Genomic DNA, 72,089 nt, shown 5'->3' on the forward strand with positions numbered 1-72,089 from the left:
ATAAGTTTTAAAAAATGAAATCCCTTTGTAACAGACGAGTTTCCGTATGAAATCCTGATACTTTGAAAGAGATTGTCCGTTTTGTACACGAAGTGCATCCAGTTTTGCCGTAACCCTCTCAACTTTCTTGCACATGCTATGTGGATGAAATGATGATACCATGCCAACTTTCAACCTTTTCAGAGTTCATTTGAAATGCTTTTCAATTTTAGGGTCTTATAGCTCAAAATAATTAGTAAATGCATGAAAAATAACAAATGAAGTCAGAAAGGATTGAAAAATGATGATGTGGCTTTGAATGGTGCATTTTGAACACACAAAAAGTCAGGAGTTCAAATAAGTTTAAAAAATGAAATCCCTTTGTAACAGACGAGTTTCCGTATGAAATCCTGATACTTTGAAAGAGATTGTCCGTTTTGTACACGAAGTGCATCCAGTTTTTGCCGTAACCCTCTCAACTTTCTTGCACATGCTATGTGGATGAAATGATGATACCATGCCAACTTTCAACCTTTTCAGAGTTCATTTGAAATGCTTTTCAATTTTAGGGTCTTATAGCTCAAAATAATTAGTAAATGCATGAAAAATAACAAATGAAGTCAGAAAGGATTGAAAAATGATGATGTGGCTTTGAATGGTGCATTTTGAACACACAAAAAGTCAGGAGTTCAAATAAGTTTTAAAAAATGAAATCCCTTTGTAACAGACGAGTTTCCGTATGAAATCCTGATACTTTGAAAGAGATTGTCCGTTTTGTACACGAAGTGCATCCAGTTTTTGCCGTAACCCTCTCAACTTTCTTGCACATGCTATGTGGATGAAATGATGATACCATGCCAACTTTCAACCTTTTCAGAGTTCATTTGAAATGCTTTTCAATTTTAGGGTCTTATAGCTCAAAATAATTAGTAAATGCATGAAAAATAACAAATGAAGTCAGAAAGGATTGAAAAATGATGATGTGGCTTTGAATGGTGCATTTTGAACACACAAAAAGTCAGGAGTTCAAATAAGTTTTAAAAAATGAAATCCCTTTGTAACAGACGAGTTTCCGTATGAAATCCTGATACTTTGAAAGAGATTGTCCGTTTTGTACACGAAGTGCATCCAGTTTTTGCCGTAACCCTCTCAACTTTCTTGCACATGCTATGTGGATGAAATGATGATACCATGCCAACTTTCAACCTTTTCAGAGTTCATTTGAAATGCTTTTCAATTTTAGGGTCTTATAGCTCAAAATAATTAGTAAATGCATGAAAAATAACAAATGAAGTCAGAAAGGATTGAAAATGATGATGTGGCTTTGAATGGTGCATTTTGAACACACAAAAAGTCAGGAGTTCAAATAAGTTTTAAAAAATGAAATCCCTTTGTAACAGACGAGTTTCCGTATGAAATCCTGATACTTTGAAAGAGATTGTCCGTTTTGTACACGAAGTGCATCCAGTTTTTGCCGTAACCCTCTAACTTTCTTGCACATGCTATGTGGATGAAATGATGATACCATGCCAACTTTCAACCTTTTCAGAGTTCATTTGAAATGCTTTTCAATTTTAGGGTCTTATAGCTCAAAATAATTAGTAAATGCATGAAAAATAACAAATGAAGTCAGAAAGGATTGAAAAATGATGATGTGGCTTTGAATGGTGCATTTTGAACACACAAAAAGTCAGGAGTTCAAATAAGTTTTAAAAAATGAAATCCCTTTGTAACATACGAGTTTCCGTATGAAATCCTGATACTTTGAAAGAGATTGTCCGTTTTGTACATGAAGTGCATCCAGTTTTTGCCGTAACCCTCTCAACTTTCCTGCACATGCTATGTGGATGAAATGATGATACCATGCCAACTTTCAACCTTTTCAGAGTTCATTTGAAATGCTTTTCAATTTTAGGGTCTTATAGCTCAAAATAATTAGTAAATGCATGAAAAATAACAAATGAAGTCAGAAAGGATTGAAAAATGATGATGTGGCTTTGAATGGTGCATTTTGAACACACAAAAAGTCAGGAGTTCAAATAAGTTTTAAAAAATGAAATCCCTTTGTAACAGACGAGTTTCCGTATGAAATCCTGATACTTTGAAAGAGATTGTCCGTTTTGTACACGAAGTGCATCCAGTTTTTGCCGTAACCCTCTCAACTTTCTTGCACATGCTATGTGGATGAAATGATGATACCATGCCAACTTTCAACCTTTTCAGAGTTCATTTGAAATGCTTTTCAATTTTAGGGTCTTATAGCTCAAAATAATTAGTAAATGCATGAAAAATAACAAATGAAGTCAGAAAGGATTGAAAAATGATGATGTGGCTTTGAATGGTGCATTTTGAACACACAAAAAGTCAGGAGTTCAAATAAGTTTTAAAAAATGAAATCCCTTTGTAACAGACGAGTTTCCGTATGAAATCCTGATACTTTGAAAGAGATTGTCCGTTTTGTACACGAAGTGCATCCAGTTTTTGCCGTAACCCTCTCAACTTTCTTGCACATGCTATGTGGATGAAATGATGATACCATGCCAACTTTCAACCTTTTCAGAGTTCATTTGAAATGCTTTTCAATTTTAGGGTCTTATAGCTCAAAATAATTAGTAAATGCATGAAAAATAACAAATGAAGTCAGAAAGGATTGAAAAATGATGATGTGGCTTTGAATGGTGCATTTTGAACACACAAAAAGTCAGGAGTTCAAATAAGTTTTAAAAAATGAAATCCCTTTGTAACAGACGAGTTTCCGTATGAAATCCTGATACTTTGAAAGAGATTGTCCGTTTTGTACACGAAGTGCATCCAGTTTTTGCCGTAACCCTCTCAACTTTCTTGCACATGCTATGTGGATGAAATGATGATACCATGCCAACTTTCAACCTTTTCAGAGTTCATTTGAAATGCTTTTCAATTTTAGGGTCTTATAGCTCAAAATAATTAGTAAATGCATGAAAAATAACAAATGAAGTCAGAAAGGATTGAAAAATGATGATGTGGCTTTGAATGGTGCATTTTGAACACACAAAAAGTCAGGAGTTCAAATAAGTTTTAAAAAATGAAATCCCTTTGTAACAGACGAGTTTCCGTATGAAATCCTGATACTTTGAAAGAGATTGTCCGTTTTGTACACGAAGTGCATCCAGTTTTTGCCGTAACCCTCTCAACTTTCTTGCACATGCTATGTGGATGAAATGATGATACCATGCCAACTTTCAACCTTTTCAGAGTTCATTTGAAATGCTTTTCAATTTTAGGGTCTTATAGCTCAAAATAATTAGTAAATGCATGAAAAATAACAAATGAAGTCAGAAAGGATTGAAAAATGATGATGTGGCTTTGAATGGTGCATTTTGAACACACAAAAAGTCAGGAGTTCAAATAAGTTTTAAAAAATGAAATCCCTTTGTAACAGACGAGTTTCCGTATGAAATCCTGATACTTTGAAAGAGATTGTCCGTTTTGTACACGAAGTGCATCCAGTTTTTGCCGTAACCCTCTCAACTTTCTTGCACATGCTATGTGGATGAAATGATGATACCATGCCAACTTTCAACCTTTTCAGAGTTCATTTGAAATGCTTTTCAATTTTAGGGTCTTATAGCTCAAAATAATTAGTAAATGCATGAAAAATAACAAATGAAGTCAGAAAGGATTGAAAAATGATGATGTGGCTTTGAATGGTGCATTTTGAACACACAAAAAGTCAGGAGTTCAAATAAGTTTTAAAAAATGAAATCCCTTTGTAACAGACGAGTTTCCGTATGAAATCCTGATACTTTGAAAGAGATTGTCCGTTTTGTACACGAAGTGCATCCAGTTTTTGCCGTAACCCTCTCAACTTTCTTGCACATGCTATGTGGATGAAATGATGATACCATGCCAACTTTCAACCTTTTCAGAGTTCATTTGAAATGCTTTTCAATTTTAGGGTCTTATAGCTCAAAATAATTAGTAAATGCATGAAAAATAACAAATGAAGTCAGAAAGGATTGAAAATGATGATGTGGCTTTGAATGGTGCATTTTGAACACACAAAAAGTCAGGAGTTCAAATAAGTTTTAAAAAATGAAATCCCTTTGTAACAGACGAGTTTCCGTATGAAATCCTGATACTTTGAAAGAGATTGTCCGTTTTGTACACGAAGTGCATCCAGTTTTTGCCGTAACCCTCTCAACTTTCTTGCACATGCTATGTGGATGAAATGATGATACCATGCCAACTTTCAACCTTTTCAGAGTTCATTTGAAATGCTTTTCAATTTTAGGGTCTTATAGCTCAAAATAATTAGTAAATGCATGAAAAATAACAAATGAAGTCAGAAAGGATTGAAAAATGATGATGTGGCTTTGAATGGTGCATTTTGAACACACAAAAAGTCAGGAGTTCAAATAAGTTTTAAAAAATGAAATCCCTTTGTAACAGACGAGTTTCCGTATGAAATCCTGATACTTTGAAAGAGATTGTCCGTTTTGTACACGAAGTGCATCCAGTTTTTGCCGTAACCCTCTCAACTTTCTTGCACATGCTATGTGGATGAAATGATGATACCATGCCAACTTTCAACCTTTTCAGAGTTCATTTGAAATGCTTTTCAATTTTAGGGTCTTATAGCTCAAAATAATTAGTAAATGCATGAAAAATAACAAATGAAGTCAGAAAGGATTGAAAAATGATGATGTGGCTTTGAATGGTGCATTTTGAACACACAAAAAGTCAGGAGTTCAAATAAGTTTAAAAAATGAAATCCCTTTGTAACAGACGAGTTTCCGTATGAAATCCTGATACTTTGAAAGAGATTGTCCGTTTTGTACACGAAGTGCATCCAGTTTTTGCCGTAACCCTCTCAACTTTCTTGCACATGCTATGTGGATGAAATGATGATACCATGCCAACTTTCAACCTTTTCAGAGTTCATTTGAAATGCTTTTCAATTTTAGGGTCTTATAGCTCAAAATAATTAGTAAATGCATGAAAAATAACAAATGAAGTCAGAAAGGATTGAAAAATGATGATGTGGCTTTGAATGGTGCATTTTGAACACACAAAAAGTCAGGAGTTCAAATAAGTTTAAAAAATGAAATCCCTTTGTAACAAACGAGTTTCCGTATGAAATCCTGATACTTTGAAAGAGATTGTCCGTTTTGTACACGAAGTGCATCCAGTTTTTGCCGTAACCCTCTCAACTTTCTTGCATATGCTATGTGGATGAAATGATGATACCATGCCAACTTTCAACCTTTTCAGAGTTCATTTGAAATGCTTTTCAATTTTAGGGTCTTATAGCTCAAAATAATTAGTAAATGCATGAAAAATAACAAATGAAGTCAGAAAGGATTGAAAAATGATGATGTGGCTTTGAATGGTGCATTTTGAACACACAAAAAGTCAGGAGTTCAAATAAGTTTTAAAAATGAAATCCCTTTGTAACAGACGAGTTTCCGTATGAAATCCTGATACTTTGAAAGAGATTGTCCGTTTTGTACACGAAGTGCATCCAGTTTTTGCCGTAACCCTCTCAACTTTCTTGCACATGCTATGTGGATGAAATGATGATACCATGCCAACTTTCAACCTTTTCAGAGTTCATTTGAAATGATTTTCAATTTTAGGGTCTTATAGCTCAAAATAATTAGTAAATGCATGAAAAATGGTGCATGAAAAATAACAAATAAAATAAATAAGTAATTAGAAACAATATAATATAAACTTTATTAAAATATATAAGTAGAAACAAAATAAAATAAACTTTAATAAAATTTATGAAACTAAAATTAACAAAGTATTTTCTGTTCAAAACATTATAAGAAACCTCTAGTACTATTGAAACTAAAATCATATAAAATTGATGCAACTAAAATTATCGAAGTATTTTCTGTTCAATATCATTAAAAGCAAAAAGATCTTTCATAAAGAACTTTTTTATGATAGAAACTTTAATAGCATAAAGAATTATCATAAAGTACAATAAATAAGTAATTAGAAAAAAATTGTTGTAAGTAGAAACAAAACAAAATAATAAAGCAAAAAGAAAACAAAAAAATAGGCAAAAATAAAAAATATGCCACCTACTGGGCCACCACGGCCTGAATACGACTAGAAACCCATCGATGGGCCAGGATTCAGGCCCGCAGAAGGCCCAGTAACCCATCAGGCATAGCATTGACAATTAGGCCCGTAAGCCTGCAATGGAGAGGATCTCGAGAGGGGTGCGGCAGTGGGGTTTATAAACCACTGCGCGCCCCTCTCAACTAGCAAGGTGGGACTAAACTTTCGACGCGGGCGCAGCAGCACAAGGCCTTTGGTCCCGGTTGGTGGCACCAACCGAGACTAAATGGGTGCATTGGTACCGGTTCGTGGCGCCAACCGGTACCAATGCCACCCCTTTAGTCCCGGTTGGCGCCACCAACCGGGACCAAAGGCCGCCGCTTCCCGCCCTTTGGGCTGCTGAAAAGAGGCCGTTGGTCCCGGTTGGTGGCACCAACCGGGACTAAAGGTGGCGTTGGTCCCGGTTGGTGCGACGAACCGGGACCAAAGCCTTTCCTATATAAGAAACACTTGGCGAAAATTCAGAATTTCATCGCCAGTTGCCCCCGACGACGCCGACCTCCTCGACGCCGCAAGGCTGCCCCGCCGCCGTCGCCGTCGCCCGTGCCCTCGAGCCCACGCCGAAGCCGTCCGCCGCCCCCGAGCCCACGCCGACGCCGTCCGCCACCCACGCCGTCGCCCTCTGCCGCCCCCGAGCACGCCCGTCCGCGCCCCTGCGCCACGACCCGCCCCCACCGTCGCCGTCGTCGCCGGCCACGCCCCTGCCCCGGCCCGCGCCCCCACCGTGGTCGTCCCCGATGCCCTCGCCGCCCCCGCCGTCGCCCTCGCCGGCCGCCTCCGATGTGAGCCGCCGCCGCCACGGCTCTGTTTAGTGCTTTTTTCATATAATGTGTATTATTTTTTTGTTCATTGCATTTTTTCATATATATGTAATGTATATATGTATGTGGTAGCTATATGATGAATGGATGTGGCTATGTATGTATGAATATAATGTTCATATCATTTTTTTGTTTATATATGTTTTTTTCATATATGTATTAATTTTTTATTTAGGTTGTTAGTAGATATCGATTTTCGGTTAGTGTAGAGGAAAAAGTAAAATTAGTAAGTACTACTTGATTTTAGGTTAGCGCTTAGTAGTTGAACTAGTTGATTTAATAAAACTACTTTATTTTACTATATATAGAAGTAGTTTATTTTTAGTAAGTACTACTTTATTTTATTTATAGTAAGTGCTTAGTAGTTGGACTAGTTTATTTAATAAAACTACTTTATTTTACTATAAGTTGAAGTAGTTTGTTTTTAGTAAGTACTACTTTATTTTATTTATAGTAAGTGCTTAGTAGCTAGTTGAACCAGTTGATTTAATAAAACTACTTTATTTTACTATATATAGAATTAGTTTATTTTTAGCAAGAAAATTAATAGAACTAGTTTATTTTTTTAGTTAAAGCAATTATTTCCGCATCAACGTCGACGATGCCAATCCCGCATCCTCGTCGTCGACTCGGCGGAGGAGGCCGGCTTGATCAGAGGGGCCATGTCCGGGACTGGGCTCCGCCGGGCTGGTTTTGGGAGGTGCTACCTTCCGGGGGGCGTAGGTTGGTGAGGAGCCAGCCCGTCGTTGACCCGATCCTTGTTTGGTGGCGGTCGCCTGGGCCAGTGACGGTGCCGAGGCTTCCGGACACCGCGGAGGTGGTACGTCACCGTGTCAGCGAGGAGGACCAGCACGTCCGTCGCTACATGGTTGCGTTGGAGGGCAGGTTCGACAATACCTGGCAGGTTCTTCAGGGATCTCACTGGAGCTATGATCCTGTGATGGTTCCTTCCCTTTGGGTGTCCACCGCCCGCGCCGATACCCGTCGGGCGCTACGGTTCTAGCTGTACTGGCGATATGTATGATAGTATTCGAGGTGTATTAGTGATAATATTCAACGATGTACGGACGCATGGAGATGATGTAGTTTTGCTTATAATTGGATGCATCCTAATTTGAATACTACTTTATTCTGTGATTTGATTTTGCTTATTGAATGCTCAAATTGGAAAACTACTCCTACTTTGAATGCTAAAATTGGAGAGCACTATGCAAGGCGTATGCATATGATTAGTTGATAGCTTATAGGGTTTTTGTTTTCGCAGAAATCTAGGAGCCCCCCTCCATCATCCCCGCCGTCGTCCCCGTCACCGAACCCCTCTGACCTCGAGGTGAGACCAGCCACGGACCGGTTTTAGAAAGATAATTAAACGATATTTCGGGTTGACTTTAAGTCTATTGAGTCTCCACCATATATAAGAGGACGAAGAATCCCGACTGTTGTCGTGGGGGTAGCTTCTCCTTCGTTCCTGTGTGCTAGACAATTTGGTGTAATGCACTCGGGAACGAAAGGAAGGAGCTACCATCACCGACGGTCGCAAATGTCTGAGAGGAATTAGTGAGGGAGAGTTCCACCATATATATATATGAGAGGACGAAGAATCCCGACTGTTGTCGTGGGGGTCGCTTCTCCTTCATTCCCGTGTGCTAGACATTTTGGTGTAATGCACTCGGGGATGAAAGGAGGAGCGACCATCACCAACGGTCGAATGTATACACCACGTGAGCTGAGAGTTTTCAAGAAAAGACTCGACAAACCGATAGTCAACCCGTGATGAATAATAATGATCTAACTTTGGTTTTTAGTACATATATTTAATTGTAGACGTTTAATATTTGAATTATGAACATAGGAAATGTCGTACTCGGACAACGAAAGTCTCCCGGGGGAGTGCGACTGGTGCCACAACGACCGAGGTCTGTGCGACAGGCCTCACCTAGACGAAGATCGGCGCTTCAGTATTAAGCTGGAGGAGACCTTCGATGTGGAAACGGTACGCAACGACGACAAGTGTTATTTTTTCGTAATTAAGCACGACTTCAACTATTTCAACGTGTACTTTTCATATTTTACAATTCGACTACCTTATCCCATGCCATGCAAGACGCTACGTCTTGGAGAGGATGGGTTTTGAAGACCATGAAAGTATGGAAACAAAGAAAATTCACCTAAGGACCCATCATGATATAGATTTTGAAGTAAATCTGTATAATTCTGAGAGCGTAACCCATTTTGGTTGCAAAAATTGGGAAGCATTTTGCAAGATGTATGGTTTTGATGAGGGTATGCTTGTCACCATGGATCTTGGTGATCCTGACATCGAGCAAGACAATATGGACATTTGGGTCCTTGTTGATACGCCTCCAATTCTACCGCTATGTGAGTTTCTCAAACATAGTTATTAGCTAATTTATATTGTTCATTTCAAAATAGTTGACAGCTTATTTTCATTGACAGCTTATTTTGATTGTTCAAACAATGTGCGGAACATGGTAGACAGAACCTACTACACCGATGGCTCTGAGTCAACTTATAAGGAGAAAACTCATCTGGTCGGATTTTGTACTGATCTTGAAAATTACAATATCTATTGTAAAACTCCTCCACATTATGGTCAATACGTGCCACTAGTGCACGTGTTGAACTACGGTAACTACTATGGAGATACCCTGGTAAGATTTCTTACTATTACGACATCCGTGCATCTTTTGCATACTTCTAAAACTAGTACATCATTGCTAACTATGAAGTTATTACTATGTTTTTCAACAAATAATCCCAGAGGATTGTGTGCCTCATTTGATGTATCAGAATGGTAGCCTTGATGTTTTGAACATACAACCAGGTCATCCTACGAATCTCAACTGTCCATACCGGATTTCTAAAAGAAGTGGAGACATGAAAATCAAAGAATGGAAAAAATGTATGGACAGTCGCAAGGAGGTTCTTGGAAGCAAAAGGAAGCGAAGCGCAAAAATTGGAGACAGGATGATCTCCATTCTCCATAATGGAGAGTCGGGGTCTATATTGTTTTATGCTATTTTACCTTAAAGAGAGTATTTAGGTCCTACCTAATACTAATGATCATGTGCTAAGAACAATTAAGTAGGGTTGGTTCGATGAGTATGAGGATGATGATCGTATGACTTGTTATTAATAACGAGTAGAAGTTGTATGATGATGATTAGTAGGACTTGTTATTATGATGATGCATGATGCGGGCATGAAGAGTTATTATATATCAGTGGGTGAAATGAACATGGATTGGAATGAAGTGAAGGCAACAAGCATGTGGTGCATGTCGAAAGTAGTACTAATCCAAACTTGATCAAGTTAGGATTAATATTACTTTCGACATGCACCACATGTTGCCTTCACTTCATAAACCCCAAATTACCCCATAAACCCTCCCCCCTTTCAAAAAAAACAAAAACCCCAGCCACTGAAATGCTGACGCGTGGATGCCTTTTGGTCCCGGTTGGTGTCACCAACCGGGACCAAAGGCCCTCCTGCTTGGGCTGGCCGCAGCGGCCACGTGGAGGCCCATCTGTCCCGGTTCGTGTAAGAACCGGGACTAAAGGGCTAGGGCATTAGTAACGACCCTTTAGTCCCGGTTCAACAACCGGGACAAAAGGCCCTTACCAACTGGGACAGATGACCCTTTTTCTACTAGTGAGTATTAGCAGTTGAGTCGTCAATTCAACCACACCTGGATAACTTAATATCTGCAGCAAAGTATTTAGTAGCAAAGTAATATGGAAGTAACGGTAACGGTAGCAAAAGTAATATTTTTGGGTTTTGTAGTGATTGTAACAGTAGCAACGGAAAAGTAAATAAGCAGAGAACAATATGTGAAAAGCTCGTAGGCATTGGATCGGTGATGGAGAATTATGCCGGATGCGGTTCATCATGTAACAGTCATAACATAGGGTGACACAGAACTAGCTCCAATTCATCAATGTAATGTAGGCATGTATTCCGAATATAGTCATACGTGCTTATGGAAAAGAACTTGCATGACATCTTTTGTCCTACCCTCCCGTGGCAGCGGGGTCCTAATGGAAACTAAGGGATATTAAGGCCTCCTTTTGATAGAGTATCGGACCAAAGCATTAACACATAGTGAATACATGAACTCCTCAAACTACGGTCATCATCGGGAGTGGTCCCGATTATTGTCACTTCGGGGTTGCCGGATCATAACACATAGTAGGTGACTATAGACTTGCAAGATAGGATCAAGAACTCACATATATTCATGAAAACATAATAGGTTCAGATCTGAAATCATGGCACTCGGGCCCTAGTGACAAGCATTAAGCATAGCAAAGTCATATCAACATCAATCTCAGAACATAGTGGATACTAGGGATCAAACCCTAACAAAACTAACTCGATTACATGATAAATATCATCCAACACATCACCGTCCAGCAAGCCTACGATGGAATTACTCACGCACGGCGGTGAGCATCATGAAATTGGTGATGGAGGATGGTTGATGATGACGATGGCAACGGATTCCCCTCTCCGGAGCCCCGAACGGACTCCAGATCAGCCCTCCCGAGAGAGTTTAGGGCTTGGCAGCAGCTACGTATCGTAAAACGCGATGAATCTTTCTCTCTGATTTTTTTCTCCCCGAACACGAATATATGGAGTTGGAGTTGAGGTCGGTGGAGCACCAGTGGGCCCACGAGGCAGGGGCCCCCCCACCCTCGTGGAAAGGGTGTGGGCCCCCTGGCCTTGATTCTTTTGCCAGTATTTTTTATTATTTCCAAAAATAATCTCCGTGAAGTTTCAGGTCATTCCGAGAACTTTTGTTTCTGCACAAAGATAACACCATGGCAATTCTGCTGAAAACAGCGTCAGTCCGGGTTAGTTCCATTCAAATCATGCAAGTTAGAGTCCAAAACAAGGGCAAAAGTGTTTGGAGAAGTAGATACGATGGAGACGTATCACTGGTCCTCCCGTGCCTCCGGTGTATCTTTTGTCTTCCCATACACGCCCAAGAAGCCAAGCAGGGTCACGCAAAGATTCTTCGTCACATGCATCACGTCGATTGCAGAGCGGACCTCTAGGTATTTCCAATAGGGTAGGTCCCAAAATATAGATTTCTTCTTCCATATGGGTGCGCGTCCGTCAGCGTCATTCGGAACAGATTGTCCACTAGGACCCTTTCCAAAGATTACCTTCAAATCCTTGACCATATCATGTACATCATCACCGGTACGGTGGCGAGGCTTCGTCCGGTGATCTGCCTCACCTTTGAAATGCTTGCCTTTCTTTTTTACGGGATGCCTTCTCGGAAGAAATCGATGGTGTCCCGGGTACACATTCTTCTTACAATTATCCAAATCCTATATACATAAGAAGTTGATCCCCACTATCCTATTTATCTCAACATGCATATATGCCACCTCATCAAAGGCCCACCACTGCATGCATGAGAATTTTTTTTCCATTATTAGTTGAGCTCATACACGCCTTTCACCACACCACACATGCCACCTCATAAAAAGTCCACTCAACATGCATGAAAAAACTTCCATTGCGTTATGCCACTTATATTCAAATATTTTCTAACTACACAATAATCAAATACAATATATAATATTTATTTCTAGCTTTAGTTCATATATTATGAATTCAACAATGGAAGCATCATACAATCAGATCACTGAAATATATTGCAAGAGATTCCCGCAGCAACGCGCGGGGTATTCTCTAGTATATACTGTTGGTATCATCCAAACAGCGTGCATGCGCGGTATCCCTTGTTTGTCTGTCCTGAAAGGTTACTGAGAGCATGCCAATCATTGATGGTCACAAACAGCAACACATGTAGGTCAAATTCCTCCTGTCTATGCTCATCCCATGCACGTACACCTTTTCCATTCCACAGCTGTAAGAGTTCTTCAACTAATGGCCTTAGGTACACATCAATGTCGTTGCCAGGTTTCTTAGGGCCTTGGATGAGCACTGGCATCATAATGAACTTCCTCTTCATGCACAACCAAGGGGGAAGGTTATACATACATAGAGTCACAGGCCAGGTGCTATGATTGCTGCTCTGCTCCTCAAAAGGATTAATGCCATCCGCGCTTAGACCAAACCATATGTTCCTTGCGTCACCTGCAAAGTCCTCCCAGTACTTTCTCTCGATTTTTCTCCACTGCGACCCGTCAGCAGGTACTCTCAACTTCCCATCTTTCTTACGGTGTTCTCTGTGCCATCGCATCAACTTGGCATGCTCTTTGTTTTGGAACAAACGTTTCAACCGTGGTATTATAGGAGCATACCACATCACCTTGGCAGGAATCTTCTTCCTGGGGCGCTCGCCCTCGACATCACCAGGGTCATCGCGGCTGATCTTATAGCGCAATGCACTGCATACCGAGCACGCGTTTAAATCCTCGTACTCACCGCGGTAGAGGATGCAGTCATTAGGGCATGCATGTATCTTCTGCACCTCTAATCCTAGAGGGTAGACAGTCTTCTTTGCTTTGTACGTACTCTCGGGCAATTCGTTGTCCATTGGAAGCATCTTCTTTAACATTATCAGCAAGTTTCCAAATCCCTTGTCAGATACACCATTCTCTCCCTTCCATTGCAGCAATTCCAGTGTGGTGCCCAGCTTTTTCTTGTCAGCTTCGCAATTTGGATATAACAATTTCTTGTGATCCTCCAACATGCGCTGCAACTTCAGCCTCTCCTTTTCAGTTGCGCACTTTCTCTTTGCATCGGCAATGGCCCGACCTAGATCATCGGGCTCATCTGATGCCTCTTCTTTAGCTTCTTCCCGCATTGCAGGCTCAGCTTCTTCCCCCATTGTTGTACCATCATATTCAGGGAACCCATGGCCTGGATAGCTGTCGTCATCCTCTTCTTCTTCATTGTCTTCCATCATAACCCCTCTTTCTCCGTGCTTGGTCCAAACATTATAGTGGGGCATGAAACCGGACTCAAACAGGTGGAGGTGAATGGTTCTTGACTTAGAGTAATTATGATCATTCTTACAGCCAGCACATGGACAAGACATAAAACCATCCGCCCGCTTGTTTGCCTCAGCCGCAAGCAGAAAAGTACGCACGCCATTAACGAACTGGGGAGAGCATCGGTCATTGTACATCCATTGCCGGCTCATCTTCATTACATAGCACCAAGAAGACCAAATTAATACAAGTTCATACACACACTTATTCTCATAAAACAACATACAAACTCTCTAGCTAAAGCATTTAAATGCAACAACAACAAATGCAGTCAAGATCGGAACTAAGGTAACAATTGATCCAACAACATAATGAAACCAAGCCTCACTATCAATGGCATATTTTCAAATCTGTCTAATCTTCAAGCGCATTTTCTCCATCTTGATCTTCTGATCATCGACGACATCGGCAACATGCAACTCCAATTCCATCTTCTCCTCCTCAATTCTTTTCAAATTTTCTTTCAAATACTCGTTTTCATTTTCAACTAAATTTAACCTCTCGACAATAGGGTCGGTTGGAATTTCCGGTTCACATACCTCCTAGATAGAAATATCTATGTCAACTTGATGGGCATAATTTTTCATAAACACGAAATGCAAAAAATAGTTATAAAAGAGAATATACCACATCCGAATCATAAATCGGACGAGGGCCGACGAGGACGGATATCAAAACCATGGCACTATGTATAACAAACAACGTACAGGTAAGATAATTATATAAATAACTATATATATATATATATATATATATATCTAAATCACAAAAATATGATTTTTTTTTTATATAAAAAAGATAAGAACAAGAGGCTCACCACAAGGTGGTGCCGGCGACGGGGTGCGGGAGATCGACGGTGGTTAGGACAGAGACGGGAAGGCACTAAGTAAACCACACCTACATATGCAAACTAAGAGTTATTTTGAGCTCAAGTTGCATATAAATAAAATAAACTACCACATATAATTCCTCCCAAACTAATCCACAAATCACTATACTTATAGAGCATTGCAAGAGCTAATCTAGCAATGAGCGATGAAAGGACAAAGTTGCTAACCTTTGTGATCACTTGGATGGATGGGGTGCCTTCAAATCTTGACAAATTTTGTCAAAAATGGAGGATGAGCTCGAGAGGAGAGGAAAGGGGAAGAAAAAAGAGCTCTGGCTCGATGAAGGGTTTATATAGGATGATCTTTAGTCCCGGTTGGTTATACAAACCGGGACTAAAGGTGCATATATAGTCCCGGTTTGTGCCACGAACCGGGACTAAAGGTGTTGGTGTGGGGCCGCAGCCTGCACCAGCTTGCCACCACCTCTTTAATCCCAATTCGTGGCACGAACCGGGACTAGAGTTTCGCCACGAACTGGGACTAATGAGCACCGCCCGCCTAGCCGTTGGAACCGACACTAGTGGTCACATTAGTGTCGGTTCATTTACAAACCGGGACTAATGAGCTGAACATTAGGCCCTTTTTCTACTAGTGAGAGAAGGAGGAAATCGAAGACAACGATCTGAGTTATTGCTGTCTTTACTCCTCGATGGATCGCCAGGCGACAACATCCTCCAGCTCCTTCTTCAATTCCTCACGACTTTGCTTCACAGCAGCCACAGATTCCTCCACCTCGTGCTCGCTCTCGATCCAGAGCTACCTCAAGTCACCCATCAGTTCCTCGACGACCGCTTTCAGCGTCATCCCCGAGGCACTGCTCTGCTGATGCATCATCTTCCAGCCGGCGGCCTCCTCCTCCGTCTTGGCAAGCGCCTTGAGGAGCTTCGTATTGTCACCCATGAGTTGCTCAACGAGTCCGGTCGCCTTCTCAACCGAGGCATCGCTGATCTCGAGCAGCTTCATCAAGCCGTCGACCAGCTCCTGCTGCTTAATGAGGCCAGCGAGAATGTCGTCATCGCTGGCCAAGGACTTCAGCAACGCCAGCTCATCGCGATCGCTGACGCGGCAAGCGCGCTTGTGAGAGCCCTCGCGTGCCGGTGAGAGCTCGTTCCAGGGCCGCTGCGCGCCGCGACATCTCTGATGCGGCTGCCGCGTAGCGGCGGGACCTCTCCAGTGCTTCCGCGGCCTGGGTCTTTGCTCCCTGGTTATATGTCCACCCGAAACTCCTCCTACCGGTTATGGCGGAACGACTTGAAAGGAAAGACCAATTTTGTGGGTGATGAGGAGAGGAACTGTGAAATAATTTTCGACTGGATAGTTTTTCTAGCCCGGTGCTAAGTGTGAACACATATTAGTTTAATCGGTATGAACAGATTTGCAATTACTTATTGCGTTGTAATCTGCAATGTGATGAGAAATAAGGTCAAAATTTATTGATGACGGGAAGACTAAGTGAAGCACACAACCCTAATACCATATGCGGTGCCACGTGTTATCTATCACACACGTGTTAACATAAGAAAACGTACGTGTAACTTAGTAATCATCACACACGAGTACTCGCAGGCGCATCGTGTGCGATACTCCTAGCCACCGCAAGCAACTAGTTTGCATTTTTCAAAGTTTTTTGTACATACAGAATCGCACACGAATTAACTGTATTAACCGTGTGTGTTATAATTTCTCATCGCAAACAGTTCATCTGAGTGGGCTGTTTGCCATGTATCACACACATCATGTTTACACGAATCATTTCTGTTCTTTTGACTCATCGCAAACAGTTCATCTATGTGAACTGTATGCCGCATATCACACACATCTTGTTAAGTTCAACCGTTTCTGTTCTGTTTCCTAATCAAAAATAGTTCGTCCGAGTGAACCGTATGCCGTATATCACACATAACTTGATCTGGCTAACCGTTTCTGTTTTATTCCCTAATAGCAAACAGTTCATCTGAGTGAACTGTATGTCGCATATCGCGCACACCTTGATACGGATGCCCGTTTCTGTTGTTCTGTCTCATTGCAAACAGTTCGTATGGATCAACCGCATGCCCCTCATCGCACACGCAACTAAAATCTGAACCGTGTCTGATGTATCCTTCATCGCAAATGTTTTGCATCTTTTTTGACAGTTTTTTTGCATCACCATTTGCGATTAATGCATCGCACATAGTTTCGTCGAAGGGTCTCCGATCGTAGTGTCGCGTTAGTAGCATCCTGCAGTAGTGCACCCACACCCCCCCCCCAATCCACCCTGTTGTCTCGTCAATCCACCCCCTAGTCCTTTTAATAAGTAAGAGTGTCAAACCCAAAGAGGATAAGAAGGAATTGATAGTCAGATTTTAGCTGCAAGTGCTGTAAGATAGTTTTGATAGATAATTCCATAGCAAGGTAATTGGTAACAAGTAACGAATAACAAAATTAGAAAGGTGCAGCAAGTGGCCCAATCCTTAATGTTGCTTAGGACAAGCCGGTCGAACTTCTTATAGTGATTAAAACGCTCTTGAGGATACACGGGAATATCGTCAAGTTACTTTCACCATAATTCATTGACTTATGTTCATTGCTTTCATAAGTTGTAATGTGGGCGAATCAGAGCTAAGATACTCTTCTTACTTGAACAAACACCTATTATGATTATACCCTCCATGCAAGCACCCGCAAATCCAAGAGAATTAATTAAAATAAATATAACCATAACATTAAACATGTAGATCCAAAACATCCCCCCATGGAACAATTCATAAACTGGGGTTTAGGTTTAAGTCACTCCCACAACCCATCATCTACAAATAAATTCCTCGTTGGTTTCCCCTAGGCCACAGATGGTGAAGTGTCATGTAATCGACGTTTACATAACGCCACTAGAGGAAGAATAACACAACATATCATCAAAACATTGAACGGTGATAACCTTCACATGATTACTAATAACAAGACTTCTCCCGTGTGTCTTCAAGAACAAGTGCAACTACTCACAACTCATAATATTGAACATGTTCAGTAGGTATAAATATGAAAATCAACAATCTGAACATAATGATCATCCATCAAGTAAACCAACTAGCATCAACTACAAGATGTAATCAACACTAGTAGTACCCCCAGGTGCCAATCTAAGGTTTGATACAAAGATTGAGCACAATAGATGACCTAGGGTTTGGAGATGAGATGGTGTTGGTGAGGATGTTGATGAAGATGAAGCCTCCCACGATGAGAGGAACGTTGGTGATGACGAAGGCTTCGATTTCACTCTCCCGAAGGGAAGTTTCCTGGCGGAATCGCTCCGCCAGAGAGCAAAAGGGCTCCTACCTTGGTTCTGCCTTGATATGGCGACGAAAAGTCGTGAAAGTGTTCCCTTTATTTATTTTTCTAGGGTAAAATGGCTTCATATAGGAGTAATGCATCATAAGTGGACCTCTATGGCCCCCACAAGCATGGGTGGCGCGCCCGGGGCGGTAGGGCGCACCCCTTGAGCTTGTGGGCCTACTATGGGTGTTCTTTGGTACTTCTTTCATCCATAATTTTTATATATTCCAAAATAAACCTGCATAAAATTTCACTTTATTTTGAGCTCTCTAAAATTGCTATATCTGATGTAGCTTTTCCAGGTCAGAATTTCAGCCGTTGGTAATCTTCCTCTTTCGATGTATCATACATTTTAAGATGGAAAATGCATTAGAATCGCATCATAATCTGAAAATATAACTTCAAAACAAGATAAATAAGATTTGTAATTCATGATGTAAAACGGATATATCGGTGACCGACTTCAATAATTCTTTTCGGCTTCGAAGGTTGGCAAACGTTGCCATTTATTATCCCAAGGGCGGGTCGACACATTCTGCACCTTATAGAATTCAGCTGAAACTAGTCAAGACCTCACGACACATCCAGAAGACGGCATGCCATGTGCATCCAGAACCCGGAAGATGTTGAGTTCAAAGACTAGTTCATGAGCTACTATCGGTGGCCTGTACCTGGGGTGCCCATGGCAACCGCAAGTCATCCCACCAGGCTACCCTATGAGGCTATGACCCTTGCCCGCTACCCTACCTACGAGCCTCCAAGATGAAGGAACCGACTTGACGTCCAAGGCAAGCCTACCAGGAGAGCGTGGATGACTCTTCAAATGCCTTAGCCGACTAGGAAACTTGTAAGGCCTTGTCGTCATTTATAAGGCGAGGTCGGGGTAGTCGATAGGCAGTTTACAATCTCATACTTGCCTACTAGATACACCTAGGATTGTCATTGTACTATCTACACTCCATCCATCAATAACAAAGAGTAGGAACTACGGTTTTACATTCACCAAGAGGGCCCGAATCTAGGGAAACCTTGCCTCCTTGTTCCCCGCCTCGATCGTCCGGCTAGATGTGGCATCCTATCGAGAGATATGTTGGATTTTTTACAACATATGTTTGATGTACTCTAGTTTTCATTGTGTTTGGAGTGTTTGTAGTTTCCCGTCTCTTCATGTAAGAGATACCGACCATATTGTAAGATTCCTATCATTGAAAATCGGCACTTTGTCCAAATCCATAAGACAATCAAGGTTTGCGGTTATATTTTTGTGCAAAGACTTTTATGCTGCAGTATTGTTTTGGATTATCTGTATCATATTATATTCTCGTGAGATCACACGCTAACTGAAGTTCCACCAGGTGCATGTTGAGGAGTTGAAATTACGATGACTTAATTATGGGATGGTTACTATGGTTCCTAAGATGAATGATGCTGCAACTATCACTTGCCCGGTTGGTCAAAGTATCTTAGCCGGTGCAATCCTCATATCCTCTTTTGTACCTCAAATATTCCCGATCGATGATACAAACATAATTTTATTCTTAGAAAACAATTCAACCTAAATATGATTCTCCCTTAAAATAAATAAACATTGCGATGTAAGAAACACAAGAAGTGGTGACAAAATCATCCAATACATACCCTAAAAAATCATCGAATATATGTGCGGCGAGTGTTTCGCCAAATTGTTCTTTTAATAGAACACCACTGAAAAAAATAAAAACTATTTCCTCCGTAAATATTTCTTTATAGAGGGAGTACTTCTACAATTTTACCACCAGCTCGTTTTCCTTGGTCTTGCGTCTACATTTCCATTTTGCAAAAAAAAAACAGTTTTCTTTTGGAGCACTTCTTGCATCTTCGGAAAAACAAAAACAAAACCATTTTCAGCCGTGTGGCCTGTGCTTTTTTTTCTTTTGTCTTTTTATTAGGGGTATATATGCGGCCTGGGCTTGCACAGCAGACACGGTCGACGCAGGCCCACGCGAGCCCACTGAAGCAGCAGCTAGTCGGCACTACGAGACGGACGGGAGACTCGCGGTGGGTCAACCAACCAGTCGTTCTCCTCCTCCTTGTCGTCCGCCGCCGAAGTTGAAAAAGAAGTCCACTCCGCCGGCCGCCGTCCTCCACTGCTGACTTATCTCTTGGCCGCGCCACTTGTAGTGGAGGATACATTGGCTGGCGAGCGAGCAGGAGAGCGGAGCGAGCGCTAGCGGAGGTCGTGCGCCGGCGACGTCATCGTTTTAAGGCAGTTCCTCCTGCAACGCAGAGCTCTGTGGAAGATAAGCCCCGATCCATCACTTATTGATGATCCACAGTTACTACAACTTGGGGTAACTGCATTGTTTTCCAGTTCTCTACATTGTTTTTACTTTTTATTTACTGATTATGTTCTTGTTCTGTAACATTCTTTTTGTCTCCCTTTTTTTTCCAGAGCTCCGCAGTTTCTTCAAGTTCCCTGACGATGCGGTTCCTATCATCCGTGGATCTGGCTTGTCATCCACGGATGGCCGTGGTTCTCCTCCCCCTCCTCCTCCTGCTCCTGCCCCTCGTGCCGCCCGCCGCTGCCCAATCTTGGCCATCTTGTGGCAACAGCGGTGTCTACGAATCAGATAGCACCTACGAAGCCAACCTCAGGCACCTCTCATCCACCCTCCCGAAGAAGGCAGCATCCAGCACCACCCTCTTCGCCACCGACACCCATGGCAATGTTCCGAATGTCATCTTCGCCCTCGCACTCTGCCGCGGGGACTCCAACGCCTCTGCCTGTGAGGGCTGTTTGGTTACCGCCTTCCAGGACGGACAGGACAACTGCCCCGACAGTAAGGACACCACCGTGTACTACAATGGTAATCCCTGCATGCTCAGGTTCTCCAACAAGAATTTTCTTGCCACCACCGACAATGACAAAATACTCGTCATTGCGACTTTTGCGAGCATGGAAATGCCGCTCAACACCTCGATAAGACACGACTCCTTCAGGTTCTTGTTGTTCACACTTCTGAACAACACAGCTCAATCGGCTGCGAACAGCTCGAGGAGGTTCACCACCTCGCGCTTAGATGTCAGCTCCCTCCCGACGGTCTACTGCCTTATGCAGTGCACGCCCGACCTGACCGCTGATGACTGTGCAGCCTGTTTCCAGCCTTACTCCTCGTTAACGTTCAAGCACATGGACGATGGGAAAGGTGGTCAAATTCTGGGGACACGGTGTAGCATGAGGTACGAGATATACCCATTCTTCCAAGGGAAGCCCATGCTGCGTATTATCAACTTGGCATCTGCAGTTCCGGCGATCAACAACACCTTGCCGCCAGTTACAGTGTACCCGCACCAGCAGTCACAACCGCAGTCACCGGTTGCGGCACCACCACCTCCGGAGGCACAAGCGAGCACCCAAGAACTTCATGGTATGTAAATTCTCATCCTTCCCGGCAGATCCTTGGTTGGACATGGCACCTCGCTTCAGTTAGATTCATTAATTTGGGAAACATGTCACACATCTTGCGTGATACAAAATTTTTATTGGAAAATTCTAGGAAAATAACTTACCATTTTTGAAAAAAGAGTGAACTCTTTGTCTTTCCGTTGAGTGACGATGCATGCAGATCACGCCGGAAGGTACTTATAATTTTATATTTATATGAAAACTATAGATGAATTCATGTTTTCTTTAGGACGCAACTCACACCAGAAGGCGCTGCGGATTATTGCTATTGCAGCTCCATTACTGTCAATATTTCTGTGCTGTATCTGTTGCATTGTATGGATGACAAGACGAAGAAAAGGTTTGTTGTTATCAAGATTACAACATTGCTCTAAAAAACTACCGCTCATTAATTAATGTAGTCGGTCTTAACGTTGTATATTTGTGTGTCCTCTCAATTTAGGAACTGATATCTTACACGATCAAGCTGCCACGAATAAGCTGGAAGAAGACGCATTGGTTTCGAGATTGGAAGACAAGAGTTCAGAGTTCACTCTCTTTGAATTTTCTGACATATTCCATGCTACACACAACTTCTCCAAAGAAAACCTACTTGGGCAAGGTGGTTTTGGTCCTGTCTACAAGGTAAATGCATTGTCCAGGAAAGATTCAATCAATATTCTTTCTAAAATATATATTAAATCACGATTGCCTAAAAACATCCTTATGTATTTAGTTACTTACAATAGCGTTGTTTACAGTAGCCAATGTATAATGAATCGTGCTATGATGTGCTTCGTTTTTTAAGCTACCTTGGAAAATAATCTATATACGTTCCAATATCTGCAGTGGCAGTTATCATATATAATTTATCTTGCAGCAACCTATGTCAAAAAAAAGCGAAGCCACACCCTTTCCATTATACTATCGATGCCCTAGAATGAAAATAATAATAATGCAGACAGTTGATTGATAAACATATTGTATATAGCCTAAAGTCCAGTTTTATAATGTATCTCAACCAGATATGATTAGCATAAGTAACCTCATACGGGGCCCTAAACTAGAAAGAAAAAAAATAAGGAACTCTTGATAAACATGTTTATTTTGCCCTAAAATGCACTGAAATGGAATATTAAGACAATGTATTGGATATGTGATGTTGTATATCCCAAAAGTCCTTTTCCCATAGATGGCATGTGATCCATTTTCTGTAATTTCGATAAAATATAATGCGTCCGGTTTTGTACATACTTCCAGGGCCAGTTACCAGATGGAGTGGAAATTGCAGTTAAAAGGCTTGCCGCACATTCAGGACAGGGTTTCACTGAATTCAAAAATGAAGTTGAACTTATTGCAAAACTACAGCACAATAATTTGGTCAAGCTCATAGGATGTTGCATTGAGGGAGAGGAAAAACTTTTGGTGTACGAATATTTGCCAAATAAGAGCTTGGACTTCTTTATCTTTGGTATGCACAATGTTGGTTAACCATTATTTTCGATCGTGTTCTGGCCATACTATAAAATGCACTCGCTAATGTGCAGATGTTAGCAGAACAACATTGGTTGATTGGAATAAAAGATGTGTGATAATCGAAGGGATAGCCCAAGGTCTACTGTATCTCCACAAGCACTCTCGGTTGCGCATCATACACAGAGACCTTAAGGCCAGCAACATTCTCTTGGACCAGGGCATGAATCCCAAAATTTCTGATTTTGGGCTAGCAAAAATTTTCAGCTCCAATGATACTCAAGGAAGCACAAAGAGGGTGGTGGGAACATAGTAAGCATATGGCACGATTAATTAGAATAGCATTAATCAGCTGATCAACCTTTAAAATTTGATATAGTATTTTACTTATGCTTCTAACTCATTTCAGTGGTTATATGGCTCCGGAGTATGCATCTGAAGGCATTTACTCGATCAAATCTGACGTGTTCAGCTTTGGTGTGTTACTTCTCGAGATCATTAGCGGACAAAGGAATTCTGGTTTCCATCAGCACGAAGACTTTCTTAACCTCCTTGGATATGTGAGCATTTGCAAACTCTCACACAAATATGTACATTATTTGTAAGCCGAAGTAATTTTTGATGATAAACTATCTGCAGTCATGGCAGCTCTGGGAAGGAGGAAGATGTTTTGAGCTTCTAGAAGCATCAATTGCCAAGGAGATCCACGCAGCTGAGGCTAGGGAGTACATTAACATTGCACTAATGTGCGTACAAGAGCACGCAGATGATCGACCGACCATGTCAAATGTCGTTGCGATGTTAAACAGCGAGAGTTTTATTCTTCCAGAGCCTAAACATCCAGCATACTTCAGCCTAAGGGTATCTAAGGTAGATGAATCGGGTAATAATGACGTAACCGTCTGCAGTAATAACGACTTAACCATCACTGAGGAGCCAGATGGCAGATAGTTGATCACTTTGCTTCAGTTGTTAATGGAAGTGCTAGCAATCAGACAGCAGGCAGACAGACCAGGTCAAGTGAACTAGGGCAGACCAAGTAAGCCTATCATATTTTGGTTATGAAGGATGGCGACCGGCGCATCTCTGTAGCCGTTTTTCGGTCCTGCGGTGAATGAAGCTCTGCCGGTATGCATAGGCTGTATTGATATGCAGGTTAATACTGCATTTAGCTTTTGTGCACCGCACCATCATTTTCCACTGGTGGCTGCTGCTGTAGACTTTAAAGGAAGACTTTAAAAGAGGACTTGAAATCCAAAGGATTTCAATTTGACAGAATCCTGCTGGGTAAAGTATTTGTTGCATCTATACGCGCCTTTCATGTTTTCCTGAAAGTTAATTCCATTGACATGCCAGGCTAACTAGAATATTGATATGATTGTAGCAGTTTTATACTGTTATGAAAACAAGCATTTCCATAGAGTTGTCATGGTAAGGACAACATGAAAGAGTTCTTCCTTTTGGTGATTAGCCTGCTAATGATGGATAAGTTCATTGACTGTATTACTCACTGCTAAGGACAGAATATCTTGATTAAAATTTTCACGCAAAATTCATCTAGAAAGTTTATACCTTCAATGATTTAAGGTATGTTCATACCATTTAAAATTTCCTGTGTTTCTTCAAAATTATCAAGAGTTATCGAGTTGTGCAAGGCAGTTTGCTGAAGGCAGGTGCGGGCCGACCATTTTTCCCGTGAGCTGTTTTTCTTCTTGTTTTCTCTTCGGTTTTTTAGTAGTTTTTTCCAAAAAAAATCCTGCATTTTTTTACGAGCTAGATATTTATAACCCTATTAGAAAATAGAAACATATATTTTAGAAAACTGTCCAGTGTATGTTTTATAAAAAAGTTCAATGTATATTAAAATAAGTTCACCGTGCATTAGAAAACTGTTTGATGTGTATGAAAAAAATGTTTTTTTACGATGTATTATAAAAATGTTCGATGACATACAAAAAAATTGTCCGATGTATACAAGAAAAATGTTCATCGCACATCATAAAAAAGCTTACTGTTTATTAGAAAAGGTCACAGTGTATTAAAAATTTGTTTAATGTTTTTAAAAATATGTTCGATATATACAACAAAACGTTCATCATATATCTTAAAAAAGTTTGGCGTGTATACGAAAATGTTCAACATATATATTAAAATAATCATTGCGCATTTTAATAAATCCCTGTATATTAGAAAAAAAATTGTTCGCCGTAAAAAGAAAACGAAAAACAAAAGAAAAATTAAAGCTAAAAAAAAGGGGAAAAGGAAAAAAGATTATGGCAGAAGAAAAAAAGAGAAAAAAAAAGAAACAGAAAACAGCCAACCAAGGAAGGACACTTGGGCTGGCCCATTTATGAGTGCCCTCAGCGAAGGCTTGACTATTTGCCGCCCGCGGGTGGGCGCTCTCATCACTAAACTAATTGTGAGACTTTTTATTTTTAGCGAAGCTGAGATTTTTCTTTGAGAACACCTGTAATTTTATCCATACTCATAATAATTACAGCTACACTAATTCTGATCTAAGATCCAAAAAAAATACAAAGTAACTTCTATGATTAAGAATTACAATGAAATCTTTCGGAAACACCTTCTTCGTTGTATCAATTTCTGTTGGAAGAAATACTCCAAAGACTTTGGTAAAAAGGTTGCAATTGGACTGGAGCAATGATGTTGTCACTCTTTCACCCGCACGAACATTACCAACAACTGTTTTTGAAAGCACCTTGAGTCGCCCACCCAAAAAGATGGGAAGCCTTGATCGATGATTGTACATGGGCCGGGGATGATCCCCTAGAAGTGCAGGACGTCGGATCATAATATCTTCATGATAATGTCGATGAAACACTTCAACTTCACATAGAATCAAACCAACAAAAAAAGTTTGACATAGCAACCTAAACTCATCAGATCTGAATAATCGGATCTGCGAGGACTGAAAACTCTCTAACCCATGGCATCCCCAAAAGAACGAGAGTAAGTTTATTCTCACAAAATACGATAATCACTAGACGATGACGAAGAACGCAACCCTCCTGAAGATGCGAGGTTCAACCACCTCTCAATGCCAATATGGCAGCCGAAGGCGAGGGGACCTAAAAACTCCTTACGGCGACAGCTGCAACCTAAACGAAACCCTCGCTCGTGCACGTTTTAGCAAAAGCTAACTGTGAGACCTAGAGTCTGCTCGCCTACAGGGCGCCGCAAGATGGGCTCGCCCAGTCGGGAATAAAATACTGGGAGCTCCTAATTGGCATTTCCTAAATGATGCCCATTGCGCCCGTTACAGGCATCGGCGCAAACAGGCACACACACCCCTCCCTCCTTCATGGGCCGGCCCATTTTTACCCTTTTCATTTTTTTCTCATAAATTCCAAAAAAGTGCAACGTGACGACCCTCGCTCGTGCATGTTTTAGCGAAAGCTAACTGTGAGACGCAAACGGGTGCACACCCTCCCTCATTCATGGGCCGGCCCATTTTTACCTATTTAGTTTTTTCTCATAAATTCCAAAAAAAGTGCAACGTGTCGATTCGATCTCGAGGCGTCCTCTTTGTTGTAGAAAGACAATAACCACTAGGAGAACTATATCGGTCGTGATGACTTCCTATGTTTTTTCCCTCTTATTCTTTATTCAGTTTGCGGAAGCCCGTTTATTTTGTTCTTGTTTTATTGGAGCATTTTTTGTTTGGTTTTTATTATTTTTCTTATATTAACTTTTATTATTATTATTATTTTAAAAAATGATGAACTTTTCTCAACATTGTTGAACTTTTTTCATTTTTTATCACCATTTTCAAAATGGTTGAACTTCTTTTTAATTTTATAAACATTTTTCAAATCCTATGAACTCTTTATCTTTTTCATTTGATTTTCTTTTTTCCTAATTGGTATTAAAAATCCATGGACTTTTAACATATCGATGCTCTTTTATTTTTAAGTCGATGACGTTTTCAAATTTGTGAATTTTTCAAAAAGTTGATGAACTTTTTCCCGTTATCGATGAAATTTTTTCAAATTTTAAATCCGATAAACTTGTTCGAAATTGATGAACTTTTTTAAAAATAGATGACTATTTTTTTTCAATTTTGATAAAATTTGTTCAGATTCTTTATTTTTTTGGAAATGGATGAACTTTTTTGAAAATCTATGTACTCTTTTTGAGATCAGATGTTTTTTTTCGTATTTTCTTTTATTCTATAAAAATTGATGTACTTTTTTTAATTTTTGTGAACTATTTGAATATTGTTCAACTTTATTTCAGAATTGATGATTTGTTTTAATTTTCATGGACTTTTTCTGAATACATGAACTTTTTTCTAATTCTCGATACTTTTTAAAATCTGTCGACTTTCAAATTTTTGTTCACCTTTTTTTTCAAAAGAAAACATGTTTTCCAAAAATGTTTTCAAATAGTTCAAATATCTACGCGGCTATAGTTTTTTGTTCTTATGCTTTGGCGCGCTGCATTATTTCACAAGTTCGTAGTAGCTGTAGTGGTTAGCCATATTTTTTGGGTTTTTCTTTTGTGCTACAAATACATTGCACTGCTAGAAATACATTGCCGGCTTACAAGGGTGCTGCAGTGAGCGCCCATAGCGTCAACTGGCGCATAAGGCGCCATATAGGAGCTCCCTTCTAATTGGTGCTTCAGGCGCCAGTTCCCCTACCTTGGTGCCCAAGCAGCATCGCTCCTGGGCTGGCCCATGTACATGAGCGCTCGGTCATTGACGATGGCCCAGTCAAACGTTGATTAGTACAAAAAAAATGTTTGTGAATTCAAAAAGAATTCCTGGATTTTGAGAAAAGATCACCAAAATAGAAAAACAGTTAATCAAATTTCAAAAGAAGTTCATAGAATTTGAAAAAAGTTCACTGATTTCGAAGAAATTCATCGGTTTCAAGAAAAGTTAATCAAATTTGAAACAAGTTCATCAATTTTGAAAAAACATTGAATTTGAAAAAAGTTTACAAATTTGAAAAAAACTCATCAAATTTGAAAAGGTTTCGCAGAATTTGAGAAAAAATTCTTCATCTTTGAAAAAGAAGTTCATCTTTTTTGTGCAAAACAATTTTTTTAAAACATCACGCATTAAAATATCAAAAAATAAGAACAATAAAAAAAGAAAACCCAAATAAAACCTTTCGTAGAATGAATCGCAAACCTGGAAAAATTCATAGTGCTTAAAAATGTTTGTCTTGTATGTTAATATTTTTCACAGTGTACTATGAAAAAGGGTTTGTCGCATATTTGAAAAATGGTCACCGTGTATTTTTATTTCGTTGAATACCATGGAAGGGTTGATCACATACTTCACAAACATATCCAGCTTGTATTTCAGAAATTTTCGTTGTGTTATAATTTCTTTACCATGTATATAGAAATTATTGGACTAAAACAGTATTCATCATTATCGTAAAAAAATGAAATCATGTCTTACAAATAGTTCATCGTCTATCTAAAAATTGTTCATCGAGTAATTGAAATGACCACTTTTGAAATAGTGTTTTAATACCACAACCATTTTTTAAATACATGGTCACCATTCTTAATTACACAGTCAACATTATTTACATAAAAGATGAACAATTAATTGATATATAATGAAAATATAGGATAACTAGTTTTCTAATACATCATAAAAAATTTATTAGAAAACAAAAGTTATGTGGTATATATTTATTCTCAAAAGGCGCTCTTAATCGTGGGGCTTGCCAAAATTTTCCAAACCAATTGCTATGAGACCGCAAGTGCAGACGGTTTGCAAACCGTGGGCCAGTTCACCAAGGGATGCCCTCCATCTACAAGATCAGCATCATCCCTTTTTCTTTACTAAAACCTTTGTTATTTTGATAATTTTCTTGGTGAACTACTTTGCTTTTGGAGGGACATCATGTGGTAGGTTGTGATGGCTCCTTGAGAGGTTCTTGCCTTCTCACCCTGGCATTCGGGATTTGACATTGTCGATAACCGTCTTGGAAATGGCTTTTTAAGCTTCTATGGTGCAGGGGAAGTCCAAATTATCTCCCGTGAAAGGTGGGAGTCTTAGCTAGGATGGGTGTGCTGGAATTGATATCAGGTTGTTATTGACCGAGAAAAGGAGGGGGGGGGGGGGCACCAAAAACCAATGGTTTATTTTAGTTGATGCCTCCATCGACTCCTCATAATAGGATGTCATGTACATGCACATGCATGGGTCAAACCCCTGGTGTCTAACCTCCGATCCCAAAAGGAGGGTGCTAAAAGGCTAGAAGACAGTCTGCCATCGTGGGCCACCGCGAGAGTAGTCCTGATGTCACCATGTAGGTCAAGTCCGACCAATTGTTCATCGTCCACATCTACGGCCATGGGCTACCCCCTCATGACCTCCATCGATTCTTGTGAGTGCATGATCTTTGCCACATGCTTGGTACTCCCTCCGTCTAGGTGTATAAGTCACCTTACGAAAACCAAATAATCCCAAAACATTTAAGCACGATGCATTAACTCTTATCTCGTTTCTTGTTTCTTGACATAAATAAAGGAATCAACCAATAAGAGATGTGGGGCGTACATTCTTTTATAGACTTGAGACTACCAAACACGACATGTAGTGGTCAATTCATTGCATGCAATACTATTAATTAGCAAATAAACATCCGCCTTGGTCACGGTGCACAACCTAAGATGACTTATGCACCTAGACGGAGGGAGTAGTCGATATTAATAGAAATTATGCTAACATGATGATGGATGCTCTCTAGATTGAGTCACTCACAAACAATTGGATTTTTTCTTTGCAATGTATGTCTTTACCCCGTAGGAGTCTCCAAAACAATTTATAGCCTGCAAGATGGCATAAATTTCTGGATAGTAGGGTTAGTGAAGACCTTCTGAGTCATTGGCATAAATTGGTACTCGTTGGAGCCCTTCTTTCTACTGGTGCAAGAATCCTTCTTTCCATGGTAAGGTGGAACAACTTCTGTAATGGGCTAGTCGCCAAAGTGAAGAATAACGGTGATAGAGGATCTCCTTGGCAAGGTCTTCTAGCATGGAAGAGCGGCTGGTCCAATGTTTTGCTAAGGACCCTAGAAGATGCCGTCCCAATGAAAAGTTGGGCCTATTATTGTTTTCATTCTTGGCCAAAGCTTTTGACTCAATATGTTGGGGATACATTTTTTTCATGACAGATAACCTTAGTCTCTGCATCGATCAATGTACATTACACGTAATATTTCTTACTACTATGCTAGCCATTTATAAATTCCATCGAAGCTCAAAATATGGTTTTTTTGGATTCACAAAAAAACATGTTTTTTTTTTGCAAGAAAAGCTCGAAACTTGATCTCACAGTAGTAGAAAACGGAACATTAGTCCCGGTTCATAAGGGCCGTTAGTCCTGGTTGGGCAACCGAGGCTAAGGAATCGGGACTAAAGGCCCCCCTTTTTAGTCCAAGTTGTGTTACGAACCGGGACTAAAGGGACTCCATGTGGCCGCTGCGTAGCACTCAGGCAGGAGGACCTTTAGTCCCGGTTGGTAACACCAACCGGGACTAAAGGACACCACGATTCAGGAGCTGGGGTTTAGGGTTTTAGAGGGTTTTGTAGGGGTTTAGGGTTTTCATTTTGGGTTTCTCTTTTCTTTTCGTCTTTACCATTCAATTCTTTTTCATTTAGGGTTTTTATTTTCATTTTATGTTTTCCATTCAACTCGACGCTACTACATATAGCAACGATGGAACCATTACACAACATCGTCATGAATAGAGAAGTGACCTCTTTCTCCGTGCTTGGTCAAACAACAAGTTTTCGTATATATATATTCGACGGTACTACCTATAGTACACGTTCACGCATATATACAATATAATATCTCTTACGATCCCTAATATCTAATTACCAAAATTCAGTACCAATTCCCGATGGTATTCTCCGATTTTAGATATGACCTCTTCAGTAAGAATCCCGCCAATTCCTCTTGAATTGTTCATATGCGGTCCTTTGATAGGAGATCGTCCCGCATCCGTTGGATCTAATTTAAAGAAGGGGGTCAATATATATGAATGAAACTAAACACAATTGATGGTAATAAAATGAAATTGTGAATATTGTTTGCGTACTTCAAGTTGTTTTAAAATTCTGCCCTTCTCACAGGTCGTCTGGCGAATGAACTCGCAAACGTAGTATCCACATAAATTATTCCCGTCTCCCTGCCTCGAGCACTTTATGAGAATAGAGTTCAATCAAAATAATAATCAAGCATGATAATGGTATTGAAACTAGAATCAAAGAGATGCGCGGACCTAGGTATAGTACTACTTACATTGAGTGGTCGAATGATAAGGTCCCATTCGAACCGAGACTGATGCCTGCCGAGCCCCGGCCATCGTCCTAGCCACTCGAATAAGGACTAATGCTCACATTAGTCTCGGTTCGTAACGCGGCCGGGACTGCTGCTCCAATCCGGCTAGAACGAAAGTCCTGTTTTCTACTAGTGTCACTATGCAAGCTAGCTTTCATGGCTGATCTATCTTGTTTGTCTCTATATTAACCTGCAGGCGTACGTGCACACAGAATAATTATATTAAGTATATGTGTATCCAAATATTGTAGGCCCCGGGCAACTAATTTCTAGCTAATCAACTCCCAGGTAGCTGGGGTGGTAGGTCTCGCGAATCATGCTGGATCTTGATGTCATTGCAACCACACACACACGTACACATATAGATTGTGCCTCGCGCTGGAGCTGGTCTGCTCATGCTCATTTGTTATTGGAAAAGAGAGATCTCCTCGATCTTATTTAATTTGTCTTTCAGAAGACATCAAAATCCACAGTCAAGATATAGCTAGCTTGTCTTTTCAAATTCTGTTAAGGGCTTTATTTTTCTGTATGCGCTGGCGGCATCATTCTTCTGTCCTTAATCCTGCACTTTGCTGCTCCTGTCTGTTACTTCATGCATGTGTGCATATTTATATGGTGCTGCTTGGTGAGTTAATGGAAAATGAGGAGGGCACATACAAATCCAGCAAAGAGAGTCACAAAATGTTTGCTCAATCGAGTGATCCATTCATCAACCAGTCAGAGATAGAAATACAGAATACTACATCTTTATTCCATCAAGATAATTAAGGGATACAAAGTGTTTTGCTAAATGATCCTACATATACTCAGCAAATTGGTTGAATGAACTAGCTGATATCCTAGCTAGCTAGCTGGGTATTCTACAATGTTTCACCCCTTGGAAGCATCATACATGCATGGCCGGCTAGGAGGATGAGAAAAATAACCTTGCGATTCAGCTAGGCTAGCTGGGTACTGTGCATGCATCATCATCAGTGAGCGGGGGAGAAGGCGAGGGCCAAAAGCAGAAGCAGCATGAGCACGGGGATCCAGACGAAGAGCGCCGGCGGAGAAGGCGGCAGCGCCGGCAGGACGAGAGGGTAGCAGAGGAGGACGGCGACCACCGCGACCAGCAGCAGCACCGTCCCGGAGTCCATCACCGGCCTAGCTAGCTCTCCCTGCCACTCTCTGAGCTAGCTCTTGCTATGACAATGACATTGTCTCCTACTCTCTTTCAGCTGGAAGCACACGAAGCTAGCTCTAACATATATCCTCGGCTTGGCTTGTCAAGTCGTCCTTAGATCCAAGGAGAAAGTAGCTAGTTGTTTGTTTTAACTGCCCAAGTGACTGTACCACACAGCTTAATTATGTCCCTCTGTGTTCTGGATTTGTATCCAGATTCAGGTCACCTCAGGTGCTAGTCTCTAGTGCCAGCTGAAATACACTAGTTAAGGATGATTGCTTAGCTAGAGGCCCCAACTGGTTGATTTTTAACTAAAAGGCATCGATCCACGGAGCTCTCGAATCAGGTAAACGCAGGCGAGTGTGTGTCCTGTGGTGTCGTTAAGGATAGATTAACACTGGGTGCAATGTACCTGGTTCATGTGCCAGTGTATAGCTTTATTCTCTGATGGTAGCTTTCCGTCCCTTGCGTTGTCATTCTCCTGATATTTAAATTAAGTCTATTTGCTGCGAAAAGATAAGGTACCTCCAAGAAACGATTGGGCAGATTTTAAAAAATGTGCACGGATTTTTAAAAACATTCTCAAATTTGAAAAAAATTCAGGAACCAAAATATGTTCTTGAATTTCAAAAATTGTTTACAAATCTTAGATAGATATTTATGAAGTAAAAATGTTCTTAATTTTTGAAAGTGCTCACAAATTTCAAAGAAAGTTCACAAATTTAGAAAATGTTGATGAAGTAAAAAACTCGAATTTGAAAAACAATCCCGATTTTTTTTCATGATTTTGTCGAAAAATGAAAACGAAAAAGGAACCACCCCTCATGGCGCTCCCCCCCCCCCCCCCCCCCCCTTGCCAAAAATAAACCTCAATGAACAACCGGCAAAAAACACAACAGGGAAAAAAACCTAGTATGGTACTATCTGGGGACAAACCTTACTCCACGCCTAGGCCTGGGGTAGCGACGAAACGAGCACGCCCGGCCTGCTGGTAATGAGTCAGCCTGCTCGAGTAGTTTTATTTCTTTCCCCACCAATTTTGGTAAGTTCCTTCCCTTGCTCATTATTTTCCTGTGTTTCTTTTGCCGGTTTTTCTGGGTTTTCATTTTCTGTATGTTCTTTCATCCTTTTTGATTTTATTTTTCCATATTTTCAAATTCATGTATTTTTCAAATTCAGGTATATTTTTCAAAATTTAGGTACATTTTTTTTATATTTTCAACATTATTTTATTTCTTTAATATGTTTTCAATTTGTGAATTTTTTTTTGAAATTCATAAACATGAATCTTGTGAACATTATTTTAATCAATGAACATCTTAAAAAATTTGTGAACATTGTTTTTAATTCTTGAATACATCTAAAATTCTTCAAAAGTTTTATAAATTCTTGAAGATTTTTCAATTTGCGTATATTTTTCCGATTCATGAACATCGTTTTCAAATCACGAACTTTTTTAAATTCATGAATGAAATTTTCAACATATCAGAAACCAGCAACTGATTGTTTTTAGATGGGGGATCACATTTTTCTACTGATTTTTTTCTCAGTGGATTGTCAGGAAAAAAGAAGAGCAGTGCGCGAGCGACACGCCAAGGAATGCCCGGACCTCCTATGTGACGCTCCTTGCGTCGAAGAGTCGACGTTTCGCACAGGGATGGCACACCTGGGCCGGCCCATTTGACTTTAGCGAGATGAAAAAACCAGATAAAAGTACAAGCTGGCGCTGGGATTCAATCCCGTGTCTTCACGGTATTACGCGCGCTGTGCTAGCGGCTGTGGCCAACTAGCTTTTGTGCTTGATGTGCAGCGCAATTCTATAAGAAACAAGCTACAGCAATAAACACTTCACTTTACAATCCCATAAACTAATGTCCCACTGAGGGATCGAAACGAGCACCTCCTGCTATGGAACCAGGTCGCTAGCCCGGTTCTACAATTCCTGGGACTTTGTGCCCAAAATTGCAGCCCAATGGATATATGAACTATAAGCTGCGACTGATTTAAGAATTTTATAAATTTCAAACATGATTTCTTTTTGAAAAAGGTAAATATTTTGTGAAACAAGAACATTTTAAAAATCGTTATCAAAATTATAAAACCTTGAACATTTCATGAAAACGCGAACATTATTTGGGATTATGAACCATTTTCTTGCAAAAAAAAGAAATTGCAAACAAGAAAATTTTCCAAAATTACGAATAATTTTGTAAAAATGGAAAATATTTTTTGAAAAAGAGGAACAAAAATTGCAACCAAGAACATTTCTCAAATTTACAAACAATTATTTCAAAACTCGAACATTTTCCAAAATTCTCAGGATTTTTTTTGATATGCGAATTGTTTTTGAAAACACGATTTTTTTGAATTTGTGAGCAAATTTGAAAAGCAAGAACATTATTTGAAATTACCAAAGATTTTTTAAATTTGTGAAAAAAATAAAAATGCGATTATTTTTTAAATTCCCAGAAATATATAAATTTCAGAACAAAATTCTGAAAGATTAACAGTTTTCAAATTCGTGAAAAACAATATAGGTTGGGAACATTTTCTGAAGTCCTGTAAATATGTGAACGAAATTCTCAAAACATGAACATTTCTAAATTTAGTAACAAAATTTTGATACTGGCAATTTTTTTTAAAATTCCTTAAAAATGTCGGCATTTGTGAACAGAAATTAAAATGCGAACATTTTTCATCCACTAATTTGTTAAAAAAGAAAAATAAAATTTAAAAAGTAAATAAAAAAGAAAGAAAAGAAATGGAGAAACAGAAAAACGAAAAACGAAAAACGATAAAGTGGAGAATAGAAAAAAAAGGAAAACAAAAATTCACCAGAAAAAATTGGTTTAAAACCTGCTAGAAGGTTCCCAAAACCAGAAAAACTTGATGGAACCTTTCAGAAGGTCCCAAAACCAGGATCAGTGGAACGCATGCCTCACTTCTAACCGGGCCGGCCCGTCTTGTCGCTCCCCTCGATTGCCTGCGTGGCACCCCGGCATTTTGACGCAGAATGCGTCAAATAAGAAAATCCAGAAGTGCCGCCAGCATTTGTCATTGCCACAGGCCTAGCTAGCTCGCTCTCTCACCTCGCAGCTCACGGATAGAGGTGGAAGACGGAGGCAATGGAAACAACAGATTTTTTTTACGGTACACGAACGCCGCCACGGGCGCACCAACGCCCTACTTTCTTTTTATCTTTACTGGCTCAAGTCATACAAGCAGTTCACGGGAAGGTATTTATACCCGGGGCTAACACATGCGCGCACACACACGCCACGCCCCACTCCTGCCGGCTCGCACACGACGCGCACCTACGCGCCCACGATCCGCTCGGCCGGGCCGCGCACACGACACGCGCAAACACGACGACGCAGCTGCCTCAACGGCCTACTGTATGCAGCTCCTCGACGCTACATACGCGCTAAGCTGCTGACCGACTCAAACTGACACTGTCACAAGCACGAACTCATGCACTTAGACCTACATGGCGAACGCCAACGTGAGAACAGGCTCACGCGTCACCAACACGCACGCTCGCCACGGCGCTGCGTCTCGCACGTCCCGCGCGCACCCGACAAGCCTGACGACACCAGACGAGGTGGCTTATTCCAACAGCATTTGCCCTTCACCCAACACGTAACGCGCTAAACCCCTACAGGTTAGAATTTGAGAGATACAATGGAACCTCTACGGGGCTGGCCCATTTAGCAGGCTCGCTCGCTCCTTTTCTTCTTCTTTTGTTTGCTACAGTGAAACAAACATACATCTACAATCTATCTACAAACACTACTGCAGGAATGCAGCGGCGGGACAGGCACCCAAGGCGCTCGTCACCGACATCCCGCCATTGATATAACCGCATCAGTGGTGGGCGTGCGCCTGTCACTGGTACATAGTTTTCAGTGGCAGGCGTTAGTTCGCACCTGCCACAGCTTGCTATTACTGCCTGCCACAAATACCATTGTAGCAGTGACGGTTCTACCATATCGCCCGCCGCTGAAGGGATAGGGTAGAGTATACCAATTGTTGGCATTTCGCGTTGACACACATTACTCCAAAAGGTGTAGTCATATGATTCTCAATACAACTGAACCAGACTGAATTCATTTTGAAAACAAAATGACCAAATAATTAAGTAACACTTTCAATTTTTTCGACTCAAAAACAAACATCAATGTATCGATCACATCCATCTTAACATACTAATTAAGTAACAGTTCATCGGCTGATAATTCATGACTTTAGACCATATTTCTAAACATGGTCAACGAGAACCATCATCTGAAAGTCATTGCAGTTGCTCTTCCTTATGGTGATTATCCCAAGGGTGTCCACCCTTAGTTCTCTCTTTTCCGTCATGAACTCCTGCAAGCCAGACTCATAGAAGGATATGCATCCGTCTGATTCCGTCTTGTATTGAACGTTCGTGACACGCCCTATTGGTCCATGGTGTACTCCAGCGGTGCTGACGACGGGGATGTCCACTCCAAAAAACATCTTCATAGGTAACTTCTGAACTCCCCGCCATTAAGAGCAAATAGAGAGCACACAATGTTAGACATCTCACCATACTTGGTTATGAACAATAAAAGATGAAAGAATACAAAACATCTCACCATGACTTTTTTGACGACCTTAGTTTTAGTTAAACGGTGGGCTTCCCCACGAAGGCCATACTCAATGGTAACATCGCAGTAACATTCATGGTGTCATCCCGAGTAAGCTTCCTTATTCTTTGAGAGAAAATTGCAGAACTGAATGGGCCATCGTCAACATCTTCCACATCGTCATCATCTTGCTCATCCTCGTCATTCTGGCTGTCATCGTCATCCTGGCATTCCTAATCTTCATGGTTGTCCTCGTCATCTTGGCTGTCTCCACCATCCCGGTGATCCTGGCAATCATCATGATCCTGATCATCGTCATTGTCATCGCCGTAGAAATACATTGTCCTTAACCTGTTGACCGCTCCTTTCAAGGAAAAGGCTATGTGCTCCTCCTACTTTGTGCAATGTACTGCTCCCATCCATTGCCATATATTATTGTTCTATCACCCCGTTTACGCACATCCAGTTCGAATGTGCGTCCCATATCATCCTCAAAGTACATAACGTTACCTCATAAATTGTTGAAGTCAACCCTTATGTTGCATGGGATACACTATGCAACAGTTAATCATTAATAATAAAGTCAGTACAATAAATATACAAATGGTTAGAATACAATATTAATTGAAGTTAAAGACTGTTACCACTGATTTTTTAAATTTGTTTGTCAAGAAGAGTCCGAAATCTACTGCAGTATCCACACTGTCCATACATGGACACTTCCAGATATGGCGGATCTGACGCCTCATGATCCCTAATAATTATTATGAATCCCTTATCAGTTGTAAATGGTTGACATGAATACTAGCTTATGAAAGTAATTTTGAGAAGAGGAACTGGCTAAGAAGGGTTCGAGAAAATTTGACATGACCTTTGCTGAATATTGAACATATTTTGGGTACCAGAAATTTGATGAAACAGAAGTTAATCAATGTTTCGTCATAATATTGGCACTCATTTTCAAATCCCTATGAATAACGTGTTAAACCCATGCACTTGTCATATGTAAGCAAATGAAACAATATTGTCTTAGCAAACGAAATTCGGCATGATCTTTGCTTAAAAACTTGACATATTGAGTGACAGAAATTTGGCGAAATGAAAATGAATCAACATTTCGCAAAAACTTTGTCGCTCTTTTTCAAATCCCTGTGAATAACATAAAGCCCACGCACTTCTCATATGTAAAAAAATTCAAACATCATTGCCACTTGTCATATTTAGCAATGCTCATGCTAAACCATTCATTTGTCGTATGTAAGAAAATTAAACAGTATTAGGAAATGGAATTCGGCATGAACTTTGTTTAAAAAGTTGACATATGGAGTGACACAAATTTGGCGAAACCGAAATGAACAACATTTGGCAAACACTTTGTCACTCCTTTTCAAATCCTTGTGGATAACAAGAAGCCTATGCACATGTCATATGTAAGAAAATTCAAACATCATTGGAAATTGTCATATGTAGCATTCCAAATATTCAGACACCTACTGATACGAAAAAGAGCTATTCCAATTATCTAGTACTGCTCCTGCTGCTGTGTTGCTCTCTTATATGATGTACAACTAGTACTATTGCTGAAGTTGAAACCCTTAAATATAAGTTAATCTAGAAATTAATAAGATGCAAATTCTAACCCCAGAGTGTAATTTAGTCACGGAGATAGTATACCATTGGCGGCTTTTTCGGCCGCGGATGTGACAACGGAGGAAAGTATGGCGGGAAGATGGCGGCGGTCGAGGCTGAGGACGGCGGCGGCGGTTGATCCGAAGGACAGGGCTGCGCGCGGTCGAGGCGGAGAACGGCGTGGCGGCGGTCAAGGCGGACGACGAAACGATGTGCAGATCCGACGACGGTCGCGGCGTCAGACGCGTGAAAGGATCCGCCGACTGGTCAGAGGGATGACGGCGGCGGTTGAGGTGCATGACAGTGCGAAAGTGGAGATGAGAGGAACTGACACGGAGAAAGACGATGTAAATGAAAAAGTTATGGACGGTTGGGCAAGCGCGGAAAGAGGAACTGTCCGTGCAGACCAGTGGCGGGCGACAACAGATGACCGCCATAGAAAACCTTTTCAAATTTTTTTTCATTTGGTGTGGCTTGCCAGAATGTAGCTGTGGCGGGTGCGTGGTTGGGCCCGCCACTACAATTTCCATCCCGCGGCCTTATTTGGAAGAGCCTACTTGTGACGAGTGCTTCGTAGTGCCCGCCACTGGATTGCCCCTAGCTGTGATGGGTACGTTCAGTTACCCGCCACTGTTATTTTGGAAAAGTAGCAGTGGCGGGTGACCTGCCTTGCCCACCACTATTTATAGTTCACCTATTGGGCTTTTCCCAGTAGTGAAGTTCGCGAGAAACAACCCGCTCAAAAACAGGCATCTATCAATAGGTTCAAAAATGTCCACAGGTATAAAAAATTTCACAAGTTTGAAAATAATATTCACAAATTCATCCTTGAATTCGAGAGAAGTTCACTAATTTGACAAAGTCATGTATGTGAGAATTTTACTTATTTTTCTTTGAGAATTTGAAAAAAAACTTCATGATTTTTTTTAAATTGCTCATTTGAGGAAAGAAAAATAATAACAAAACTAACGAACAAAATCCGGTTCAGGAAACCAAAAAAAGAAAAGGGAAAACATTCATAACTTTTTTTGAGGCAATCTCGCTTGACAGCCTATTTTAATGGTATAGTTCTTTCTTCTATGAGCTGTATTATCTAATTCTATAGGTCATTCTTAGTCAATTTATAGTTTCTTCTTTTGGCTCCTACAACACTTGGCTTTCTTCTATTTCTTGGTTTTCCAGACCTGTCGCACTTCATTGTGAACCTTGTCATTTTGTTATCAACGTTTCTTTTCCTGCAGTGATAGTTTGCACCTTTCTGTACTGAAAACCCTCTAATTGCTGCATGCTATTGTAGAATCTAAGCGCATGAACATGAGTTTCAAATGTCATGTTTATTGCTAGCAATGGTTGATCTAATCTTCTTGGCTTACTATCAATGCCTTTCCAATACTTTCATTCTCCAGGGATATGACTATATCCTCCTGAGTTAGCTTTTCTTCCAAGTTATTCATGGCAGAGCCATCTACATCTTATTCCTCTGTTGATATTTGCAGAACCACCCAAGTACCACATTAGTGTTGTGTTCTTCATAAAAAATCTCTGAATCAGGAATATCTTTTGCTTCAGTTTCATAATTTGATTCGTGAGTACCACTTGTGCCATCAGTATCTATTGTTTTTGCATAGTTAGGACCTTGCAATGTTGGTTTTTGACAGTTTGGAATTTCTTCACTTTGAGTACTTGTAGTAAGATTTTCTTGCTGCCTAACTGAATCAAAATATTTCCAACTTAGTTCTATTTGTTTCAATTCTTAATCATTATATTTTATCTCCATATGATCATCAGTTTTTGTATTCCATTTTCTTCATTTGTGATCTCTTTGTTGATATTTGCAGAACCATCCACATCTTGTTCCTCTGTACGAGAGTCTGTTAGTACCACAGTACTGTTGTGTTCTTCATAAAAATTCTCTGAATCAGGAATATCTTTTGCTTTAGTTTCATAATTTGATTCATCAATACCACTTGTGCCATCAGTATCTGTTGTTTATGCATAAGTAAAGACCTTGCAATGTATGTTGTTGACAGTGTGAAATTTCTTCACTTTGAGTACTTGCAGTAAGATTTTCTTGCTACCTAACTGAATGAAAATTGTTCCATCTTTGTTCTATTTGGTGCAAATTCTGAATGATTATACCGTATCTCCATCTGATCATCAGTTCTTGCATTACATTCTAGGTACTCTTCCTCTGCATCTGTTTCATCGTCATCTCTTTCAGATTCATCAATAAGTTCATCTATTTCAAATTGATCTTCATCAAAATCTGCTTCAAACCCTTCTTCAGGTACTGAATATTGTTCAAAATGATTATCTTTGTTGCTTCCTTCTGTAATTTCTGATTTTTTTTGCTAAAAATGTTCACTTCTTGGCACTTCTGATAACCAATGCTCCTCCTGAAAAAGGTTAATTTTGATTGTTATTTAATGATTTCATTAGTTATAAGGTAGTGCATATTTTGTGAATAATTTTTTTGTTTTGAATGTATAAGTACCTCGACATTATGCCTCGTTGTAACACGACAATGAAGCTTGGAATATGGATTGCCATATTGTCGGTTCGAATATGACTCATCACAGTCATTTATTGCATCAATGTTGTGTAAGATTGTCTTGCTCCTTGTATTAGATTGGTGTTGATTGTTCATTCATAAGCTCAAATGCTTGTTTACCATCTTAATCTTCTTCTAATTCCTGGGACTTACGAAAGAGTTTAAGCAATGCAAAATGGATTTTTGTTTTTCATTTTTATGCGATGTCAGGTGGTGTTGTTTGTGTGAGCACAGTTTTGGGATTACCTCATTTTGTTTTGCTTTGTTATGATGACCTTCTTCCTCCCTATTCTATTGTGCAAGCAACATGTCCCGCTAATGCCATTTTTTAACATCATTAATACTGTATTTTTTTCTAATACTGCACATTCAGAAAACTTATTTAGTTGATAACATTTGTTTGATTATGCATTTTTTGGTATCCCTTAACTGTTTTTTAGCCACCTACAGAACCATTGTGCAATAATTAGTAAACTACAATGTTATTTTAAATTTAAGTCAATCTTTATGTTTTCCTTAATATTATTATGGTTACCTTGTTGTCTTTTGTAGGTACTTCATGTTGTAGAACAATGTCTGCTATTTTCGTTGTGTGAGCAAGCAATTCTAAAATACACTTTAGATGGGTGAAGGACTTCATATTATCAATGATTGGAGTTTTCCTGCTACCATTACCTTGGTTTCTTGTTGTTTTCCTTGATGTCATTCTACTCTTTGCTAGTGCTTTATGTATGCAAAATCTCCAACCTGCATGTGCAACAATAACAACATTAATTTTATAATGAAAGGAGGAAACTGAAGAAAAATCAAATTAGTATTATGCTTTGTGTACTTCATCCAAATGAATCCCTTGAGTATTACTTTTTTCTAGTGCTCCGCTTTTCTGGTTTTGTCCAAATGGTGTTATTGTGATATTGCTCACTATGGTGATTGTATGCTTTGGTACCCATTGCAGGTATGTTTGCTTATGCTGACTATGTGCAATATGTACTTCCCCATTGTGCAAATTCAGGAAGTATCTAATATTTCTCTAAACATCATCATCCATCGTTCTTTATGTCAAATTGACTTCGATTTAGCATCAATTTTAGTACATGTATTTTTTTGGCTGGGGGGGGGGGGGGGGGGGTAACAGGTTACCCTCAAATTCATTCTATTATAGTTAACATTATGTTTTGGTTTATGTATTTTGGGGGGTAACAGGCTATCCTCTAATTCATTCTATTATAGATAACATTCTATTTTTGTTTTTGTATTTTTTGGGGTAACAGGCTATGTTCTAATTCATTCTATTATAGATAACATTCTGTTTTTGTTTGTGTATTCACAAGTTACCTCTAATTCATTCACATTCCGGTTTTGTGTTTGTCTTTATGTAGGGTAACAAGATACGCTCTAAATCATTCTAGCTTGTTGTATTTATTGCTTTTGTTTTTGAGTCTTTGCAATTTTTAGTTTGCATTTAGTTTTAGTTTTTATGGTGGGTAAAAGATTTTACCCTAATTCTTTATTTTTATAAGAAATGTTTTAAGTTGCAACCTAATTTTGTATTACTTATTATTATTTTTTGTTACATGGAGATCATGAGAACGCCAAGAACATAGGCCATAATAAATTTTGTATTTGAAATCTATTTTGATTTAGGATATAGGTTTATAGAAGAGTGATGAGTACATGTGTTTTGGTTTCGTAATATCTATCTGTTTCCTCTAATCTATTTTGAATTTCACATGTGATGGATATAGTGATGAGTAGGAATTTTGATGGGGAGATGATGATTTACCGAGGGTGGATCAAAAGGGAGAAACCGCCCAGGTTCTTTCTTGCCCTTCTTTCATTTAATTTTTGTCCCATGTCTGTTGTGCTTTGGTTATGTGTTTTCTTCTTCGTCCATGGTGGCGCCGGCCTCGGTTTGGGGAAGGGAGGAAGAAGAGGAAGGTACTTGACCTAGGGCTCTGTGTGGTGGTTGTTAGAGAACACTAAAGGCGCAATGGGTTAATGGGTTTTCTCGGTGTTGGCCTGTTTTAGTTGGGCTTGGTTTTTGTGGAGAGAGGGCACCAAAGCCAGAACTGCTGTGCTGGGCCGATCGAGTGACCCTCCTTTTAGGTTAGTCGATTCTGATTGCACTGAAGTTGTTTCTGGTCTTCATCAGAAACTTACGGTGGATGTGGTGGTTTTCACTTTCAGTGAGATTTCGATGGAAATTCACTGAATTTCAGTAATTTCAGTAGACATTGAAATAATTATGTTTCGGCCAAATATTTCAGCAATTTCAGTACTGCACAGGAATTCAAATTTTTAATTGAATTTCAAGTGAATATTTCGGTCATTTGGCGAAAATGCAAACTGAAATCACTGAAATTCATTGAATTTCGGTGATTTTGGTTGGTGCTGAATTTTTCTAAGACTGAAATTGAGAATTTCGGTGATTTTGGTTGGTGCTGAAATTTTTCTAAAACTGAAATTGAAAACCATTGGATTAGAATTCGACTAACCCAAAGTGAGAATTCAATTGACTGGCCAGTAGACAATCCCAACAAGAAATCTCCCATATTTTACATCCTTATTAAACACGGCTGTCCAATGGACCTTTCACAAACCTCATAACACACAATACTATTTTTAACCTAAAGTCTACAAGCGCGTGATGTTCATATTTCTTACTTCATCCATGCTTCTAACTCAAAACAGAGTACACTGCCTGCACGACTTCACAAGCTAGCCCAACGACAGCTGCCAGGAGCCCGATAACAAGCCATGGGTTCCTGAAGTACTTCCGCCTCAGCCATGCCATCCACCTCCGTGAGGAGCTCCGAGACCGCTTTTCTAGAATCCAGCATGTCTCCCGCAGGTAGTTGCACTCGGGGTCGTCAGGGTCGAATTGGATCCCCTTGCAGAGGTCGGCGAAGCATTTGGCCACCTCGTCGTTGTTGCCGTGGCCGTGTACAATGACGTCCCTCTTCGACAACAGCTCCACGTCCTTGGTGGTGCAGGCCACCTGGGACATGAACACGCAGTATGCCGTGACGTGGCTCCCCACTGCCTCCCGGTTCCGCTGCTCCAGCTCCATCAGGTTGCGCAGCAGCCGCCACGTCTCACTGTCGATGTCCAGGCGGGGGACCTCCAGCGTGCTGCCTCCTCTATTCAGCTTCACGTCGAGGATGGAGCGCATGCCCTTCTCATTCATGGCCCGACCCTTGAACTTCACCCCTGCGAAGCTGTACTCTGTCGCTGAGCGCCACCGGCGCACTTGATCGGAGTCGTTTACGGTGGCAGCAGGCGGGGCGGAGGGTGGAGCAGGCTTCAAATGCATATGAAGAAGATGGAGAAGATTGCCAGGCACGGTTGGCTGCGGCGGCACCATGGCAGGCGCTGCCTCTTTATACTTCTGTCTTCTCATGAGATCGAGGGCATACTCTGTGATCTTTTTAATCACACGATCCTTACCATCCAAAGCCGTCAGCTCTCCAATCTTCTCTAGGACGAAGAAAGGTATCTGGTTCTCGGCGAGGTAGAAGACGTCGCGGACTACCGCCAGAGCCTCCGCCCTGTTCGCCGATGGGACGCCGACTTCTACAGTCACCGATGCATCATCTGCGGGCTGTGCTTGGAAGCCAACGAGACGGGAGAGTATGTAGCAGCCGTCGAGGAGGAGCATGCGTACAAACTGCTCACTCGTCATGTCAGCAAACGTGTTGGCGTAGCAGTTCCTCACTGATTCTTCAAGGCATCTGAGCTCGTTGATGTAGACGTTCACCGTCATGTCGGGTCTCATGGCTCTTGCAGCCGAGAGCAGCTTGCCAAGACTCGTCAGCTTGTCGTGCTCCATGGCGAGGTGCGGGCTCCTGCTCTGGGGCCGAGGGTAGTTGTACGGGCCGATGGCGACGTGGTCAGGATCGTACTCGCCGCAGTCGACGTTGCGCGTGAGGTCGCGGACCTTGGCGACGATGATGGGACAAGAAGAACGCCCGCCGCCAACCGGCGCCTGGGACGAGTTGAGGGCGTCTAGTTTCCCAGTGAGCTCATTTGCCAGCTGAGCCATCTCTATAACGTAGGAATGGGCAGAATCGCTGGATTGGCCTGCAATGGAAGTCGACCAGTCAGCAAACGGAGCGTGATTAGTTAGCACGTACATGAAAACATTGAACAAACGGGAGGATAAGTTTTCTTGGCACCTTGCTGCTCCATTTGCTTGTAGTAAGCCAATTGATTGGTTTACTCTCTTCGGCCTAGCAGAGTAGTAGTTCTTGCGCTCCTGGACTTGAGAGTTCTGTTGCCCTCTCAACGCTCAGTTCACGCTTTGTTTCAGAGTTGGTAGCCTGGCTGGCATCTGTATATGTAACCCTTCATCTCCTACTTTACATTTCGTTGAGGATAAGAATAGAAGATTCACGCGCAGGCAAGATCTGTTAGATTACTTAGGAAGCTGCTCAAAGCTGATATAATTGACACACTTTGCGAAAAGAAATCGACATATCAGCTCGAGTCAAGTCAAGCACTGAGGTGCCCCCTCGTGCATCTTTCTGAAAAGAGAAAGCTAGCTAGGATTCCCGCTTGATAGAGCGCAACGTTGAGTGGCTACAAAAAAGGAAGAATGGTTTGGCGTGACCTGCTTGTGCACGTTTGATTCCCTGACTGCATCGCCATCAGGCCCAGAGGCAGCACCGGCCAGCCGAGAAAGGAGTACTATAGCTAGCAACTTGGCTGCTTTTCCTGCTTGGCAACGAGGCTAAGTATCCATGGTCCATCTTGCTACCTTCCGTGACATACGTCCAGCAGTTTGGAATAGTATGAGCGTTCAGTATCAGATTCCAATCAACTGAGATTCAGTCGACCGTGTGTATGTATGGCGTTGTGTTTTTAACTTAACTTGCAAGGTGGCCCTCGCAAATGAGAGGGCATCATATTTTTGTCCGTGAAAAGTGTTATGTATTTAATTTTATGATCTTATCCAATCCAGGATTTTTTTTACTCCTATTTACCATTGCATTGCATAATAGATAATATTTTAGGCATCAATACCTGTCTAAAATATAACATTGACCTTTATTTGTGTAAAAGGAAATAACTATGTTCTAATAAATAATACCCCCTGCGATCCAAAATAAGTGTCGCAGTTTTGAACCGGTCTTAGTTCAAAACTTCGACACTTATAGTGGATTGAAGGTAGTATTTTTAATAAAATATTATTTTATAGTAAATCTTATGGTATTGATTTATATTTTCTCAGTAATTTGTTTATATGGTCACAAATCAACTAAACCAAACAAACTAAACTGCAATCTTCATGTCCGCTAGATCAATTGTCATATACTCTAGTGTATGTGTACATTTGTATGCCCCTTTGCTATCATGTGCCTGGCTATACAGAATAATCTGATTATGTTCATATCGTAACTTCTAGTAACTAGTGCTCTAATTTATATTAAAAACAATATTTGTATTTAAGAAATTACCATACCTATTGAGACATCAGTTCGAGTAACTTGTGCTCTCATTTATGTACTACTCTGTCATTGCTTATTTTGGTGCATAAACACTCCATCATTTTCTGTGACCACCCTTGAAAACTTTTATGGCCTTGCTGATAGTACTAATTGTCTCGAAATCATAAGACGGCAAGAAATAACATTGGAATTGGTTATACTTTTTATAGGATTATAATCGTGTATTCTATTTCTATCTAATGCATTACATTGGCACTGGTGTATCTGGAGAGTACTAACATGGTTAAAAGAGACAAAATGCACACTTGTATTTATGAGTAAAATAAGAATTAACATGCATACCTAAAAGTTATTTGTGTGAGATATGTCAAGTGTAATTATGATAATCTAACATATACAATCTGGTTGAGTATGGTACATAGATCTGACTGAAATGACCCATTTAGGTACGTTTATGTGGGTCTCATGGCTATAATAGGTTTAGATACATGTTTTTGAATGGGCGATTCAAGGCGGTTTCAAACACCATTATTGGTAATGTTCCTGCGGGTGAAAAGGTGACAACATCATTGCTCCGGTCCAATTGCATCTTGTTTACCGAAGTCTTTAGAGTATTTCTTCTAACAGAGATTAGTACCGCGAAGGTTTTTCCAAGAGATTGCATGGAAATTCTTAGTCATAGGAGTTACTTTGTATTTTCTTAGATCTTAGATCAAAATAAGTGTACCTGTAATTGTTATGAGTATGAATAAAATTACAAGTGTTTCTAAAAAAATAGCATCGACAAAAAAGTGATCCAATGATTCACATGGCATTAACCTCCCCCTCCCCTCCTAATTCAGAACCATTTCTGCTTTTATTTTAACCGTATCTGCTAACATATGCTGTGACAAAGCGAAGACTTGTCCTAGAAGATAACACGAAAGACGCCTCCACTGTTGGGGACGACCACGGTCTCATGATGAATGCACCCAGAGGGATGACACAACTCTAAACTTTGGCCCCTACACCTTGAACGGCTCAGCACGCTCCACGCTGTACACTACGCGAAAAGGAATCGACAAGCCATCTAGAGTCAAGTCAAGCACTGAAGTGAAGGTATGCATTTTTCCTCGTGTGTATCTTTGTGAAAAGAGAAAGCTACTAGCTAGGATTCCCCGTGATAGGGCGCAAGGTTGCGTGGCTACAAGAAAGAATAGTTTGAAGTGACCTGTTTGTACTCCTTTGGTTCCCTTCCTGCTACTTGGCTGCTTTGCCTGCTTGGCAAGGAGGCTGGCTGGTCCATCCATGGTCCACCTTGCTACCTTCCCTGACTTACGTCCAGCAGTTTGGAATAATACGAGCTTTGAGTATCAGATTCCTATTAACTGAGATTCAGTCCACCGTGTGTGTGTATGTATGCCATGGACTTTTTTGACTACTTAACTAGCCAGGTGCCCCTCACAAATGCCTCACAAATGCGAGGACATCGTCATAAATGTATCAAAAGTGTATGAAAATTAAATTAGGGTTTCATAGTATTCATATTACATGATTAGGATGGTTCTGTTGACATTTAAATTATTATGACAAATGAGATGTCGCATGTGATTGAACTATATATATCTGATCAGCTTTTATTTACGGACGTGTATCTATAAGGTTCCATTTCCAAAAGAACACCATATCTATAACTATATGTGTTGTGTGTACGTGACCTTAGATCAGTATACATACAACTAAAGTTTAGATCGCACGCTAGAGGTAGTTCTGATTTGATAATGTGTTGGTTTATGAAGTCCTAATTCAGATTGTTGGTTGTCCATACTCCATAGTAATAGTGAGGGTAAAAATTCAGATTGTTGTCTGTTTCTGATGCTAAATTGGTTTTGAGGATCTATCTTTTCTGGGTCCATCAACTAAGATTTTTTCATGTCGGACTTCTAGCTCAATTCTGTTTTTGATGATCATGTGTTTTTACTATAGAATAAATATGGTATGTCAAGACTATATTGTAGCCGCCTATATTTCAATTCTGAAATAGAATGATTAAAACCACACAACATTACATAAATATTTGTTCCGATGCTTGTAGAACCATTTTAATTGTATATGGTATTTTTATGGGAAAAGGGAATAGATTGCTTAATGAAGTCAATACAACTATCAACACCTAAATAGACAATGCTTTTATTGTTGGACGTCATACTTGCATTACAGATCATAGCGCGACCGACATCATTATGACCTACTCACAGATATCTCATGGTACTCATGAAAGGAGGATGCACCAGCGGTATGAATGGATGCTTCACTACAAGAAATATGTCAACTTGTGACCCTCACTATTGGCCGCTGAAAGGTCATAGTTTTTCATTTGCGACCTTTTTGTGACCAAAAACAGAAGGTCAAAAGCTGGCAGTCGTAAACTGAAATTAACGACCTTCTCTATGAGAAGGTCGTAGACGTTTACGACCAAAACAGAAGGTCATTGAACCCATGACCTTTTGTTTTGGTCACTGGCTGTTTGCCCAGGCCACGTCGGATCCGACGTGGCAATCTGACGTGGCAAAATTGCGACCAGTTCAAAAGGTCGTTACTTAGAATCAGCCCGGTCCATTTCGGTGCTTTAGATGGCCCGAGCCCAACAAATTCGATATTTCTATTATTATTTTTTCTATGAATTCTATTGGGCTACATGGGCCAAGCCCAATATTTCGGCCTTCTTATTTCTGGGCTTTGGCCTTTTACAATATATTGATTTCCTATTTTTGGAAAATATATTTTGAAGCTGGTCCCACTAGTCATGTTAATCTCATATATTGATCACACACATCAGAAAGTTACGGACTCATATTATTTCTTAAGTGGGTTGCACTGGTCAGGTTCCCATCTCACACACTATCAAATCACATTCATCATAATCAAATATTCCAAACAAGAGAACATGTGAAATTCATCAAATAACACTAGATTAGTGTATTACAATTTCTGTAGACTATTACAACCTAGGTATACCAGCAATTACAATATTACAATATTACAGTCAAATAGAACAGACAACTCTTTGTTGAGTAACACTTCACGGCTTCGCGCTTTTCTTCACGTCTTTGCACTTCCAACTTTCTTAGGCCTGGAGCTCCTGTAAAAGAGGAACCAAGTAAAGAAATTACACTATACAGAAATTGTTTCCATACAGAAATAATACTAGATTAGTTACACACAGCTAGATTTGCTACAGATCAGCTATCAACTCGATATTTATGTACACCATACATAAATTGTTTCCAGTTAGTACAAGTTCATTTAATACTCAGCTCCTTTATTTGTGTCCATTTAGTGCAAGTTCATTTAATGATGCAAGCAACAATATTAATCAAGCTGGAGTTGATAACTACTCCCTCCGTTCCGAATTACTCGTCGCAGAAATGGATGTATCTAGAACTAGATACATCCATTTCTGCGATGAGTAATTCGGAACGGAGGGAGTACAAGCTACAGCAGCTCAAAGTGGCAGTAGCTAAAACGCAAGCATTGTTCAAAGACAAACAACAAGAATCGTCAGTAATGGATTGAACTCAAGGCTCTATCTTCATATTACCTAACAGTACATTTGCAAGAAAGAACATGCTTCCACCTTGTTTCAACCTAACCAGAGCAAGTAAAGGAGCTAATAGTCCAAATTCAGGTCATGTTATCATATCAGGTATTGCATAAGGACATCTAGGGACATATATAAAGCATCAGATTAATATAAGTTCTTCCATTATCAGAAAAGACCATGAAACAGACATTCTGAAACCAACTAAAATCTAATATAAGTTCTTCCATTATATTTACCTACCTAACTTGTAGAACAGTATATACCAAAGTACAACATTAACTTGTTCAGGAGTGCATACCACATGGAGTGGAGAGCATATACCACATGGTTCATTGCAAGCACAGCAAGCAAGCACAACAATATTGGGCATGAGAACGGGAAGGCAGTGTAAGTAAGTAATCATACTTTATGAGCTCGCTCCTTTGCAGATGAGCGCACCGCAGCAGGCGTCGGGCACCACGAGCACCACGGTAGCCTCAACGTCAATCACCTGGTCACCCTGCAAGCAGAGCAGAGGATCAATCCATCAATGAAGTCAACTAGACACTGCTCTGAACCAAAGGACAGCTGATGAGCTGAAGGAACCAAATCAGTCAACCAAATGTAACTCTGAAGAAACGTCAGTTAACCCTTGCCCTAAATCTGAATGTATAACAGGAAGGATTACAACAGGTTGAATTCAATCAATTTCCAAAGCATTGAATCAGTAGCATAAGTATGCAGCAACAACATAAGCATTTAATCAATAGCAGCATGAGCATAAGCATTAAATCAACAGCAGCAACACAAGCAACACCACCACCAGCACAAGTGCACACCTATTCAAGCTAGTAGCAGCCTAGCAGGCTAGCAGCAGAAGCATTGAAACTAGAGAAGCACAGTACAACAGCAAAAGCATGGAAAGAGCAGCAGGCTTGGACTGTCACATGTCATATCTTATAAACTTAGGCAAGTGTTCTCAGGTTATCCTTAACATCATGCACTAACTTGGGTAATTAGCATCAAACAATACATATCAGTACAAGGCTAGGCAAGATAATAAAGACTTGGGAAAAGATAGCAGAGTTAGAAAAAATGATACATGCCGACACCTCATTCTAATAATGTTGGTGCAAGCATAGGCTCGTTTTTCTTTCAGCCACGAATCAATCAGTTCAGAGATAGACACAGGCTCTAGCAAAGTAATACGTACACAGGAAAGATCCATCAACTGGGAAAATCATGGCTCCACGGGTGGCTTGAGCCTATCAGCCTCCGGACCCTGTCCTTCTCCGTGTTCTCCAGCAGCCCCTGCATGCATCATCCACAACAGCAGACCACCACATCAACAACAGCTCAAGGAAAGGATTTTACAACAATATTAGGTTGCAAAAACAACTCTAAGAGACTGATATTGTAAGTTCATTGACATTCACAAGCCATTTGCATTTTTATTCAGAACTGTGCAACACCATTGGCATTACTTTCACAACAGAAACAAGAAACCATGGTGCATTGTAAAATGACTACATTGAAGTTTCGAATCACTGGATTTAGAGAAACTAGAGAACATCCCGCTGGCATGTGTACAAAAGCAAGTAACTAATCTAGTATTAATTATGTACAATGGGATATGTGCAAAGCAAGCTTTCCAGCGCCAAATTAGCAACTCCACTAAGAAAAAGCTGCTGACGAATTGACGTTATAGTTTTTGAATTCATAACGGGTGCACGGCAGCTACGACTTGCAAATAAGTAAAAGTTATGCACCAAGTAACATATAGAACTGATATTCAGCTAGCATTCATGTACAGTATGATGCAACTCACATACTGAACTAGCAACTTAATTGTTCAGTTTACTCCTTCACCATGGCAAAAAAAACATGTTATAGTTTCTGAATTCATAACATACGCATGACAGTCGCAACTTGCAATAAGTAAAAGTATTTTCTTCTACAACTACGTGTAAAAACAAAGGATGATGTGTTGTAAAACAGTCCCTAATCACCATCTCCCAGAACTACCCATGTCTTGAGCATTCAGCTGACCCTAGGCCAAGCTACAAAGGCAGATGCCGACGTAGAGCTTGCCCATGGTTGGGCGTCTCCTCTCCCTGCATCCAAGTCGAGTTGGTGATGTTGCAGCCTTGCAGGCGTGCAGCTGCTCCTGCACATCGGGGAGGGGAATGGAAGGTAAGGGGGAAGAAGAAAATGAAAAGGAGAGGAGATGATTGGGGGTCTGACCTTGATGGCGGCAGGGTAGCGGTGAAGCTGCATCGTTCATGTGAGGGAGACAAGATGAGGTGAGGAGGAAGACTTCCCATCGATGGCGTCCCGGTGCTCGAGCAACGACGGCGTGTTGGATCTGCAAGGGAGACAAGATGAGGTGAGGAAGAGAGGGAGGGAGATATGTGACGAGGAAAAATGGAGGGACTCACCTGAGTCGCCGGAGCAACGCCGGAGCCAGGCCGGCGAGGTGCCAGAACGCAAGAGGAAGATCTGATCGGGGGAAAGGGAGCAATGGAGGCAGTGGAGCTCAGATCTGTCCTGCATGGATCTGCTGCTGGAGGTGGCTGGGTTGGGGGAGGAAGAGAAGGGGTCACCGGCGATGGAGGAGGCCTGGGTTGGGGGAGGTCTGCAGCGGCGGCGGCTGGGTTGGAGGGGATCGATCCAGAGAGAGGGAAGAGGTGGGTTGGAGGGGATCGATCTAGAGAGGGGGAGGAGGAGGAGTCGTGGGGATTTTCCCTCTCGTGTGAGAGAGAGATGGATCTCGCCGCGTGCGCGCCGGATCTCGCCGGTCGTTGATTCCCGCCTGAGGTCGCCGGAGGTGGCGGCAGGCAGGGAGGGGTGGAGCCCTAGGGTTCGGTTCGAGAGAGAGAGAGGAGGGCACGACGGGTTGGGTGGGGTTCGCAAGAGAGAGAGAGAGATAGAGAGAGAGAGAGAGGGAGGGAGGGAGGGGGTTTGCTGCGGTTGGTTGGATGGATCTACGGACGGATGGATGATGTATGGATGGATAGATGTTTGCCATGTCATCAATCCATGCCAGGACTGATTGCACCAATCAGAATGAATCTTATGTAGTATTTTTTTAACCTCTTATTCCGGATAAACATTCAACATGGCACCCTTTTATACTTTGTTAAAATGAGTCAATATTGTGCACATGTGTGTATCTTGGGATGACAAACAATGTTGGTTTGGGGGTCTTTCATGTTCCTTACACAAATAATAATTTTCCAGTTTTTGAGTGCCCAAAATGAGCTTTTTTATGAAGGACCTACCATATATGTGTTGCAAAATTGGACCAAATCAGTTTTCTAAATTATTAGGTCATATTACATGTATAATTGACCAAATGGTTGGGTGTCAAAAGCCTTGATCCACCTGTGGTGAAAAAGACAAATTCCCGCCGATTCAGCAGGAAGCGGGTCAAATTTGAACTGTAGCTGCCTCATAGTTTGCTATTTATTTTTTCCAAAAATTATTTCTAGGTACATAAGTATCTATTTAATAAGAGAAACACCAAAAAAATTCCAAGATTCAACCACTAGCTAGGAACGGTCATTCCCGTCGTTTTGACTGCATTTTGAAACGGGCATAAAAAATTCAAAAAAAATCAAAAAATTGGGAAACCTTCGCATTGTGTCATTATATGTGGCCAAGTTCCCAGGAAAAAATAACAAACTTTTAATACGGCAATTATTTATAAAAAGTGTTATCAGAAACGAGCTATCACGTGTGGAGATCAATGGCTTTCAAGCCAAATGATCAATCTTATGCCACATTCATGGCATAGTTTGTTCAAATGATCTCATATTGTGCACAAGGGTGCATATTGGAATGGCAAACAATGTTGCCTAAGGAATTTTTTATTTTCTTTGGACGAAAAAACCATTTTCCATTTTTCAAGTGCCCAAAAGGAGGTTTTTTTTGTGAAGGACCTCCCAAATAATTGTTGCCAAATTGGACCAAATAAATTTTATAAAATACTAGGACATATTTAATGCACAATTGACAAAATGGTTGGGTGTAAAAAGTTTTGATCCACCTCTCGTGAAAAAGACAAATTTCCGCCGATTCAGGTGGAAGCGGGTCAAATTTGCACTGTAGCTGCCTTGTAGTTTGCTATTTATTTTTTCCAAAAATAATTTCTAGGTACATAAGTATCTATTTAATCAGAGAAACACCAAAAAAATTCCAAGATTCAATCACTAACTAGGAACGGTCATTCCCGCCGTTTTGACCGCATTTTGAAACGGGCATAAAAAATTCAAAAAAATCAAAAAATTGGGAAACCTTCGCATTGTGTCATTATATGTGGCCAAGTTCCCAGGAAAAATAACAAACTTGTAATACAACAATTATTTTAAAAAAGTGTTCTCAGAAACGAGCTATCACGTGTGGAGATGAATGGCTTTCAAGCCAAATGATCAATCTTATGGCCACATTCATGGCATAGTTTGTTCAAATGATCTCATATTGTGCACAAGGGTGCATATTGGAATGGCAAACAATGTTGCCTAAGGAAGTTTTCATTTTCTTTGGACGAAAAAACCATTTTCCATTTTTCGAGTGCCCAAAAGGAGGTTTTTTTGTGAAAGACCTCCCAAATAATTGTTGCAAAATTGGACCAAATCAATTTTATAAAATACTAGGACATATTTAATGCACAATTGGCAAAATGGTTGGGTGTAAAAGGTTTTGATCCGCCTCTCGTAAAAAAGACAAATTTCCGCCGATTCAGGTGGAAGCGGGTCAAATTTGAACTGCAGCTGCCTCATAGTTTGCTATTTATTTTTTCCAAAAATAATTTCTAGTTACATAAGTACCTATTTAATCATAAATACATGGTTTGGTTGCGATACGTCGAGGTTTGGGCGGTGGTCGAGGGCCCCAACTCTAGAGCGCGTAAACTCGCATGCCCGCTGCGTGGTCACCGCGTGACTGTGGCGTTGCCATGTGTTCTGGGCGGCCTAGGCATGTCTAGTGGGTTGGGCACTCCCCAGGTAGGTGCTAGGAAGAAAATTACAAAATAAGATTCTCACGAGGAGACCGATCGATGCTCAAACATGAATTAGCAGCCAAGTGTTTGATTAGCGGTACCGAAAATATACATGGCTAATGGGCGTGAGTTTTGGCTGAGGATGATCAGTTACTAAGAATACCGTCTTCACAAATTTTCAGCTCAAAAGGAGGAGCCTAGGTGGTACTTGCTTTGCAAAGTACCACACTGGACATAAATACGAATGTTGAAGCTGGGCTCAAAATAATGAATGGATTGAGCTGGCATTTGGTGGAAGATGGTTATTTGGGCATAGGAAAGCACCGTAGAAAATGGATACTATTTGGACATGCCAAAGTGGTACTTCCTTCACAAAGTGGTGTTCTGAACAGAATAGGAAAATGAATATTGTTGAATTATTTTTGAACTAGGCAAGGAAGGTTTTTTACATATTAGACGAAGATATGACCCAAAGAATTTATGAGATTTTTTTGGGAATTTTGGGAATGACATAAATATAGGTTGCTTCACAACCTGGGGCAAAAATTGCCACATGGATATGACACATAGGCAAAACTGATGAGGTGGCGCCTAGTCATAACAATCCACCACAATTTACAAGGTTATGACCATCTATATTGGTCGTGATCAGCTAGAAATAAGGCAGCGGACCAGTGCTATTTGCTTTATGACCATTTTGTGTAAGGAAATTACGACCTTTCTGATCAAAATGGTCGTTATAGTTTAGGGTTTGGAGCCCCCCGAACAGCTTTTAACCAAGTGGTCTGAAATGGGCATAGATCTATGACCAATTCTTCCAGGGTCACTGACAGAAGGTCACTAGTTGACATATTTCTTGTAGTGCTTTGCTTTTGTTTGTGTGTCCGGGCGCGCGCGTGTGGGGGGTGGGGGCGATTTCAATGATAATTCCATTTTTGATCGTACATCCCCTACTATGTACTCCGCATACTAAATGACTGAAGTCAAACTTTGTATGATTTGATCAATTTTATATTAAATTGTTAACATCTATTATACCAAACCAATACCATTAAAGTTTGATGTAGGACAAAGCTAATATTTAGAGTAAATTAGAACACATGGAGTAATAATAAAATATTAATGTTTGTTACTCCATTTAGACGGGTGCATATGGCATGCACGTGTTCCAGATTGTTAATTTCCTAATGAAATATCTGTCCTATATTACCCAAACTATTTGTCTAAAAATTTATTCGAATGTGAATTCAATGATATAGTTCTGATATATAACACAGGTTTCGTTACTCAAACCGAAGGCCTAAAATCTGTGCGACCACATCATTTAGCAGCAATACGTCTGTTTACTGTGATCACTTTAGGTACATATGGAAGGATGAATGGTTGTGTGAGTGACCACCTTTTTCAATCCATTCAATCTAGGCTCCGTAGGAGCATGTGATATATCAATAAAAAGAACGTCTGGTAGTGGGATGTTTTTGATACAGATGATTTTTAGTATATTCTCCTTTTTTGTCGTACTAAGTATTTGTATCCAATAAAATTCATAAACTATGTTAGGCTAAGATGACAACTTGAAGTTATTTTCTGTAAGGATAAGAATGGGTATTCTTGCGGTGCCCATGATCATTATAAGTGGTCGAAGGAACTCGATGTAAATTTTATAATATTTGGGGTGCTTTGTACTTCTGGTGATCTTTTTATAGCTCTAGATCCCTTTCGTGAAATTGTAAATCTACCATATGTATTGTAGAATATATTCTTGCATATTCAATGTAATGAAGTGTTAACCATATGGACCGAAACCCTAATTTTAAAAAGAGAATGTTCTCTATTTTTTATTAACATTGGAGTTTGTAAATCGTTATTTTTCTTGCATTAGTGTGGAAATTTCAAAAGAAATCTGGCATGAAAGTAGCACATGCAAACTTGAGTGCAAGGTTGAAATAAATAGCTCTGTTAAAAACGTGGTTATTCAATGATTTTTATTCTACTTAAGAATATGAGTATTTATTATTTTTGTATGCTTATTCGTTCACACATATAAATATACCAGTTTATAATCTGTAGTGCTTCTTAGTTCTTACACTTCTCTAGCTACATGGTCCACATGCTAGGGCCTTAGTTTTTCCGCCAAATCTTATTATACTTGTGGTTGCCAATTTGTTGCGTGATAACCACAATTTTCCTGAGTATAGTTGTGACAAAGTTAGTCATGAATCAAACATGCCACACCATTTGTTTTTGATATGAACATTTTTGAAAACTTTATGAACAATTATTTTACATCATGTTAACTTTTTTAATGCGAGATAAACATTTATGTAAATTAATTTTTGAGATATATCATATATTTTATAATATTTGAAATGTAAAAAAGTAAAATAAAAACAAAAAGAGACAACCGACTGAACCGAACACTATTGGCCAGCCCACCATATGCTTGCTTGAGGCGAGGCTACATCTTCTATCTCACGTCAAGTGAGATATAGATGCATTGTCCCATCATGCGCGTGTTGTTTAGTCTTAATTTGTCTCCCCTCCCTACATGTACTCTGATAATCCCCAAGTGCGGGGAATCATCGTAGCAATTTCCAAAGGTGGAAGTGATAAGTATGGAGTGTCGAACCAACAAGGAGCTAAAGGTAAGATAAATATTCTCTCAAGCCCTATATGCCACTGATACGACTCTACGTATACCGAACGTTTGCTTCCAACTAGAAACGAGAAATAAAACTACGTTGTGGGTATGAAGAGGATAACTTTGCATGGTATCGGAAAGCTAAAATATAAAAGTAGGTGCTGTTATCATAAAGTTAGAATATATTATAAATAGCGAGTGTGGAATAATGGTGGATCGGTGTGCAGAATTGTCCTAGGCAATTGTTAACAAGACCGATAGTCGTCATTGCAATTTCATATGAGGGAGAGGCATAAGCTAACATACTTTCTCTACTTGGATCATATGCACTTATGATTGGAACTCTAGCAAGCATCCGCAACTAATAAAGATCATTAAGGTAAAACCAGACCATAGCATTAAAGCATCAAGTCCTCTTTATTCCAATACGCAACAACCCCCTTACTCGGGTTTGTGTTTCAGTCACTCACCAACCCACTATAAGCGAATCATGAACGTATTTCAACACCCTACAGCGGGAATCCCTCACGCTTGCGCGACACGGAGGGCACCATAGGACAGCACCAAAATACAACATACAACTCGTACCAATCTAGATCATCAATCAACCCAAAGACAAAGGATATCTACTCAAAACATCATAGGATGGCAACACATCATTGGATCATAATATGTGGCATAAAGCACCATGTTCAAGTAGGGATTACAGCGGGGTGCGGGAGAGTGGACCGCGTAAAAGAGATGGGGATGGTGATGATGATGGTGATGTTGATGAAGACGATCACCGCGACGATGATTCCCCTCCCAATGGCACTCCGGCGCCACCGAGAGAGAGGAGGAGAGGTTCTCCCCTTGTGCTTCCTCCTCCATGGCCTCCACCCTCTGGTCCTTGGCCTTCATGGTGACGATGGCCCCTCCAGGATACTCCTCCATGGCCGCCGGTGATGATGGCCCCCTCCGGCAGGGTGCCGGAGAGGGCCTAGATTGATTTCTCGTGGCTACAGAGGCTTGCGGCCGCGGAACTTCCGATCTAGGTTTCTTTCTGGAAGTTTGGGTATATATGAGCGGTGTTGGCATTGATTTCACGTCAGGGGGGTTTCCGGGCTGTCCACGAGGCAGGGGGCGCGCCCCCACCCTCGTGGGCTGCCCGAGAGTCTTCTGGCCTACTTCCGGTACTCCGTGGGCTTCTTCTGGTCCAAAAATGATCTCCGTCAAGTGGCACGTCAATTGGACTCCGTTTGGTTTTCCTTTTCTACGATACTCGAAAACAAGGAGAAAACAGAAACTGGCACTGGGCTCTAGGTTAATAGGTTAGTCCCAAAAATCATATAAAAGTGTATAATAAAGCCCATTAAACATCCAAGATAGATAATATAACAGCATGAATACTTCATAAATTATAGATACGTTGGAGACGTATCAGCATCCCCAAGCTTAATTCCTGCTCGTCCTCGAGTAGGTTAATGATAAAAGAAATAATTTATGAAGTGTGAATGCTAGCAAGTGCATAAGTTTGATCAATGATAATTCCAATCACTTTTTCTAGCATCATTATATGTCATAACAATAGCTCATCTCATAAAACTTTTCATGATCAAGTAACAAGCAAATCACATGTTAGAGTATAGATCATAAACTTTCTTGAAAACTAACAAACAATATTCTCAGTCATCAAACAATTGCAATTCATCTTATTTTCAGGAAGAGTCTATGTCAGAGCTTTGATTTAGCAAACTCCACATACTCAACTATCATTTAGTCTTTCACAATTGCTAACACTCACGCGATATTTATGGGTTCAAAGTTTTAATCAGACACAAAGAAAGATAGGGGCTTATAGATTCGCCTCCCAACCTTTTACCTCAAGGGTAATGTCAATAATAATAGTTCATGATGCCTTACATCCAATTGGATATATATATATCAGAATCTTTCCAACACAAGGTGCTTGCCAAAGGATAAAATGTAAAAAGGAAAGGTGAAAATCACCATGACTCTTGCATAAGGGTAAGAGATAAAAGTAAAAGATAGGCCCTTCGCAGAGGGAAGCAGAGGTTGCCATGCGCTTTCAGGGTTGGATGCACAAAATCTTAATGCGAAAGAACATCAATTTATATTGCCACTTGTGATATGGACCTTTATTATGCAGTCCGTCGCTTTTATTTCTTCCACATCACAAGATCATATAAAGCTTATTTCCTTCACACTAGTCAATCATACATATTTAGAGGACAATTTTTATTGCTTGCACCGATGACAACTTACTTGATGGATCTTACTCAATCCATAGGTAGGTAGGGTGGACTCTCATGGCAAAACTTGGTTTAAGGATATTTGGAAGCACAAGTAGTATCTCTACTTAGTGCAAAGAATTTGGCTAGCATGAGGGAGAAAGGCAAGCTCAACGTGTTGGGTGATCCATGACAATATACTTTATTTCAGATATAAGAAAACATAACCCATTACGTTGTCTTCCTTGTCCAACATCAACCTTTTAGCATGTCATATTTTAATGAGTGCTCACAACTACAAAAGATGTCCAAGATAGTATATTTATATGTGAAATCCCTCTCCCTTCAATATTCTTTCATGAATTGTTCAAGTGACCAATTCTACGTTTGCTAACTTTCAATAAGTTTACTACCTATACTTATTATGTGTGAAGTCATTACTCCCCATGTTATAAGCATACGAAACATATATAAATTCAGATTTATGACATTCAATTTATTCAACCATTCACTCATAGGATATACATGAAGCACATGAGCAAATGACAAACTACTCCAAAAGATATGAGTGAAGAACACTGAGTAGTCAAATAATTAACTAGCCATGGGAGGATTCTTTTTCATTCAATATTTCAGATCCAATGATTTTATTCAAACAGCAAGTAAAATTGAAAATACGCTCCAAGCAAAACACATATCATGTGACGAATAAAAATATAGCTCCGAGTAAGGTATACCGATAGTTTTGAAGACGAAAGAGGGGATGCCTTCCGGGGCATCCCCAAGCTTAGGTACTTGAGTCTTCCTTGAATATTACCTTGGGGTGACTTAGGAATCCCCAAGCTTAGTGTCCTTCCACTCCTTATTCTCCTCATATCGATATCTCACCCAAAGCTTGAAAACTTCAATCACACAAAACTTAACCAAACTTCGTGAGATAGGTTAGCATGATAAAGAGTAAACCATTCACTTTGGTACTGTCTAAGACAAGGTTAATAATTGTTCCCACACAAATTCTACTGTACCATATCATTTCTACAATTTATATTGAGAAATATAAGTCATAGAAATTAGAAAACAAGCAAACTATGCAATGAAAACAGAATCTGTCAGAAACAGAACAGTCTGTAATGATCTGAACATAAACAATAATTCTGCTACTCCAAAAATTATGAAATAAATTGTTGGACGTGAGTAATTTGTCTATTAATTTTCTGAAAAAAGAATCAACTAAAAATCACTCTTCTGTAAAAAATGACAGCTAATCTCGTGAGCGCAAAGTTTCTGTTTTTTACAGCAAGATCACATTGACTTTCTCCCAAGTCTTCCCAAAGGTCTTACTTGGCACTTTATTGAAACAAAAGCTATAAAACATGATTACTACAGTAGATTAATAATGTAAACACACAAAAACAGTAATGGTAAATATTGGGTTGTCTCCCAACAAGCGCTTTTCTTTAATGCCTTTTAGCTAGGCATGATGATTTCAATGATGCTCACATAATAGACAATAATTGAAACACAAAGAGAGCATCTTGAAGAATATGACTAGCAAATTTAAATCTAACCCACTTCCTATGCCTAGGGATTTTGTGAGCACACAACTTATAGGAACAAATCAACTAGCATAGGAAGGCAAAACAAGTATAACTTCCAGACTTTAAGCACATAGAGAGGAAACTTGATATTATTGCAACTCCTACAAGCATGTATTCCTCCCTCATAATAATTTTCAGTAGCATCATGGATAGCAACTTTGTTCTCATACTCAATTGGAACCTCTTCCGAAATAGTGGAATCATTACTAGCTAAAGTTCACACTCTTCCAAATCCACTTTCATAAATATCACACTAAGATTCAACACCCTCCAAAATAGTGGGATCACTAATTCCTAAAGTTGACACTCTTCCAAACCCACTTTAAATGATAGTATTATTCATACTCCAAAGGATATAAGTGAATTTCATGGAGCATTCTACAATTAATATAGACTAACCAAGCTCAAAATGTATAAGTGAAGCACATGAAGCATTCTATAAAACCATGCTCAAAAGATTTAAGTGAAGCACAAAGAGCAATTCTATAAGATCATTCTTAAAAGATATAAGTGAAGCACATGAAGTATTCTATAAATCAATGAAGGGATAACTCATGCTAGCATGGTTCTTAAAGGAAAAACAAAAACACAAAGGACACAAATCATGTGAACAAAACGAAAACCGAGGTATACCGATAATTGTTGAAGAAGAAAGATGGGATGCCAACCGGGGCATCCCCAAGCTTAGATGCTTGAGTATCCTTTGAAATATTTACTTGGGGTGCCTTGGGCATCCCCAAGCTTGAACTTTTGCCTCTCTTTATTCTTCTCACATCGGTAACTCCTCGTTCTTTGAACACTTCATCCACAAAAACTTAACAAAAACTTTGTGAGATCTGTTAGTATAACAAAGCAAATCACTACTATAAGTACTGTTGCAAACCAATTCATATTTTATTTTTGCATTATATCTACTGTAATATAACTTTTCCATGGCTTCATCCACTGATAGAAATCGATAGTTTCATCAAAACAAGCAAGCAATGCATCAAAAACAGAATCTGTCTTAAACAGGACAGTCTGTAGTAATCTGGAAATTTAGTAAACTTCTGTAACTCCTAAAATTATGAACTAAATTTGACAATTTGAAGAATTTGTACAGAAGTAATGTGCAAAAATTTTCAGACCCATTTGACCTTCCAGTAAAAAATGTAAATTCGTGCACTACAGCCAAAGTTTCTGTTTTTGTTCTGCACATAGTAAACAAGCAATCTAATCATCCTAAAACCAAAGCTTGGCACATTATTTTTATAATACAATGAATATATACAAGGGAATAATTATTTACAGAGAAACTTCCATGAAAAATTCTACATTGTTTCCGTGAGCATGAGCACAAGTTCTCAAGGTCGACCCTCACTTCTTCAATGCATCACTTTCCAATCACTTCTCTTTTTGAAAAACTTTTTAGGCATGAGAGGCAAGTAATATTTTTTTTGTATTTTCATTCTTTTAATTTTGTTTGTATGTTTCACCCACAAATAAACAGAAACAAAAAGGAAAAACAAAATCTACTTAGTGAAGAAAGCAAACAAGCACACACGAGAATATCAACCCCACGCTATAGCTCCCCGGCAACGGCACCAGAAAAAGGCTTGATAATCCCCAAGTGCAGGGAATCATCGTAGCAATTTCCAAAGGTGGAAGTGATAAGTATGGAGTGTCTAAACCACAAGGAGCTAAAGGTAAGATCAATATTCTCTCAAGCCCTATCTGCCACTGATACGACTCTACGTATACCGAACGTTTGCTTCGAACTAGAAACGAGAAATAAAACTACGTTGTGGGTATGAAGAGGATAACTGTGCATGGTATCGGAAAGCTAAAATATAAAAGTAGGTGTTGTTATAATAAAGTTAGAATATATTATAAATAGCGAGTGTGGAATAATGGTGGATCGGTGTGCGGAATTGTCCTAGGCAATTGTTAACAAGACCGATAGTCGTCATTGCAATTTCATATGAGGGAGAGGCATAAGCTAACATACTTTCTCTACTTGGATCATATGCACTTATGATTGGAACTCTAGCAAGCATCCGCAACTACTAAAGATCATTAAGGTAAAACCCAACCATAGCATTAAAGCATCAAGTCCTCTTTATTCCCATACGCAACAACCCCCTTACTCGGGTTTGTGTTTCAGTCACTCACCAACCCACTATAAGCGAATCATGAACGTATTGCAACACCCTACAGCGGGAATCCCTCACACTTGCGCGACACTGAGGGCACCATAGGACAGCACCAAAATAAAACATACAACTCGTACCAATCTAGATCATCAATCAACCCAAAGACAAAGGATATCTACTCAAAACATCATAGGATGGCAACACATCATTGGATCATAATATGTGGCATAAAGCACCATGTTCAAGTAGGGATTACAGCGGGGTGCGGGAGAGTGGATCGCGTAAAAGAGATGGGGATGGTGATGATGATGGTTATGTTGATGAAGACGATCACCGCGACGATGATTCCCCTCCCAATGGCACTCCGGCGCCACCGAGAGAGAGGAGGAGAGGTTCTCCGCCTTGTGCTTCCTCCTCCATGGCCTCCACCCTCTGGTCCTTGGCCTTCATGGTGATGATGGCCCCTCCGGGATACTCCTCCATGGCCACCGGTGATGATGGCCCCCTCCGGCAGGGTGCCGGAGAGGGCCTAGATTGATTTCTCGTGGCTACAGAGGCTTGCGGCGGCGGAACTTCCGATCTAGGTTTCTTTCTGGAAGTTTGGGTATATATGAGCGGTGTTGGCGTTGATTTCACGTCAGGGGGGTTTCCGGGCTTCCACGAGGCAGGGGGCGCACCCTAGGGGGGTAGGCGTGCCCCCCCCACCCTCGTGGGCAGCCCGGGACTCTTCTGGCCTACTTCCGGTACTCCGTGGGCTTCTTCTGGTCCAAAAATGATCTCCGTCAAGTGGCACGTCAATTGGACTCCGTTTGGTTCCTTTTCTACGATACTCGAAAACAAGGAGAAAACAGAAACTGGCACTGGGCTCTAGGTTAATAGGTTAGTCTCAAAAATCATATAAAAATGTATAATAAAGCCCATTAAACATCCAAGATAGATAATATAACAGCATGAATACTTCATAAATTATAGATACGTTGGAGACGTATCATACTCTGGCCACCAGACAGAACCGTTCCATGGTCTTGACTCGGCTTGGTTTCCGCGGCGGGGTCTCTAGGGTTTGGACATGGCCTGGCAGCTGATTTATTAAGGCTAGGGAACAAAACAATGATGATGTAGATGCAACTGTTGGGGTTGAGGACAAAGGGCTGGAGGACAAGGACAAGGTTCAATCATATTTGATTATGTTTCCAATCACCTTTTTGAGATTATTGTATCATAATTGTGAAATTCCCTTGAAGAATTTATTTATTTGCGAAAATGGTACTTAGACTTGATTTGAAAAAAAAACTTATGTAGTTGTGACCAATAATTAATTTGTACTAATAATTACGCAAAAGGATCATTATTCCCTCCATATCATTGAAAGGGTACCTCTTTTTCAATGAAACAATTGTTTGAAAAGTTCTTCACATGTCATAATTTTTTTTGTTTTGCATACATTTATCCCACTTTATCATGTACTTTCTAGTTAAGAAGCCTATTATGCATTAATTTTTGTATCAAGGTTTATATATGTAATACCAATGCCATAAGATACCACAAAATAAGTGAATAAATCGACCGGTAGTTGCAAATATAGAAAACCTGTAATATTATGTTAAACAAACAAACATACATACATACTTTCATGCACAATATCGTGATCTCTGTTGTGTTGTCATAGTCATCTCAAAGACTCTATATTTTAGCTGCTAATACACTATATGAAGGAAATATGCCCTAGAGGCAATAATAAAGTCGTTATTTATATTTCCTTATATCATGATAAATGTTTATTATTCATGCTAGAATTGTATTAACCGGAAACTTAGTATATGTGTGAATACATAGACAAACAGAGTGTCCCTAGTATGCTTCTACTTGACTAGCTCGTTAATCAAAGATGGTTAAGTTTCCTAGCCATAGACATGTGTTGTCATTTGATGAATGGGATCACATCATTAGAGAATGATGTGATGGACAAGACCGTTTAGTTTATTGCTATTGCTTTCTTCATGACTTATACATGTTCCTATGACTATGAGATTATGCAACTCCCGAATACCGGAGGAACACTTAGTGTGCTATCAAACGTCACAACGTAACTGGGTGATTATAAAGATGCTCTACAGGTGTCTCCGATGGTATTTTTTGGGTTGGCATAGATCGAGATTAGGATTTGTCACTCTCTCTTTCGGAGAGGTAGCTCTGGGCCCACTCGGTAATGCACATCACTATAAGCCTTGCAAGCAATGTAACTAATGAGTTACTTGCGGGATGATGCATTACGGAACGAGTAAAGAGACTTGCCGGTAACGAGATTGAACTAGGTATTGAGATACCGACGATCGAATCTCGGGCAAGTAACATACCGATGAAAAAGGGAACAACGTATGTTGTTATGCGGTTTGACCGATAAAGATCTTCATAGAATATGTGGGAACCAATATGAGCATCCAGGTCCCACTATTGGTTATTGACCGGAGATGAGTCTCGGTCATGTCTACATTGTTCTCGAACCCGTAGGGTCCGCACGCTTAACGTTCGATGACGATCGGTATTATGAGTTTATGTGTTTTGATGTACCGAAGGTTGTTCGGAGTCCCGGATGTGATCACGGACATGACGAGGAGTCTCGAAATGGTCGAGACATAAAGATTGATATATTGGAAGGCTATGTTTGGACACCGGAAAGGTTTCGGATGAGTTCGGACATTTTCCGGAGTACCGGGGGGTTACCGGAACCCCCCGGGGGCTTAATGGGCCTACATGGGCTTTAGTGAAAGAGAGAGGAGGCGGCCAAGAGGAGGGGCGCCCCCCCCCCCAAGCCCAATCCGAATTGGGAGGGGGGGGGGGCCTTTCCTTCTTCACTTCTTCCCCTTCCTTCCCCCTCCTATTAGGACTAGGAAAGGGGGGAACCTACACCTAGTAGGAGTAGGATTCCCCCCCTTGGGGACGCACCATGAGGCCGGCCGGCCCCCTCCTCCCCTCCTTTATATACGAGGGAGGGGGCATCCCATAGACATACAAGTTGATAGTTTAGCCATGTGCGGTGGCCCCCTCCACATATTTCCACCCCGGTCATATCGTCGTAGTGCTTAGACGAAGCCCTGCGCCGGTAACTTCATCATCACCGTCACCACGCCGTCGTGCTGACGGAACCCTCCCTCGGCCTCAGCTGGATCTAGAGTTCGAGGGACGTCACCGAGCTGAACGTGTGCAGATCGCGGAGGTGCCGTGCGTTCGGTACTTGATCGGTTGGATCGCGAAGACGTTCGACTACATCAACCGTGTTACTTAACGCTTCCGCTTTCGGTCTATGAGGGTACGTGGACACACTCTCCTCTCTCGTTGCTATGCATCTCCTAGATAGATCTTGCGTGATCGTGGGATTTTTTTTGAAATTACTGCGTTCCCCAACACTATATTGAGTATCAATAATCCAGAATTGAAGACTCATAATATTCCATTGGGACATAAACAATGGATAGTTAAGTAGCTGCCCAATAAAATTGTGTTAACAAAAAACCACTTGACGACTAACTGATAGAAATAGAAAACTATTTTCTTTGTTAGTTAAATAAACTTCGTGAAGTACTAGATACGGCGCATTGGTGCAGGCCACTATGTCAGTTATTCTAAAAGAAAAATATGTGAGGGCCGCGTCCGCTGTTGAGGATTACCGTGGTCTCATGGTAGTTGTGTCCGGAGGGATGCCATAACTCTAAAATACAGCCCCTACACCTTGGTAGGCTCAGCGCGCTCCACGCTATGCTGTCACTTTTCATCACACTTCCATTAAAAGTGCACATCACTACCTTGTCCAAAAAACAATCCACGTCACTACGATTATGATGGCCTTGTCCATCTCAAGCATACTTACACTTAGACCATGCAGTAAGCATCCTAATTGTTTGGTTGAATTAGAAATAATAAATTTTTGGACAATGTTGACACTTATGTGTGTAGTCCCTTTTTTGAGGCTCTTGATTATGCTCGTGTCACTGTTCTTAGAGCAACATGCACACAAGGTTCGCTACTTTCTATTTACGGGTGCAGTGGCCTAGTCCTACTGTTGTAGGTTTGTAAATACCGATTTAGTGCTTTCTACGCAAGGTTCACATGCAAGAAAAGTTGCTTTCCACAAGGTCGTGCAGGGTGCTCGAACACTCAATTTAAACGGCCTCTGACTTGCATTTATGTCTTATATAACAACGAGCAATCAATGGCTCAGATCTATTGTATGCTCTTACCTCTCATGTGAATGGAGGAGGTAAGAGGGACCATGTTAAAACTATTCATATAACACCACCATATAATTACCAACTCTAGAACTCTGATGTATGGCCAAATCTCTAACCCTACATGCTAAACTCTAATATCATACTATTGCAGGTTTATATATGATATGTACCCTACTTATTCAAACCTTAATTAACGATTTAGTACATAGAAAATAGCAGTGTCAATCATAGCAAAGAGGAAGTTAAATGAATAAAGTTCTAGTACGTGCCAAGCTGCAAGTTTAATCATTCAACCCTCGATATAAAATATCCATGGCTCAATGTCTGGTTTACAACTTCATCGACACGAAGGCCAGTAGCTTAAGGGTTTATACTTCTAGTAGCTCGGGGTCTGCAGGAGGAGGCTTGCGGTCCGAGACAAAGTCGTTGTGCATGTGGGGTTGTTGCGTCACCCGCGAATCATCCTAGAACAGTGTCTCCACAAGGCCCTCCTCTGCTCTAGGTGTTGGTATATCGTGACACCGCTTTCCTTCTTGCCGACAACTTAGTCTCGTGCTCTCCTTGCATGCCGGTAGCTCGACGTCAACCTCTTCTTCGGTGCACATAATGTGTCCTCCTACTCCTTTCTTCCGTCGTCGATGCTCCCCCTCGTTAGATTTGGACGAGGAGTGCAGGATTTGGCTCCTCCCACACCGTGCGCCTCTTTCAAATGGGGGAGAACGGAAGGAGACATCGAGCTGCGTCACCAGTGCAATCTCGTCAAGATATCGAGATGTGATAGTTGTGTTACCAAGTGAATTCGTATTTTCAAGCAGAGATTATATAATGTCTGGGTACATCACACACACAAAAGATAAAGGGCAAACATGTGTGATGTAGGAAAATTCTCTGGGAACAAGGTGGTTAGTGATTGGTTGTACCACATACTGAAAAATAGCATCGATTGTTAAGTGCGACACCCAATTAGTGGAGAAATTAATGCGCAGTGTGCCCCATAGCCAGTAAACGAGCAGTCCTAGGGCATGCAGTGGTGGAGACCGACCGCATGCAGCCGAAGTGCACTCAAAACGGCCTAATTAACTTTGCATTAATTGCCAACACGCCTTAATCCTCTCCTATTTTGAAAACTGAAGTGCGCCTTCTAAACCGTGATGAAGGGAGTATTACTCACAAGTTGAACCGTTACAACACGTAATAATAGTTTATCTTAGTTTCCTCCATGTTTGTAACTCAAAGCCGAGTACACTGCCTGGACGACAGTGCAAACTAGGCCAATGGCAGCAGCCAGGAGCCCGACGGCGAGCCAAGGGTTGCTGAAGTACTTCCGCCTCAGCCACGCCATCCACCTCCGCCAGTAACTCTGAGACCGCTTCTCCAGCTTCGAGCATGTCTCCCGCAGGTAATTGCAACCGGGGTCGTTAGGGTCAAACTGGATCCCCTTGCAGAGGTCGGCAAAGCATTTGGCCACCTCGTCATTGTTGCCGTGGCTGTGCACGATGATGCCCTTCTTCCACAGCAGCTCCACGTCCTTGGTGGTGCAGGCCACCTGTGACATGAACACGCAGTATGCAGTGACGTGGCTCCCCACCGTCTCCCGGTTCCGCTGCTCAAGCTCCATCAGGTTGCGCAATAGTCGCCACGTCTCGCCGTCGATGTCCAGCTCGGGGACCTCCAGTGTGCCGCCGCCGACCAGCTCCACGTCAAGAATGCAACGTAGGAGCCCCGGCTCGCTCATGGACCGACGCTTGAACTTCACCCCTGCGAAGCTATACTCCGTCGCCGAGCGCCATCGGCGCACAGATACGGGATTGGCTCCGTTGACTGTTGCAGTAGGCGAGACGGAGGTTGCAAGAGGCTTCAGCAAGTGCATATGAAGAAGATGGAGAAGATTGCCAGGCACCATCAGCTCCGGCACCACCATGGCCGGCGATCCCACTATGTACTTCTGCAGACTCATGAGAATGAGGGCGTACTCTGCAATCTCCTTAATCACACGATCCTTACCATCCATAGTTGTCAGCTCTCCGATCTTCTCGAGCACGAAGAACGGTATCTGGTTCTCTGCAAGGAAGAAAACATCCCGGACCACCGCCAGCGCCTCGACCCGGTTTGCCGACGGGACACCGGCTTCTGCAGTCCCCGGTGCAACGCCTGCGGATTGTGTGCATGCTCGGTGTGGGAGGCCGACTAGGCGGGAGATTATGTAGCAGCCGTCAAGGAGGAGCATGCGCACGAACTGGTCGCCCGTCATGTCATCAAACATGTTGGCGTAGCATTTCCTCACAGACTTCTCGAGGCATGTGAGCTCATTTATGTAGATGTCCACCGTCACGCCGGGTCTCTCCACCTTCGCCGCCGTGAGCACCAGTTGGAGGCTGGCGAGCTTGTCATTCTCCATGGCGAGGTGCAGGTTCTTGCTCTGTGGCCGAGGGTAGTTGTACGGGCCGATGGCGACGTGGTTAGGGTCGTACTCGCTGCTGTCGACGTTGCGTGTGAGGTCGCCGACCTTGGCGATGATGATGGGACACGGAGGGTGCCCCCCGTCTCCGATCTGCGCCTTGGATAATTCCAGGGCCTTTAGTTCCTTCGTCAGCTCATTGGCCAGCTGAGGCATCTCTACAGTCGAAGTCGATCGGTAAGCAACAGAGTGTGATTAGTCAACTATATTTTGAATCCGATTAGTAAATGACAAAATTGAACAGAATGACAGGCGGATAAGTTTTCTTGTCACCTGGCTGATCCGTCTTGTTGCCCAAGAGTAGCAGTTGCACTTGCGTTCCTGGAGTTCTGTTACCCTCTCAACGCTCAGTTCACGCTTGGTTTCAGAGTTGGTTGCCCGGCATGAGAATGCATCTGTATATATAACTCATCCTCCAACTTTACATTCCGTTGAGGATAAGCATAGAAGATTCACGCGCAGGCACGATCTGTTAGATTACCCAGGAAGCTGCTCAAAAGCTGCTATAATTGACACACTTTGCGAAAAAGAATCGACATATCAGCTAGAGTCAGTCAAGCACTGAGATGAAGGTGTAAATTTTTCCTCGAGTGCATCTTTCTGAAAAGATAAATCTAGCTAGGATTCCCGCTTGATAGCGCACAAGGTTGCGTGGCTACAAGAAAGAAAGAATGGTTTGGCGTGACCTCGTTGGACTCGTTTGGTTCCTTGCATGCATCGCCATCAGGCTAGAGGCAGCAGCACCGGCCAGCGGAGAAAGGAGTACAGCTACTTGGCTGCTTTACCTACTTGGCAACGAGGCTGGCTAGCTGTTAGCCTTAATCTTGATTCCATGTATCTGCATGTTCTAGTTTTTGTGTCTGCATGTAGCTTAGTTTGTCTAGGGAGTAATTGTCCAGTGAAGCTTCAGCTCAGCATGCGATACGGCGAGCACGGCAAGATGCTATATGCTGATGGAGGCGTGAAGTTGTGGGCGGCAAGCAAGGTGAGATGTCGAAGATGGCCGTGGAATGCCACTAGGATGGCGAGATGCCAAGTATCGCGTGAAGCGGCGCAGCCGTATGAGACGGTGCTGCATGAACAAGTCCTGAAGCTGGCGTTGTGTACAGATGCTAGCCGGGTGACTTGGCTAGTATGTTAGCCCGCATAGCCGGGTCGTCTAGCCGTTGAGGAGAAGCTGCAAGAGTGGCGGACGTGGTGCATGTAGTACCCTCTCCGTTTTTATTTACTCTGCATATAAAATTTGACTGACCAATAGAAAAAAAATATGAACATTTACAGTAAAAAAATTATATGTTGTGAAAATATATGCAATGATGAATCCAGTGATATACATTTGGTGGTGTATATGTTAGATGGTTTTCACTTTCAGTGAGATTTCGATGAAATTCACTGAATTTTAGTAATTTCAATAGATACTGTAATAATTATGTTTCGATCAAAATATTTTAGCAATTTCATTAGTGCACAGGAGTTCAAATATTTTTCAAATTATTT

The 72,089-nt window shown here is 40.9% G+C and overlaps 3 protein-coding genes and 1 long non-coding RNA gene across 4 annotated transcripts; 1 reads left to right on the forward strand and 3 right to left on the reverse strand.

The window, feature by feature from the left end:
- Window positions 1-18,994: 18,994 nt before the first annotated feature.
- LOC123080770 (cysteine-rich receptor-like protein kinase 10) lies at window positions 18,995-24,354 on the forward strand. The gene is made up of 8 exons (XM_044503717.1): window positions 18,995-20,438; window positions 20,540-21,515; window positions 21,783-21,893; window positions 21,996-22,177; window positions 22,793-23,003; window positions 23,080-23,317; window positions 23,415-23,565; window positions 23,645-24,354. Exons 2-8 carry the CDS (start codon window positions 20,570-20,572, stop codon window positions 23,954-23,956), a joined length of 2,151 nt encoding a protein of 716 aa, XP_044359652.1. The 5' UTR covers window positions 18,995-20,438; window positions 20,540-20,569; the 3' UTR covers window positions 23,957-24,354.
- A 19,434-nt stretch (window positions 24,355-43,788) lies between these two features.
- LOC123075744 (uncharacterized) lies at window positions 43,789-45,644 on the reverse strand. Its single transcript, XM_044498278.1, has 2 exons — window positions 45,468-45,644; window positions 43,789-45,372 (listed from the first exon to the last, which is right to left on the reverse strand). Exons 1-2 carry the CDS (start codon window positions 45,478-45,480, stop codon window positions 43,970-43,972), a joined length of 1,416 nt encoding a protein of 471 aa, XP_044354213.1. The 5' UTR covers window positions 45,481-45,644; the 3' UTR covers window positions 43,789-43,969.
- Window positions 45,645-51,558: 5,914 nt separating this feature from the next.
- On the reverse strand, window positions 51,559-52,639 carry LOC123075745 (uncharacterized). Its single transcript, XR_006436188.1, has 3 exons — window positions 52,546-52,639; window positions 52,351-52,468; window positions 51,559-51,612 (listed from the first exon to the last, which is right to left on the reverse strand). It is a non-coding gene; the product is annotated as an uncharacterized lncRNA (long non-coding RNA).
- A 16,512-nt stretch (window positions 52,640-69,151) lies between these two features.
- On the reverse strand, window positions 69,152-70,958 carry LOC123075746 (uncharacterized). Its single transcript, XM_044498279.1, has 2 exons — window positions 70,866-70,958; window positions 69,152-70,750 (listed from the first exon to the last, which is right to left on the reverse strand). Exon 2 carries the CDS (start codon window positions 70,746-70,748, stop codon window positions 69,342-69,344), a length of 1,407 nt encoding a protein of 468 aa, XP_044354214.1. The 5' UTR covers window positions 70,749-70,750; window positions 70,866-70,958; the 3' UTR covers window positions 69,152-69,341.
- Window positions 70,959-72,089: the final 1,131 nt, after the last annotated feature.

Source organism: Triticum aestivum, chromosome 3D (assembly GCF_018294505.1).
Source record: "Triticum aestivum cultivar Chinese Spring chromosome 3D, IWGSC CS RefSeq v2.1, whole genome shotgun sequence".
NCBI classification, from domain to species: domain Eukaryota; kingdom Viridiplantae; phylum Streptophyta; class Magnoliopsida; order Poales; family Poaceae; genus Triticum; species Triticum aestivum.

What these genes read in the sequence shown, in the direction of transcription:
- LOC123080770 (XM_044503717.1), top strand. Translation starts at nt 20,570, where the DNA reads ATGCGGTTCCTATCATCCGTGGATCTGGCTTGTCATCCACGGATGGCC. An exon ending in CTTGGACTTCTTTATCTTTG is followed by an intron (nt 23,004 to 23,079) that starts GTATGCACAATG and finishes GCTAATGTGCAG; the next exon opens with ATGTTAGCAGAACAACATTG. An exon ending in TTCTTAACCTCCTTGGATAT is followed by an intron (nt 23,566 to 23,644) that starts GTGAGCATTTGC and finishes AACTATCTGCAG; the next exon opens with TCATGGCAGCTCTGGGAAGG.
- LOC123075746 (XM_044498279.1), bottom strand. Translation starts at nt 70,748, where the DNA reads ATGCCTCAGCTGGCCAATGAGCTGACGAAGGAACTAAAGGCCCTGGAA.